General features: G+C 38.2%; 2 protein-coding genes across 2 annotated transcripts; one reads left to right on the forward strand and one right to left on the reverse strand.

The window, feature by feature from the left end:
- The first annotated feature begins 674 nt into the window (after positions 1–674).
- On the forward strand, positions 675–39,566 carry LOC148862119 (cullin-4-like). Its single transcript, XM_088983658.1, has 17 exons — positions 675–1,264; positions 11,522–11,637; positions 11,746–12,092; positions 14,591–14,771; positions 14,960–15,082; positions 15,201–15,488; positions 25,908–26,033; positions 26,235–26,336; positions 26,425–26,478; positions 36,274–36,380; positions 36,507–36,567; positions 36,658–36,789; positions 38,417–38,554; positions 38,637–38,717; positions 38,816–38,896; positions 39,012–39,092; positions 39,184–39,566. Exons 1-17 carry the CDS (start codon positions 886–888, stop codon positions 39,295–39,297), a joined length of 2,511 nt encoding a protein of 836 aa, XP_088839784.1. The 5' UTR covers positions 675–885; the 3' UTR covers positions 39,298–39,566.
- A 10,435-nt stretch (positions 39,567–50,001) lies between these two features.
- Positions 50,002–58,715, reverse strand: LOC148862120 (uncharacterized). The gene is made up of 3 exons (XM_088941175.1): positions 58,088–58,715; positions 57,269–57,463; positions 50,002–50,449 (listed from the first exon to the last, which is right to left on the reverse strand). Exons 1-3 carry the CDS (start codon positions 58,595–58,597, stop codon positions 50,159–50,161), a joined length of 996 nt encoding a protein of 331 aa, XP_088797301.1. The 5' UTR covers positions 58,598–58,715; the 3' UTR covers positions 50,002–50,158.
- Between the last annotated feature and the right edge of the window lie 2,572 nt (positions 58,716–61,287).

Raw genomic sequence — 61,287 nt, forward strand, 5'->3', positions numbered from 1 at the left:
CATATTTGGATGAGGTGTTTATGTAATCAGATTTAGATTTTGCAATTTGTATGCAGTTAATAATAATAAATCAAAAAACATAAAATTTATAAAAATTTTTGGATATATTATTACTTTCATTATCATCATCTACAATTGCCACGTGCAAAGTACATGCACACTTACTAATGCTAACAAACGACACAAAAATGTTAAAAATATCCATGCAATAATTATTGAGGCTAGTTTTTACAAAAACATGATAACAAAAATTAAAATCGGAAAAATAAACATTTTGGTGAAAAATAACTGCATGGGTATTTTGGATATTTTCATGTCATTAGAAGATTTTAACAAAAGGAGTTTATTGCAACTATGTCACAAAGTTAAGGGGTGGTGATTGTAATTATCAAACTTGAGGGGAAGTTTCAACAACGGTCAGAAAATTGAGGGGAGGTTTCAGCCATTTACCCCAAAACTAAAAACCCTTTTAAGGAATTGCTTGTTTGAGTTGCAACTGTTTTACGTTACTCGGCGCTATAGACAAATGGGACCCATGAAGAGTTGCACCACTCAATACACCTTTTCATCGTCCCATCATGTCTGTTGCTCGTAGAATTGAAAGGGTTGCATATAAACAAACAGTTTCTGGCATTCAGAAAATAGAAACTATAAAAGGAAATTTCTGCGTCTCATCACCGTGCTCGCGTCCCTCTCTGGGTTGGGCTTGGGGCTCCCCATCCTTCCCAACCAAAAGAAACTGAGAGATAGCAAAAAAGGAAGAATAAAAAAAATTCATCTAAATTCAGCTCAGAGATAGATAGATAGAGAGAGGGTCTCCATTTGAATCTCTAGATTGCAGTACTTTGCAGCTCTGGTTCGATCTCTCGGAGTCGCTACTCGCTAATGCGATGCGCTTCTGATTGTTTCATGTCTCACCATAACAAGCGCCCGAACTGCAACGCCAGCAACAGTAGCAGCAGCAGCGGAGGCTCTTTCTCGAGCATGAAGAAGGCTAAGTCTCAAGCTGTGGCTTGCTCTCTGGAGAAGAATGGCCTCCAGCAGCAGCAGCAACAGCAGAACCATGCCCAGCACCATCTTTTTGACGACGACGATTCTTCTATGATTGTCGACGATGATATCAAGGTCGACGCCGTTGATGCAACTCCAATAGCTCTAGGCGTTGGCTCTAGCGGAACCCCTCACGGGGTTGCTGCCAATTTGTCGAGAAAGAAAGCAACGCCCCCTCAACCGGCCAAGAAGCTCGTTATCAAGTTGGTTAAAGGTATGAGTAATTTCACTTTTTTTGCTTCAATTTGGTGGTTTTGTTCGTTAGCCAATAACTTAGGTTTAGCTGTATAATTTTTTCTTCTTTCATCAATTTTCCAATCCAAATTTGCCTGCTGCTCCTCTCTGAGCCTTTTTGTTTTTTGTATTGGCATCTGTAAACCCCAATTTTGTGCGAAATAAAGAAATGATTGTGAAGTGGCATCCTTATTGAATTTTAGAAATTTGCCATTTACATGCCAATTTGGCTTTGGGTTCAGACAGTATTGAATTGTTACTGGGCAGTACACGAGACAAACGATTTTTTATTTGGGTGAAGTTGTTAATGGAACCTAAAAATTGTCAATTTTGGGAACTGAATTGTTTTATTGACGTAAGGGTTCTGATCATTCTTGTATTTCAGCTTTGTTTAGGATTATCGCCACCAAGAACATTATCATTCCATTATCATTCTTGTATTTTTCTTCTTTTAACAGTTAAGTAATTTAAGTGCTTTGTCATGGTGTCACTGGCAACTGTTGGTTCATAGCTAATTGACAAGGTGGGGGCAAATATTCCTTTTGTTCTTTTTATTTTCAATATTAATGCTTTAAGGTTTATCTTTTGTACACCTGAAAGAATTAGAGAGGTCTACTGGCTTGGAGTTTTTTTCCTGCTCAAGTAGCTTTGTGAAAGATAACCAAAATTAGATGAAATAGTCATTTGTCAAAGCAGCACACTTGATCTGGTCAATGCGGTGGTCCTTGCAGGACCTGCTGCCTGCTTGGCAAATTCATGGTTTGAGCTCTAAAGGCAGAAAAGAGCAGGGGTTGGCAGCTGTGATGTGTATAATCTGGTCAGCTTGGAATACAAGAATCTTTAAATCTAAAACAAGGATTGTGGAAAAGCTCATTAATGCATCTATTGGCAGAATTGGGTCTTGAGCCTCAGTTTCTAAGGAGTCCCCCCTGCAACCCCCTTTGGGGCCTCATTATGCTGTTGATTTAGTGATTAATTGAGATGTACTGCCCTGAGTGTGGGGCTACTTAGATGGAACTGCCTTGGAGGGTCTGTTGTATCATTTTCCTTTTTTAATAAAGTTTATCCTTCTCAAAAGGAAAATAAAAACAAATCATTGTTTGTCAAAGTTCCCCCTGCAACTCCCTTCTAATGTATTATAATGCCTTGCAACTATGCTGTTTTCTATTAATAAAATTTTTTCAGTTATCTAATAAAAATGGCAAAAGAAATCATGTTTAAGTTATCGACTGAGAGAAGTCCATGATGGTTTTTGATTGGAGGTTCTTTGCTTTGCTTTGGAAAGAAAGGGGTATGGAAACTGATGGAGTAAGTAGATCCAAGGTTTTAATTGGTTGGTGCATTTCTCCATCTTAGTTAATTGATATGCCAAGAATTTCTGCAAAGTTGGGAAGGTTTTAGTTGATTGTATGTGTGTGTATTGAGTTTGAGTCCCTCTCTCTCTCTCTCTCTTTCTTTATATATATATATATATATATATATATATATATCTAGAGTTGCAGTCTTTCTCATCTCTCTCCTCTGTTTCAGATTTTCTAATCTCTCATAATTCATATGGACTTTCTTTACTCGCCACCACTCACCCAATTAGGGTTTTCTTCTTCTTATCCTACATCAGTAACAATACACGATCTATTATCATTGATAATTGGGTTTTGTGATCCATTTTCCCAGGTCCTTCTTTGCTCCCCTATTTCTAACCTAGTGACTTTTGTATTACTGGATTAGAGTATTTGGTTTGCAATTGCTGCACCTAGTTTGATTCTTTTTATGGGAGGTAATACATACTTGCGCTACAAGAATTGTTAACAGGTTAGAAATCCCTATCTCCCCAGATCTGTATAATGTGTATAAGCTATAGGTAAAGATTAAGTTCCTATTTATTTATTGCCCCATTGCTTGGTATTTATAGATCTCTTTCTATATATTGGGCTGCAACTGGGTGGTAGTCACCGTAGTTCTTCCATGAGGAGACTATTTGGTTTAATTGGGAACTTGTTATAGGTGGAGATGTTTGGTTTGGGAGGATTGAGGGATAAAAGTGTTTCTTTATTGGGTAAATAGTTCTGAGATTATAAAGAGATACAGGGAACCTTGGTATTTAGTGATAGAAAACATCCATGGCATTAGTAATCTTAGTTGTTAAGGTGTTGCTTAGGCACCTGCCTAGGCAATAAGGTGCCCTTTAGGCACCTGCCTAGGCAATAAGGTGCCCTTAGTGAGGTGCCTAGCTTTAAAACCTTGACTTTATGTAAGAAAGGTACGTGCCTAGGCGATAAAGTCACAAGTCAGGCACCTTATTATAATATTGTTACTATGGCTGCATCTTATTAGTTTGTACCAGAGCAGTAGTCTTCTGGTCTGTTTAAGAAGAAAAAAATGGGATACGATTCAAAGAAAAGGTCCAAGTTAGAGTCATTATCATAGAAAACATCACAATGAAGGTATCTATTGGGGGGAAAACATCAAAGTCAAGGTACCCACTTGGTTAAAACAGTAGAAGTTGCTGATAACTATTTCTGATGTATACTTTGTGAAGAAAAGTAGAGGTTGCCTACACTTTGGTCTCCACCTTCCAAAAAATTTGGGCTACCATCATTCTTATCCAGAGACTTATCGACTGACCCACGTGGTGTCTCTTCATCTTCGTTTGACGTCTGTACATTTTTTTTTGATGAATTCGACGTCTGTACATTATTCGAGACCTTCTGGCTCGAATGCTTTTTTCCATGTGTAACCCAACCTTCAAGGATGTCGACATCTTCTTCCTTAGAACCTTTCATCCAAAGAGTCATTTCACCTTCCAGCAGAACCCAAACCTTAAGCCAACAACCATTAATGAGCATCTCTACGCATGTAGGAATTTTTTCGAGCTTCAGACCATTGACCCTAACTCTTGCTGCATGAAGATATTGGAGATTAAAGGCTATCAACAAACCACCTAGAACTTGAATAAATTTTACCAGAGTTTCCTCATTCTAGTAATTGAAGGGAAGCCCTACCAGCTGGAGCTCGAGAGGACTTTCTGAGATGTTATTCTGGTTACAAGATGGAAACCAGTTCTCTACCCTTACTCTTCAATTGGAGTTTCCACCGACTCGGCATTTGGGGTCACTACTTCTTCACCGGCTCCATAAAACATAGCCTTTGAGTCATCAAAAGGTCTAATTATAACATTACCTTTTAAATTAAATCTCTTCGCAACCGCCCCTGCAACATTCTCCCAATATTGGACTCTCTTGTCTACAGTCAAAATCAAGTTCTTCTCCCATTCTCCATCCGCTACTTCTAAGAGCAGTCTTGACTCCTAGAGTCACTGCAAACTATGGCTTGAGGTCCTTTGACGCTTTGTTCTTCATCCTTTGAATTATTTTTTGAGTTATCTCTGTAACTCTGCTTATCACTGATTTCTGAGCCACCACGAAGATTTGAGCTTTGTCTTCTATCTACACTTAGTAGATGCTCCTGCAGAGCCTCTGAGGACATTCTCCATCCTACTCTCTCTCTACCCTCTGGCACACACAACATGTGTTTTCTATTATCCCCACCAACTTCCATAATCGCTACAAACCAACCCTTAGTATTTCTTCTCATCTCAACTTCATAACTCTTCCCAGTTGCCTCTACTTTGCTCTTCCAGCCTAATTTTTTAACAGAGAATCGCCCCATCCAAGAAACCCTTCAGCCATATGATCACTTCCTCGGCCACTAAAATGGTGGCTTTATTTATTTATTTTTGGTCAGTAAATGGTGGCTTTATTTTCTTCTCTGATCTTTAACCTTTCCTTACCCTCATATCCGTTTTTTTCGAAACGGAAGCTTTTGGCTTCAACTTTCACTTCCTTTCTCCAGAACACCGTCCGATCTGATTATGGAAAGCTTTCCTTTGGCTCCTTTCTTTCCAGATTGTCCAAAGTCCAAACCAAAGCTGCTCTTATTGTCCTCCACATAATCCTTCATCTTCTGTTGCCTCAAGAAGTCGGAATTGAACAAGCTTACTACATCTTGTGGTGGGACTCATCTGCAACCAAGAGATAGGAGAGAGTCATACAAATCGGCTTGATGCAAGATCAACTTCTTTGATGTCAATATGATGCAAGAGGGACTTGTAAGAAAAGAGAGAAAATAAAATAACCCAGGAATTAGCACATAGGCTCCTCTAGGAATTATCACCGATAGGAACCATTGGGAATCAACACTATAAAGAAAATTAAAATTACTCCAACAATCCAGCTAGCAGATTCACCTCTTCACTCCCTAAATTTACTCCTGCTACACAACTTTTGCCCCAATTAATTTTAAGGTTGGAGATCCTCTAAAATTTATGTACTATCCTTTTTAGGTTCATAAGTTCTGCTTTCCCCTCTCAAAACAAGATAATATCATCTGCAAACTGTTGATGTGTAACCACCACTTCCTCCCTTCCAACTCTCCAACCTCTAAACATATTGTTAGCATCTGCCCTTATGATCAATTCACTCAACACATCGATTACCAAAGTAAATAGGAAGGAGAAAAGGGGATCTCCTTGTCTAAGGCCCCTTTTGGCAGGGGAAAAAATCTCTTGCTACTCCATTTACCAAAATTGAGAAGTGACATGAAGAAATGCAGCCGTTCACCCATCCACACCATCTTGCTTTGAAACCCCTACGCTTGAGAATGTCCATAAAAAACTTCCAGTTCACCATGTCATAAACCTTTTCTAAATCCAACTTACAAACCAGTCCCTTTTGCTTCTCCCTTCTTCTGAACTCTACACATTCATTGGCAATGAGAATTTGATCCATTATTTTTCTCTGAAAAACAAAGGCCCCTTGATTTGGAGAAATCATTGAGGGAAGTACATTTTTTATTCTTAGGGCCAAAACCTTGGAAATGATTTTGTACATGCTTCCTATCAGACTTATGGGCCTAAAGTCCTTCGGCTGGATTACATCCACTTTCTTTGGTATCAAAAGCAATGAAAGTTGCATTTGCACCTGAGTTAAATTTGCCCCTCTCATAGAATTCATCAAAAACCTCCATCAGGTCACCCTATCTCTCGGCAATCTTGATAGAATGCCATTGTAAAACCATATGGTCCTAGGGCTTTAGGTCTCTCCATCGAGAACTACATTTTTCACTTCCTGAACCTCAAATTTCTTTTCCAAGGATTCCAACAACTCTTTATTTCCAGCCCTCCATTCCGGGCCCTCTAAATCTTCTCTTGAACTTCTCGAGCCCTCGTATAGTGTTTTGCAATGGTTCACAATCCCTATCTCTTGTCAATACTTGCCCATTTCATTACAATTTCAGCACTAAGTTTTTCCTCTTTCTCCCATTTGTCAACATATGGAAAAACTGGTATTGCCATCCCCTTTCCTGAGCCATTGACATCTAGATTTTTGTCTCTAAGTATTCTTAGAATGTCTTCTAGATCCGTTTTCAACCCCCATCTCTCTTTCCTATCTTCTGAACTCAAACTTCTCTCAGCTTCCTCACCATCTAGCTCCTCTATTCTACTTTCCTGTTTTCTTTCTCCAATCTTTCCAAAATTCTCTTTATTCCAAAATCCAAACCTTAATTCTTGCTTTCAGCATCTATAGTTTCTTATAGAATCTATAACCCTTCCACCTGAGCTCCACTTGATCATCCTCCCACCACTCCTTCACCTTTGGCAAGAAATCATGGTGCAGTAGCCACATAGTCTCAAATCTGAAAGGGCAAGGGCCACCCCCACCCTCTCTTGGGCCAGACTTATTGGGCAATGGTCTGAAACAGGTCTTGGCAGTTCTGTGACTATCGCCATTCCACTTCCCAATTAGTTGTGATAAGGAATCTGTCTAATTTACAACAAGTGGGGACCTCTTGAAAATTTGACCAAGTAGAATTCTCTCTGTGAATAGGTTAGTCCTGCAACTCAAAGGTCTCTACGAAGAGGTTAAACTTCCTCATATTCAATGTAATCCAGTGGTTTGGTGGGTTTCCACTCAAAAGTCTTATGACATTAAAATCTCCCCCCAAACACTAGGGACCCTCCCATAAACCTCTCACTATTGCTAATTCCACCCAAAGTTCCTCCCTTTCCTTATAAGAGGTGGGTTCATACACATTAGTTAAAACCCATTCGCAATCATCCACCCTCCTCTTCAACTCTTTGGGCATTGAATACTTCCCAATTAACTCCTTGTACACTCCAACTCTGCATTTTTCCATGAAGTTATAACTCCCCTTAATGCTCCCCAAGATTGTGTGTATGCCCATCTTACGTCTCTAGCTGACCATATACTTCTCACCCGCTTCCTGATTCTTGAATCAACACAATGTCTGGTTTTTCTCTCCTCAACAGATCCCTAATCACTCCTCCTTTTTTTGAGTTTCCTAACCCTCTTACATTCCAGCTTATCAATTTCATGGACACCAAAACAAAATGCACCCTGAGCAGACGATTCCACTTACCACTTCTTCCTCTTCTTCCTTCCAACACTCCTTTATCATAATCCACCTCACACTTTAGCCTTTCCACCTAACTTAACTTTTTCTTTCTTTGCTTTTTTACACCATTTCCTCTAATCCTAGGCTCCTCTAGCTTCTCCTTCTCCCCTTCCCCCCCTTTTTTTTTGTTTTCCCCTTTTCATTTTTTGAACCGGCTTCTGCTTTTATTCTTCCATCACCCTTAACTTCCTTCTCAAAACTAGGACTTGGAGTGTCACCCTCCTCATCCCTTTCATTCTGCTTAGCCATCTCTTCCTCCACCTGAATTCTAAACAGTTCCATAATCAGCTCCCATATTCTATCCCATATCTCCATGTCTACTATTTTCAAAAGCAGATCACCAATCACCTCTATTTCTTGCACGTGATCATCCTGATTGGTAGACTGCAAGGTTGGGCTAGTCTCCCCTGTAGGCACAACACACACAGGACTAGAAGAAACATTTGTAGCAACAAAAATTGGGTTCAAATGAGAATTTTGTACAAAGGGATGATTTGCTGGAGGATTTGGCGAACCCTTAACCCCAATCATTGGGCTTAATCCGGAGGTGTTACCTTCACAACCAACCTCTAGATAGTTAGCTGTGGGAATGGGGCAGTTTGTAGTTCTACTAAGAAGTTCTGGGTTGACTTCACAACTCCTACTGATACCCTGTACTTGGTCTTGTTTTGAACGCAGTTCTCCTCTGTTCTTTGTCTTAGATTTTACTTCCTTTGAAGTGGAGCCTAATCTTCCTACCTCTTTCCCAGGCTGGACCGAGAGACTAGGAAGTGTGGTAGAGAGCTCGTTGTCAAACAGTAGTCTCAAACCATCTTCTGCTTCTTCCCCAAGCCGAGATTGGCACTTAATTTTAACACTGCTGAAGCTGGAACCTTTAGAGTTCTCCTCTCCTTCCATATTGTCCTCCAAGCTTATCCACCCCGAATCTATTATTTCAGCCTTGCTCTTCTTTCGATTGTACTTTGGATTTAGCTTCTCTGGACTGGAAGAGTAGGAAACCAGTCTCAGCTCCCAGTCAAGCCCCAAACTAGATCCTGCTGTTGAGCCTGCCACTGGAGTTTTGCATTGAGAGGAAGATTTCGCCGCTGCAGCTTTAGTTTGGGTCGATGATACACCCAAACAATGGTCCCCTACTTAGCTTCTCTGGACTGGAAGAGTAGGAAACCAGTCTCAGCTCCCAGACAAGCCCCAAACTAGATCCTGCTGTTGAGCCTGTCACTGGAGTTTTGCATTGAGAGAAAGATTTCGCCGCTGCAGCTTTAGTTTGGGACAATGATACACCCAAACAATGGTCCCCTAACTCTCGATCTGTTTTAGTAGTCACATGATCACTACATGACTTCCTTTTTGGTTCTAAGTTTTTCAACTTTAATGGGCCAGGCCTATTTGACCCAACAGCACTCCCACTCTCTTCTAATGTCACGTGTCTATTTAAAGCACCTCGTGACTGGGCCAAGCCATTCGAAGGCGCACTAAGAATTAATTCTCCTTGTCTCGCATTTGTCTCCACCCTGAACATTTGTTTAAATTTGAACCTGCCATGCCTCCATCTTTTGAACACATTAATGCCTGAGTAAAGGTTTTAAACATACCCATTGAACCTCTGACTTGTTGCTTCGAATTACCAAACAGAGAGGTAACTTGATTTACACCTTTCCAATTCTCAGCCTTTTCAGTTTCCTTATTCATGAAACTTTCTAATTTTCTCCATTCTCCTCTATCTCTAAGGCTGCCTCGAGACCAGGTTTTGGCCATGTCAGTTTCATCTTCTCCAGCCCTTCCTTCCTTCCACCATCGAGGTTCCACAGAGGTAGCTATCCAAGCTTTGAACATCTGACCATCTGGGAAAACTTCTACAGAACGTGGGATTAGTTCTGGCTTCGCTCCATTCACCTTAATAAGTACTGCTCTGAGGTCTGATGCATCCACAGTTGAGAGTTCCCTACCAGACAACTTTGCAATTCTGTTAAATATCTCATCCGACCATAGATGATAAGGCAGCCCCAGAATTCTCATCTTAATGCAACCTGTCGGGTCTACAGTTTTCTCTTTGCAACTTGGGGACTATCTTCCTACCACTGCCATTCCTTGCTTTGTTATTGCCGACACAGCTTCAAAGTTTGGCCAGGGATTTCTACAAGATTCCACAGCCTTCTTCCCATCAATAGGAATAATCTGCAGCATTTCTGAGACCTTCAAAACTTGTTGAATCTCTTCACCCATGGTTTTCCAATTTGTAACTTCCCTGTTCATGGAGATTACTAGTTTGTTCTCCCACTCTTTTTTGGATTTATTGATCCAGTCTCATCGACCCTAAACTTGCATCAATCTGAGCATCCTTATCCGTATTGGTTTCCCTTTTTCTGTTTCCTTCTACTCTGTTTCTTCCATCTTCTCTTTGGAGTTCTTCTGACTCTCTTCCTTTCTGAATGGAGAACTCCTTTCATTCACTAACACTAGAAACTCCTGCATTGCTTGTATTATTTTATCCAACCTGAGGCTTCTCTCTCTTCAAGGAAGCAAGTGGACTGTTTCAGACCCTCTCCATAGTATTTGTAGATGCCCACAAATCTTTGCTTTTTGTTCTCTTTTCTTTCAGCACAATATCTTCTTCCCTCTTCCACAAGACTACACTTCCATTATATTGTTCACAAGGTTCTCTTAACTCCCTACAGGAATCCCTGAAACCAGGAGACTGCTCTCTCTTCAAGAATCAGCGAAGCTTCTCTCAGCTCCACTACCTTCAGGGAAATTCCTCTTCTTGTCCAAACTTCTTCCAAAGCAAATGTTTTGGAATGTGAGAGATAGGGTGGGTGATCACGTTGTTGCATTGGAAAAGTATAGGTAAATATTTAGGGATGTTATGCAGATGCGACTGTGAGAGATAGGGTGATCATGGGCAAGGCTGGGCTTAGCACAGGGTATAAGAGGTATAGGGAAAGACCAGCAAAAAAAAAAAAGAAACCTCAGCAAATATGCAGAAGTTAATTTGTATCTGAAATTTTACCAAAAAAACAAATATCCTCAGAAAAATGCAAAAGCTGTTGTGGCACTTCTTTTTGTTCTTTTGGCCTCATTGTTTGCACTTTGCAGTGCAATTTCATTAGCCTGGTGCAAAAGTATGGGAGTGTTGGAGTGGGAATTCTGGTTTGCTTTTTTTTTTTAAGTTTTACTTTGTTTTGTTTGTTTGCAGTGCGGGTGAAGTAAAATAAAACCTAAAGCAAAAGCTAACCAGAACACACTCCCATTTATCTGTACTAGTGCAAATGAAATTGCAATGCAAACAAATGGAGTATTTATTTCAGTTTTTGTATTGAAGGTATTTGTTTATAGATGCATTTTCAACTAGACAACCATGTTATGTTTAGTAATGCATTTAGCATATTAGCATAATATAATTTAAGCAGATTATTTATATAAAATCCGTTGGGGTCTAGGATTTTATGGCAGTTGTAAAGTTGTTTAGGGTTGGCTGATCCCTATCCAAGGTGTTCCCTTTGGGGAGGATCTGTTGTATTCTATCTGGTTTAATAAAATTACCTCACCTTTTCTCAATATATATATATATATATATATAATCCGTTAACTGTTTTATTGAAATATGCTCCACATGCAAGTAATGATGGGTAAGTAGCACACAATTTGGAGAAAAGTTTTTTGGTGAATATGTTTTCGATTCCAACATGCTTTACATTTTGGAATTATAAATGGTATATTGTTATACAATTTCTATAACAGTGTGCCTGATTATTGTTTCATGAAGCTAAACCGAAGCTGCCAACAAATTTTGAGGAGGATACCTGGGCAACATTGAAGTCAGCCATTAGTGCCATATTTCTGAAGCAGCCAGACTCTTGTGACTCTGAGAAGCTTTATCAGGTAAGACTTTTCTGCAGTATTGTTGTTTTGTTTACAATGCATCTTCATTCTGAGGCATGAATATTATTGTGCATTTGGTTAGAAATAAACCACCTACCTTGTCATTAGGCTGTTTGTGATCTTTGCCTCCACAAGATGGGAGGAAATCTTTATCAACGAATTGAGAAGGAATGTGAATCACACATTTCAGCTGCACTACAATCTTTGGTTGGCCAGAGCCCAGATTTGGTGGTTTTCTTGGCTCTTGTAGAGAAATGCTGGCAGGATCTTTGTGACCAAATGTTGATGATTCGTGGTATAGCCTTATATCTTGACAGAACATATGTAAAACAAACCCCAAATGTGCGTTCATTGTGGGATATGGGGTTGCAACTGTTTCGCAAACATCTCTCTTTGTCTTCAGAAGTTGAGCACAAAACAGTCACGGGCCTTCTGAGGTTGATTGAAAAGGAAAGGTATGTTTGGTGCTTTCAAGATTTCAATTTCTAAGAAAAGTGGAAACATAATAATCTTGACTTCTAGGTATCAATACTTATGACTCATGACAGCATTGTACTACTCTTGAAAATTTATCTTTTTGCTCTCTCAGGAACATTGCAACCACTATTAGATTTTTGTGTTTAAGGCTGCGTTTGGAAATGATGCAAAGGGAGTGTAAATCCCGGTTCAGGGTAAATTTGCACTCTGGTTCACTTTTGCCTGTGTTTGGCTACATTACGTTTATGCATTGACAAATGGCAGAAAACACATTTTCCAATGCATATTTACATTGATAATAAGATGTAAAAGTATATCAATAAAAAAGAAGTAAATTTGCATTCAAGTGGGCTTTGGATAAAAGGCATATGCTTTATTGGAATTTGTGTTTGCATCCCATTACAGCTAAAAGTCTGTTTGGTAAAAAGGTAAATTTGTCAGTGCAAAACTAACCCAACTTTGCAATTTATATGGACCGTTTTACGCTCTACATATTTGCATTCACACTTATTTGCATCGTTTCCAAACACAGCCTAACTGAATAGGTTAATAAGTCACCTTTTTGTTCTGGTGTTAAATTGTTCATTGCTGAGATCTTGGTCAATGTTAAACAAATAGAGCAATCTTGGTGCTATGATTGTTACAGTTCTGCATAAAACCTAGTTGTGAGTCCCTCTTCTTATTATGTTTTGATATGGTCTAGGTTTGAATTTTTAGCTTGCAATAATGTTTCAGGACATATATTGCCTTTCAAAGATAGATTGCCTAGGAAGGAGTGATCTTATTTGATCAGTTGATAGCAATGTTATGAAAATTGTAATCGTATCATAAATTGTAAGATTTTTTTTCCGATTTTTCTAAAAGTTGTCAAAAAACCATAAAAATACCTAAGCTTCTCAAAGATAGAGAAAATTGCTTTACACTAGCTTTCAGTACTGACCAGATTTATCATATCCTACTAAGAAAAGGATGAGACCTTATCCAGAAGTTGTTTAAAAAGAACCATAATGTTTTATATTCTCTATTTCTCTGTTCACTTGTTAGACAGACTTAGACATGCATCATGATTCATGAAAAATACTAAGATAAGAGACATGCATAGTTGCATAAGCCGTAGAGTCCATACATGCTCAATTTCATCATTCAAGAATCAGGAATAAAATAATTCAAACTTCAAGCTACAAATTGAGACATTGCAAATGAATATTATATACAATATAAGAAATTATAAACTGAGATACAAAAATCTTTAAAGGCTGAACCGTATGCAGTATTACAAGGTGTTCAGATTGCAAAAGAGATCAACGAACCTGGTGATTGAAGGGGACTCCAAGGTGGTGGTAGGCTGGGTAAAAGATCCGGAGTCAGTGATTTGGTGTTATAGAGATGAAATGAAGAAGTTCCAGTGCTTAACACAGCAGATGGATTTGATTATACAATGGGTGGGGAGGGAAGCTAATGCATTGGCTGATTCTTTAGCTAAGCAAGGGGCAATTAGGGAGCAGTTGTGTTTGGAGAAATTGTAATTATTGTGCTGTTTTTTATTTAATAGTGAGGCTACACCTTGCACCTCCCCTTGGGATGTTTGTAACAGTGCTTATCCTTATTGGTTTTAATGATCTTTTACTTGTCAAAAAAAAAAAACTGAGGTACAAAGTGAAAGGTATTCATTATATGCATGGAGAACAGTAAAGTCAAGGTCAACCAGTACCAACCCCAAGATTAACATTGAATAATAAATAATATAGTTTAATTAGGTCTTTCTCAACTACCAAACCCATATAATAAAGGAAGAAAAAGGGGTGCCTAGAAAAAGAAGAAGAATGGAGCAGTCCCTCAATTTTGACATCAAAAACTGAGGGGAAAGAAGAAGAATAAGAATGGGGTAGACCCCTGATTTGGCTTCAAAATCTGAGGGGGAAGAATCCCTTGTTTTTGGCATAAAAACAGCCATCAAAATCTGATTGGCTGGTTAGTGTTGGAAGAAGAAGGTACTTCGATCCTTGGGCACTTGATAAGAGAAATTAGAATTTTGGTGTCTCGTATGAATTGCTAATTCAATTGGATTCCTAGATGTGCTAAAAAGTCCAATAGATACTCTTGCTAGGGAAGGAGTAGCTAGAGGAGAATTAGTTTGGCCGTTTGGGGGGTCAATCCAGGGAGGCAAGTGTAAAATTGTGTAGCAGTTAGTTTTTTTTTTTTGATGAGTTAGCAGTTTCTTAGTATTAAGTGCTTTGAATCAGGTCAACATTCATCTGTTGCGGATTTTTTCTTAATTCCTAAATCACAACTCTTGGGAATGAATGGCTTTTCAGTTTTCACTTGTTAATATAATTCTTTTCTATTGTAGCTGATTACAAAAATTCTTGGACAAGAAGTCACCATCTTGTTCCTGTTCATAGTTAATGGTCTTTGCACTGATAGTTCTTTTTGTTTAACACCTTCTAATGCACAATGTTTGTTTATGATCTACCAGATTAGGTGAAGCAATTGATAGGACGCTCCTCAATCATCTTTTGAAGATGTTTACTGCTCTAGGAATTTACTCAGAAAGCTTTGAGAAGCCATTTCTTGAGTGCACATCTGAATTTTATGCTGCAGAGGGTGTGAAGTACATGCAGCAATCAGATGTTCCAGATTATCTGAAGCACGTGGAGGTACTTTGTTGTTGATTTCTTTTCTTGCTACCTATGTCTTTTCTTTCCATTTCCCCCCTTTTTTCTGTTGCTCTACTGAGTTGTGCATTTTATGTTGCACTTATTATTTATTGAGAAGGGATCTCTACTAGCTTGAATCCAAGTTATATGTTTTTACTTTCAATGAATTGAAGCATGCATGCTTGCAGCTGAGGTTGCATGAGGAGCATGAAAGATGCTTACTCTATTTGGATGCATGTACGAGGAAGCCACTGGAAGCTACTGCAGAAAGACAACTTCTTGAGCGCCATACCTCTACAATTCTTGATAAGGTATGCTTCATGTTTAGACTTTGCAATTCTCTGTTTAATTATCCAGTGCTTTTTTTTGTAGTTTGGAACTTCTGACATAACCTCTTTTACTTCTGTTTGTTCATTGTGGCCTTTTCAGGGATTTACATTATTGATGGATGGGAACCGTATTGAGGATCTTCGGAGGATGTATACACTGTTTTCAAGGGTTTCTGCTCTTGAATCTCTAAGGCAGGCTCTTAGCTCTTACATCCGGGGTACTGGGCAGGGCATTATTATGGATGAGGAGAAGGACAGAGATTTGGTGCCTTCTCTTTTGGAGTTTAAGGCTTCTCTTGATACAATATGGGAAGAAAGCTTCTTCAGGAATGAATCCTTTTGTAACACCATAAAGGATTCATTTGAACATCTAATTAATCTTCGTCAGGTTTGTATTGTCTTAACAGACTTCTTCTCTGATCAGGAAATGCCTTATCTTGACACTTGAAAGACAGAAATTTACCTAGAGAAAGAGAATGAAGACTTGGACATAGAAAATTGATAGAAAACAGTAAAACAACACCTAGGAGCTTTCTGAGACTCTAAGTAACAGCTGAAGTGGCTAAAGAAAGGTCATTACTCAATGTTTGTCCTGGGCTCCCAGCTTCCTGGGATCTTGGGATATAGGTAGACTCAACACCGACCTAATCTTTGTTTTTTTTTTAATTGTTTGCACAAGTGGCTACTCCTGGACCCAGACCTGTGATCTCATGCTTGTCAGGCCAAGGTTTTACCATTATACCAAGCTGAAGGACTAGACTTAATGAATTATTGCATTGTCCTTTTGTGGATAAGTTATTAAGGAGCCCCTTAATGGATGAATGTCATGTTGGGTAGATTACTATACCTTTAAATATTTGTTATATAATCATTTTATCCACTAAAAGACAAAGCAATAAGTTATTCAGTTCAACCACTTCCGCTATTATCCAATGTCCCTCTAGTTATGAGAATGGGTTACAACATTTTAGGCTTCAATACAATGTAAAACCAATATGGAGGAGCAGGGAGATGAATCCAGCCTATGAGGTTTGATGTTTGGCATCATGTACATAGTATTCTTTTGAGAAATTAACAGAATCCTTAGTTCATCATCATCATTGTTAACATCCAAGCCTTATCCCAACTATATGGGGTTGACTACATGGATCCTGTTTTGCCATTCTGTTCTGTTTAATCCCATATCTATTGTTAATTATGAGTGCTTAGATAATTTCTTACTACTTTGATCCATGTCCTTTTTGGTCTACCCCTAGCCCTTCTAACCCCTTCAGGCTTCAACTTGCAATACATCACTTCTTATGGGTGCTGTCAATGGTCTTCTATGCATGTAACTAAACCATCTTAGTCTACTTTCTCTTATTTTATACCTGTTGGAGCTACTCCTAGGTTCCTTTGAATGACTTCATTTCTGATTCTATCATTTTTAGTTTTCCACTCATCCAGGGCATACGTTTGTCCCACACTATTTTTTTTACACGTTTCTTGATTGCCCAACACTTTGCTCTATATAGCATAGCTGGCCTTACAACTGTTATATAGAATTTTCCTTTTAATCTAAGTGGTATTCATCTATCACACACCCTCCTTTTTTGTCCATCCTGCTCTAATTCTATGTGTGACTTCCTCTTCAATCTCTCACTTATGAGGAATTATCAAACCAATGTACCAGAAGAATGCCACATTGAGTTATTTCTTGGTCTCCAATCCTGAGTGTATCCTGATTTGCACTCCCTATTATTATTAAATTTGCATAGCATATATTCTGTTTTAGTCCTACTTATTTTAAAACCTCTTGTTTCTAAAGTATTTGTCCATAAACCTAATTTTGCAAACAATCTTTCATTAGTTTATCAATTAAAACAATGCCATCAGCAAACAACATGCATGATACACCATAGGCCTTCTGAATATGTTTAGTCAATTTGTCTATGAATAACACAAATAAATAAAGGATAAATTCTGAACCTTGGTGAAGACACATCAAAACTGCGAAGTCTGATGTCTTGCCCTCAAATTTTCTATAACAAAATCCTTAGTCTCAGTTTGGAAAGAGTACAAATAGAAATATGTATATTGCAAATACAAGGTTTACAATACAATATACATGGTTTTGCACTGTACATATTTCTATTTGTACTCTTTGCAAACTGAGCCTTAGTTACAGATCCAAAAAAGAGCTACAAACCCCAGCTTTAGCCAGAACATCAGTCTTGTGGCATTAGAAAAGGCACCTTCCAGAGGCTCCATATAGAGGGTTGGTAAAAACCTTGATCTTTTCTTCATTGTTTTGGAATATCTGTCTGTAAGTTTTTGCTCTTTAGATTTTGGTTGTTAGTTATCTGACAGAAAACAACAACTATATCATAGACAGAGTGAGCAGAAAGATGGGAAAACTACAATTTTTTTTGGTTGTTATTTCTTTGAAGCATAAGCTCTTCTAGTCTTCTGAATAAGCAACAAAAGAACTCAACAATTGAACTATATTATGTTCATTTTACATGGTTCACAGTTTGTGAATTTAGCATTGATAAAAAAAGTTTGTGAATTTATCCTATGTCCACATGGATATAGAAGAAAAAAAGGTCATTACCCATATTGGTCCTACCTATCTAGGGTTTTTGGAGTGGACTGGATACAAACCTAACTCATGGCATTTTTGCACAAAATGGGTGCTCTGAGACTTGAACTTGTATTGTCATGCTTATCATCCTGAGATTTTATAGCTTATTTTTCACTTGTGTGACTTGAGGTGAGTGATTCCCTAGGTCCTATAGTGATTTTAGGAACCCTAGGGAGTGATTCCTAGGCTTCTCTTCTTTCTGCTATCTTTTCATCTTCTCTCTCGGGGTTTTGAGCTTTAGCTATCCACAGCCAAAGACCTGGAAAAAGGCAATCAGAAACCATCATTCTACATCAATTAAAGGACTGAGAATGACTGAGTTTGATCTCAGATAAGTCTCCTCAATTCTCAACATCCACAGACCTTCTCTAGAAAGAGAAACTTCTCCCTCTAAATTTTCTCTACAAACCTTGGTGAAAACCAGATCTGGTTCAGCCATCCTCCATATGTAAGGTTCCTTTTCATCCCACTAAAACAGTTAAAATACTCACTAAAAATCCTAGTTATTAAAGGTTTTTAGTTTTGATGGTGCATATCGTTTTCTGATGATATTGATTGATGAAACCAAAAAATGATCAAATGTTAAATTAGATTTATGGACAAATACATCATAAGCAGGTGGTTTTAAAATAAGTAATACCAAAATAGAAAATATGCAATGCAAATATTTTCAAATTCATAGGATTGGAGACCGAGAGTTTATCTCACTGTGACCACTTCTATTACCTTGTTTGCAAATTCATAGCAAGGGAGAGATCGAAGAGAATGTTCCCCATAGAAATGGAGTGGGATGGGAAAACTGGAGGGGTGCATCTAGAGTCTTATATGATGGGAGAATACCACTTGAGCTAAAAGGAAAATTTTATAAAATGGTTATAAGGCCAGCAATGCTGTATAGAGCTGAGTGTTGGGTAATCAAGAAACAACATGTCTAAAAATGAGTATGGTAGAAATTGAATGCTGACATGGATGAGTGGAAAAACTAGAAAGGGTAGGATCAGAAGTGAACATATTCGAAAGAACCTAGGAATAGCTCCAGTAGGTGATAATATGAGGTAATGTAGATTAAGATGGTTTGGGATGTGCAGAGAAGTCCATTAGCATTAGTAATAAGTGATCTATTACAAGTTGAAGGGGCTAGAAGAGCTATGGGCATCCCATATAGTTGGGACCAGGCTTAGATGATCATGATGATAATTGGTCATCAAGAAGCTCTTCCCAGGTCAGTTTCTGATTATGAATCCGTTTTTTTGCTTAGAATAGGCTTTCAAAGAAGACTGTCTCCCTTTAAATTTGAACAGATTTGGTCAAGTAATGGGATTCCAGGAGAAGTTGGATACGTGGTTGGACAACATTCCCTTTGAAGACCCTCCATGCATGCTTTATAGGCTAAACTCTAACTGATGAAAATCAAATTAAGGATCTGAGTTACTCAATTACATGGAATTGGGAAGGTAGAAGTGAGAAAAGGAAAATCTCTTTAGACCATAAGGAGGATTGGTATTCTTGAAGAAGTAATTCATATTAGTAAAGCAGATAAGGAAGCAAGAAAGAAAGTGAAGGAAGAATACTTCATGGCTAGAATGGAAGCAGCTTATTGGAGACAAACTGTGGGTTCAATGGCTGAGGAATGAGATAAGAGCACCAAGTTTTTGCATCAAATGGTAAGTGCTCATCTCATAGCAGGTATAATTCCATTGTCGAAATTAATGTTGAGGGCTTGAGGGTAAGTTGGTTGAAGGGGAATGAGAGGTTTAGGGGTCCATAGATTGCCACTTTAAGAAGCTGTTTTCTGGGTCAGTTGGGTTTGGACCAAAGCCAGGTAATATAGTTTTCTCCCAAATATTGTATGCTGATGCAGATTGTCTGGAAAGCCCTTTTGATGAGAAAGATTTGAAAGATTTATGTAAGGACAAGTTCTGGGCCCCAATGGCTATCCCATAAGCCTTTTCATATCCTGTTGGGATTTTCTAGGATCTGATTGTGTTTAGGTGAGGGGAGCTTTTAATCTCTATTGGTCAATACTCAATACTTGAATTTGCTAAGAACACTTGCATCCAGACTTAAGAGAGTCATCTGGACCAAAATTTATGATGTGAAGGGTGCATTTATGGAAGGCTGTTCGTTGGGACTTTGTAAATTAGCTTAGATTAACTCTTACATCCATATGATGGTTATTAAGTGGAGGAAATTGATCGGCTCTTTCCATTCCTTCTCCTTTACTTTTCCATCCTGATTAATAGCTCTACCAAAGGTCACTTTAAAAGGAGCTAGGTTTCTAAGGTGGGGAGACCCCATGCCCCTTTTCCTTTTATTATCATTATTATTCTAGGAGCCTTGAGCTGTTTAGTGATGAGAGCAGTGCAGACTAGTTTGGTTAAGGGCTTTGAAGTAACCCCTGAAGGTCCAAAGATCTCCCATTTGCAGTTTGCTAATGATGCAATTTTCTTTTGTGATGCTAATCATGAAATGTGAAGGTGGGCTTTGGCACAACAGTTGGGTTGCTCTATTGCGATCTGGGTGGCCAAGGTTCAAATCTTGGAAACAGCCTCTCTGTATGTACAGGGGTAAGGGCCGTAAGGCTGCATACATGTATCCCTCCCAGACCCCACATTGGCAGGAGCCTCATGCACTGGGCTGCCCCATATGCTAATCATGAAGTGTTGAGGTACTTGAGATGCATTCTGGTGTGTTTTGAAGTTGAACAAAGTTTCTTGGAGTTGAGGACATGGAAAATCTAGTTGATTTGGTAGAGGCCCTTGTCCATGCATCCAACAATCTTCTTTCATCTTGTTTCTGCCCATGGGAGCTAATTATAAATCAAAGTCAATTTGGAATTCAGTCATCAAGGGGATTGTCAGGAAATTGGCTGGGTGGAAGTGTGATGTTCTTTCCAGTGGCAGTTGGGTACCTTGCTTTAGAGCGCCCTTTCTAATTTGCCTATGTATTATCTCTCTCTGTTCACAATGCCAGCTGCAGTGGTGGATATAATTTAGAGAAAAAAGAAAGATTTTCTTTGGGATGGTAAAATATGATGACAATAAATTTCACCTTGTGGTCTTGAGTAAAGTTACTTCACCAAAAGAAGCAAAGGCTTGGGTAGAAAATCAAACTGCAAAGTAAATAAGGTGCTCTTAGGGAAGCAACTATGGAGAATTTTTCAGAACTAGACATGCTTTGGAGATGAATCATTAATGCCAAATATGGTAGTGGACATTTTGATGGAATTCATGTCAACTTGGTGATCCGAACAAGAGAGAAACACAATATAAGGGGTGCCAATAGAATGAATCGACCCCCACCCCCAAAGAGCCTTTTATATATTAAAATATGTACAATTACAAGAAAAGCCTTATAGGGATGAAAGAGGAAAAAATAAAAGAATAAGACACAATACATCAGGGACTTTTATAATAGGATACATCAAAACTCTCCACACTCCCCCTCAAACTGATGCGAAGTCATAAGCATTGGTTTGCTCACAAGAAAGAGATGTTTTGATCTCGTCATAGCCTTAGTAAAAATATCAACAATCTGCATATCTGAGGCCATATGAGGAAGGGAAATAGAATCTATAAGAAACATGCCTCTAATAAAGTGACAATCCACCTCACTATGTTTAATCTTCTTGTGGAAAACTGGATTTTTAAGGCGATATTGATAGCACTGGTGTTGTCAGCATAAAGAGGAATAAGGGTAGGAAGATGAGAACATCCTTAAAGAGAGATGCAAGATATCAAGATGAGTCATAGACTCATAGTAAGATAAATGAGAGAGCCCACAAGTTGTTGAAAGAGAGTGGCATCAAGAAGTAGTGAACCTTCTGACTTTGATAACTTGACATTCAACTCTAAAGGAGTATCGACCTGCTTGTTTTCATCATCAATAAGACCAACCAACTTGACAAGATCAGAAGCATACACATAAAATATCCTTGATCACTTCTTTGGGCATCAAGTCCTAGAAAGTAGGTGAGAGCACCCAAGTCCTTCATATGAAACAAACTATGAAGAAGGGATTTAAGTTGTCTAATTCCTTCTTTATCATCCCTAGTCAACAACATATCATCAACGAACAGGAGGATCATGATACCTTGAGGTCTTCTAGGAATAAGGAGAGAATAATTAGAACTTTGGCTATAGCCGACAACAACAAAGAAAGAAATTGGGGAAATGAAGGAAATCATTTTTCACATCCAACTGATAAACGGACCAAGAGTGTACAACTAAGAGCCAAAAGATCACGAACCGTAGTAATCTTGGCAATTGGGGCAAATGCCTCTTCATAATTAATACCATATTCTTGCATATACCCCTGGGCAACAAGACAAGCTTTGTATTGTTCTAGGGAGCCATTGGACTTCAATTTGATACTGTAGACCCATCTACTCCTAATAATAATGGCATCCGAGTGTGTAGACACAAGATCCTAAGTGTCATTTTCATGCAAAGCTTGATGCATGAATCTTCTTTCCAATGAGAGTTGCTATTGGCTTGCTAATAGGTACAAGGAATATTTATGGAAGATAAGACAATAGACAAGGAGCTATGGCTTGAAGGGAAACCATAGAAGTTAGGAGGTCTAGAAATGCGAGTAGAACGACGAAGAGGAACAAAAGCAAAAGGGGTATATGAAACAAGAGTATGTGAAAATAAAGGAGTATCAATTACAGGAGTGGTTGTGGGATGATCTGAACTGGGACGAAGGGGGTAACAGGCACAAGGACTAGCGCACACAACTTCTTGCGAGAGAAGAAGAGAAGATGGGCATATATGAAACAAGAGGAGTAACTGAAAATAAAGGAGTATCAATTACAAGAGCGGTTGTGGAATGATCTGAACTGGGACGAAGGGGGTAATAGGCACAAAGACTAGAGCACACAATTGCAGGAGCGGTAGGCAGGTGGATCATGATATAAAAATCCCTTGTGGTTAGGATTATAGCCCACAAAGGCACACATAGCAGATTGAGTAGACAATTTAGAGCGCTCATGAGTAGGGAGATGCACAAAACATTAGCAACCAAACACATGAAGAGTAGATAAGTTTGGCGGACGACCAAACAGTTTCTAAAAAGAAGATGCATTAGCAAAAATGGAAGAAAGAATGTAATTGATCAAGAATACATTCGTACTAGCTGCTTCCACCTAAAAGGAAGATGATGCATGCGACTCCTATAAAAGGTCCTCACAACATTGAGAACATGCCCTTTCTTATGCTCTGCCACACTATTCTGCCAATGAGTATCTAGACAACTTCGTTGAACTTGTATCCCATTAGTCTTCAAGTAAGATAAGTTTCCGTCCGTGTACTCTCTCCCTGAATCTGAGCCGAGGATACATACACAAACTTAAACCGAACTTGTACTATGGTGTGAAGTAGCTGAAATGTTGGGAAGACTTTTGATTTTTGCCGAAGAAAAGAAATTCGTGTGTACCTAGTGCAATCATCAATGAATAGTACGAAATACTTGTATCCCAATAGAGAAGTAATGGATGAAGTCCAAACATTAGTATGCATAGTTTTAATGGAGAAGTAGCATGTTTAGACTTGTGAGGAAAAGGCAAAGTACAACAATTACTCAAACAAGAAACACATGTAGTGTCAAAAGTTTGCGAAGGGGGAATCTTATTTCTTATAAAACTAGAGTCCTACAAAAACTTCAATTTTTCAAAATGAGGATGACCCAAGCATTTATGCCACAAATCCCAAACATTATTTATTTGACCCAAAAAAGAACTAGATGAGGAAAAACTGAAATAAGCTTATGACTTGGCTATGTGAGACTTCTTGAACTCCAAAGCAAACAGGTGGCCTAACCTACGTCCCTTCCCTTTCACCTTCCTAGTGCACCAGTCTTGGATCAAGAAACCATCAGAAGAAAAAGTAAGAATGTGACCATCAACAAGTTGATCTACTAAAATAAGGTTAGTAGTGAGATTGGGGACAAAGAAGGTCTTGGTAAGGGAAAAGGAAGTGGAGGGTGAAAGCTTAAGGGACAAATCATTACTACCAATGATGCTCATTTTTTCACCATTGGTAGTAACAATGTCTATATTATGGGTTTTAGTACAATTACTTGAGGGTTCTGGGTGGCTCCGGTCATATGATTAGTAACTTTAGAATCAATTATCCAAATAGGAGAAGAGGAAGAACAATAACCGGAAAACTCACCAAGCCAATAGTAGATAAAGCAGAAGAGATAGCAATGGATACTAGTTGTTGAATTTTTCCTTCATCCAAAGGTGTAGATGATTCACCTTTAATAGGTGAATCAGACTTGGTATAAGTGATGTTGGACGTCTGGCCCTCAGTCACCTGATATGATGAGGCTGGTTCTTCTTTGAACACCCTTAGCAGGTCAAATGGGGCAATCCAGAATAATGTGACCATGGTGCTTACAATAAGTACATGCATGTTTCTTCTTACAAAGAGAAGCAATATGGCTGAACCCTTTACAATCATAGCATTGAACCTTTGAGAAATCCTTAGCAGCTGGCTTCTTACTCCCATGTGCAACAAAGGCAGTATCAGCCCAAGAATCTATCAGTTTCCCATCAACACTAGCAGCAGTTAGAAGTCTAGTCTCCTCCCTTAGCAATTCTCCAATCACCGAATCCAAATTTGGAAGGGTTCCTCTATTCAAAATATTAGACTTTATAATCTCATACTTAGGTGCAAGTCTCCTAAGGAACTAGTTCACCTTTCTCTTCTCGAAGTGCTTCTGGAGATACTTAATGCACTCTGAGGAGTTTGAGGGATCAATGTGAACTAGTTCATATTCTGCCCACAAATCAAGAAAACTAGCATAATGTTCTTGCATCTTCTTATCCCCTTGGTAATAACTAATTAGCAAAAATTTCAGACTCCATTTAGTATTGTCTTGACATGTTGGACTGATGGTAAACCTTCTTCAAGTAGGTAAACATCTCATAACCTGTTTGCATCCTTCTCGTGGCTACAGCAATGTGAGAAAATCAAACTGAGAACCCAAGAAACGATTTTTCTATTGTCCAGCTTCCATTGCGAAAAGGTCTTGGCACCAGTTTCATCAGGATTAGTAACATTTCCATTCAATTAACCATCCAGGCCTTTTCCTTCAAAAAGTTAAAATGGAACTTCCACATGCTGTAATTAGTTCCATCAAACTTCACAGGAATGATATCAACTTTCTCAGCCATCTTCAAGGAGTAAACAAAATCTGGAGAGGAAAAACAACACTGAAATCAATACTAAACTGAGAAACAAGCAATTCACCACTCAAATCTGATCAAAGTCCAGTCTAAGCTCTTTGTGGAACACCTATCACTGTAGGAGAATAGGATTCTTCAAGAAGAAATCCTTAACAAGAAGTATCTATGGATGACAGTCCAAAAAAGGAAAGTTACCGGACTGTCGATCCAAAGTAGGGATCGAAAACCCTTCATAATAGATCCAAAACTCAACACGAAGAGAGATTATAAAGAACCCTAGGGTGACACCAGATCTGAAATCCTAGGCTGATTGGATCAGCTGATTGAAAGAAATCAATAAAAAACCAACCTGCTAGGTGTCCTTTCCAGGCAAAACATCAGCTTCTTGAGCCATTCGAAACAGCCTCCAGAAAGCATTCAAAGCAGAAATTGGATATAGATAAAAACTTCTTGAAGTCCCCTTCTAAACCACAGATTCAAACTTGGTGATTCGAACAAGAGAAAAACGCAATTTACGGGGTGTCAATGGATTGAATCGACCTGCACCCCAAAGAGTTTTATATATTAAAATATGTACAATTACAAGAAAGCCCTTATAGGGATGAAAGAGGGAAAAAATGAAAGAATATGATATAATACAACAGGGACTGTGATAATAGGATACATTAAAACTCTCCACAATTCAAACACTATGCTTATCTTGTATGGATCAAGTATTAGGAAATGTATCCACATTGTAAACCATATAAGCACTTTCTCTACTATAAATGTAAAAAGAAATTGTAAATGTATGGGGTGCAATATGTTTGTATTTTATTGACGATTATTATATATTGTACAAACTGATGGATATATTTGATAGGTGGTAGTTAATCTTGCAGTACTCATTGGCCATCCTTAGAACTATGTTGAAACAATTTTCTTGACGCGTAATTATTTGACTGCTCATTTTCCATCTGATTAAATTAATTGATATTTTTTTCCTTGAATAGAACCGACCTGCTGAGCTGATTGCGAAGTTTCTAGATGAAAAACTTCGTGCTGGTAACAAAGGAACATCTGAAGAGGAGTTGGAGGGCACACTTGATAAAGTTTTGGTTTTATTCCGGTTTATACAAGTAAGTTGCTTAAACATGTTTCTTAACTCTGAAAGGGAAATTATGAAGTTTGTTCTTGCATGTGGATTATTATTTTATTCTATATCTACATTTGATGCTTTTTCTTTACCTTGGTTTATTGCATCTATGCATAGAGTCAAATTATTATGTACTTTCAGACACTGATAAACATGTCTCATATTTCATCTCCTTGTAATAAAGGGTAAAGATGTATTTGAAGCATTTTATAAGAAGGATCTTGCGAAAAGGTTACTGCTGGGAAAGAGTGCCTCTATTGATGCAGAGAAGTCAATGATATCCAAGGTAACAGATAGGTTATCTATTGGCAATTAGTTTATGTTTGAGGATTAGCATTGTACATCTTTTCAACAAGTTCTTTCAACTATTTCAGCTGAAGACAGAATGTGGTAGCCAGTTCACAAATAAACTTGAAGGGATGTTCAAGGTGTGTATCCATGTTCTGACCAGTTGCCTCTTTTGTGAAAGGTTATTTTTTTCCTTGTTTTAGAGCTTCATCAGAAATGCTGTGCTTAGGACCTATAGGTTGTGTTAGTGCAATAATTTGTAATTAAATGATATTGATTTATATTGCTGAAGGTTTTACATGTATTAGTTGACCTAGTCTCCTTCCTGTCTGGAGCTTCTTTCATATATTTCTTGGTTGGATCTTTTGTGCTTTATTTATTGAATTAGATCAAGTAGAAACAGGTTTGTTTTGGTTTAGCAATAGAAAATTTCTAAGAAAGGAGGAAGGAAGCCAAGCAGATGAGAGTAGTTTAGTTTTGTCTCAACATGCTGATAAATTGAGGGGGAAAAGTGGAGCTTAAGAGTTTGGTAGACAGGGAAGTTAGAATTGGCAAGAGTTTAGTGCTTTTCTTTTGGAGAGGTGAAGAGTTTGCTAGAAGAGCTTTCGAAATATTTGAAAAAGGGAAAAGGAAGTGAGAGAGTAGAAAAAGCTTCAATGGAAACCAATGTTTTAAAATGCGGAGGTGTGATGCGAGGCATTCCACTACCTAGAGGCGTGAGGCATAGGGGTGCTCACGGTTCGGTTAACTGAACCATGGGGTATTTTTTCAAACCGAACCAATCTGATTGGTTTTTTAAATATCCAAGTTGAAACTAAACCGATGCAATTGGTTAACCAGTGGACCGGTTAACCGCGGTTCGATTTTTTGGTTTTTTTGTGCACTTAAAATAAAAAAAATAACTAAAATTGTCACAGTTGGTGGTTGCTGTCGGTGCCGCGTGCCAGTGGTTGCTGTTGGTGCCAGACTGGTTGGTGTTAGTGGTTGCTGTCGAGTGTTGCTTGAAGTGAGAGCTTGAGAGGTGGCGCCTGACAGAGACGTAGAGAGGAGAGGTGAGAGAGAGAGAATAGAGATACAGATGGCATTGGACCGTTGGTGCTTGCTTGTCGGCGAGGCGATCGGCGTTGCTGCTTGGTGCTTCCGTGTTGGTGGTTGGCGTAGGCCACACGGCCATCTGGAGTGAGGAATATGAAGAGTCGAAGAAGTTAAAAGAGTAAGAGAATTGAGAGAGTGAGAGAGACAAAAGAGAAAACTGAGAGATTGAGAGAGAAAAAAGAGAAAAGACTAAGAGAGTCTGTCACTCTGGCAGTCTGGCACTGTGACGTCGAACTTTCAATTGAAATTTGAACCTTTTAAGGCTGAAAGTCTCTCAGACCGCCGAATAAACCGAACTCTTTTATTTGATTTTCAAAAAAAAAAGAAAGTATAATATAATATATATATATATATATATATAATATTATATAAATATATTACTGTATATATATTGGTTGGTTTGGTTAACCGCCGGTTTTTTTAAATGGTTAACCGAAACCGAACCGGCCGGTTTGGTTAACCAATTTTTCGGTTCGGTTTGCTCACCCCTAGTGAGGCATAGTTTAGAACGTAAGAGGCGTAAGCCTCCCGAACACAAAGAGGCGTAAGCCTACTTAAGAGGAGGAGGGGGGGATGAAGAGGAAGGAGGATCTTATTTTTCTTTATTTTTAATAAAAATCTTTTATATTAAGAAGAACGAAGATGCATATCACTAGTTAAAAGGGGGGGTCTATAAATTTTTTTCATTTTACTCTTCAAAAAAGAAAGCAACGGAAAATTGGAAATTCATCAAGTAAAAAGGAAGATGCCTAAGTGATGCACCAGAGGCAAAGGAACTCATCAAAATAAAAATAAGAGCAATCCTTCATGTTATTGACAATTTAGAATGTCTTACTGTATGAGCTCAAGTAAGGCTCGGTCCTTTTGATCTTCTATTTTTTACAGTGGACAGGTTTTGCACCTACATTTGTTAGTAGGGGAAGGATTAAGATTAGAAATAAATCAGGAAGTGAAAATGATGAGAAACAAGGGACATGTTCTGGATGATGTATTGACAAAACAAGAATATGTCTATAACAGTACAGTGGGTTGGGAGACCAGCTAATGCCGATGTGTAGGAAAAACAAGGGACAAATAAGGAAACAGTGTTCTGGGTGCAACTGTAACTCTTGTTTAACATTAACATTCATGTAATCTCTGTTGTAGTTTATGTATTTGCTGTTTGGAGAGGTGGCACCTCGCGCCTTTCTAAGGGGATTTTCATGTAACCAATCTTTGAAATAATGGAAGATGATTTTAATTATAAAAAAAAAGGTGAAAATGATGAGAAGAAAGAAAGTAGGATGAAGAAAGAAAGAAAGAAAGAATAAAAAAGAGAACCAAATAGGCTAAAGGATAATGATCCAATCAAAAAAAGCGAACCAAATAGATGATTTTATTTATCAAAAAAAAAGTGAAAATGATGAGAAGAAAGAAAGTAGGATGAAGAAAGAAAGAAAGAAAGAAAGAATAATGATCCAATCAACCTATTCACCATAATCTATATAGTGTACTGTGAATGGGTAAAAGTAGTGATGGCAGTAGACAAAAATATTCAGCACTCCTCCACAAGCTGAACATAAATGTTAGTCATGCCCACACTAGCGAAAAATTTCTACCAACTTATGATGCAAGTATGCAACTAATTTTCAGACTTGACAAATGGAAGACAAACTACATTAGATGCAGCCTTCTTTTGAATAAAATTACAAGTGCTCTCATGAGTCTCCATGTACCAATGAATATGCTAACGAGTCAAATTGCTCTGATTAACCATATCATACTCAGGGTGGAGAGCCCAAGTAAGAAATCAAAACACTTAACACCCTATTCCTCTCAACCAACTTCTGAATTGTAGATACATCCTTAGGACTTTTTCCTGCTGCAATGACTTCAATATGGATAAGTAGACTGTAAGAGGCTTGATGCAGGAGCTAAAGAGTCAAAATCGGGATGTTCAAAATTCTTATGTATTTCTGTATTTTTGAAGAATAGGGGTATTTTAGTCATTTTAACTTGTGTATCTTAATTTCAAATTTCTAATCATGTTTAGTTATGTTTAAATTTTCTGTAATTGTTAAGTAGTTTAAGATTTATTTATTTTCTTTGTTGGGTTTATGAGTGGCAAAATTGTAATTTTAAGTTTTCTAATTTAGAAAGTAGTTTGGTTGATATGTTTAAAGTTGCAAAATGTGAATGCGTAGTGTTGGAGTTTATTTTCTGCTCGTGTTACTTGTGTGAGTGATTCCCCACAGCACTAGAGTGATTCTCGGAACCTTAGGAGTGATCCCTAGGCTTCTCTCTCCTCTCCTCTCCTCTTCTCTTCTCTTTCAAAGTTTGAACTCAGCTACTCAGCAACCAAATACCTTGGAAAAGGCAATCAAAAACCAACATTTGACATCAATTAAGGGACTGAATTTGATCCCAGGTAAGACTCATCTCTATTCCCTTCAATTCTCAACATCCACACACCATTATGGAGAGAGAAACTTATCTCTCTATATCTTCCCTACCACACCTTGATGAAAATCAGATCTGCTTCAACCATCCTCCATAAGTGGCCTAATTAATATTGGAAATGGTCCACTCTTTCTATTCACAACTATTTTATTTATGCATATAGATGGAAATTCATGAAGCTTGGCATCTTTACAGAATTTACTATTATAATTTCTTTGGTCTTGGGTTTGGAATAATGTTGTCAATGTTTGTGCTAAGTCCAACATGTAGAAGCACCATTGAATAGTGATATAGTTGAACAAAATAATTAAATGGATGGAGTACAAAGAAGAAAGCAGCATTGAACAGTAAATCAATGATTCAGAACTATTTATCCCTTGGTGGAAAAAATTGAGAGGGCTTAACCCTATAAGAAATGCATTTTTCCAAAATAACCTTTTAGGTAATTTCCCTAGACTCTGCCATCAGTTCCATGATGTAATTAATTGATGATGACAAGTGCTCTTTCAAGATTCAAATAATCAGCGTATGAGGATTGTGTGTTATTCTCTGTATAATGTTCCATAAAAGTTATTCTCGGGGATTCCAAAGGGGAGGAAAGAGATGGGAAGCTCAGAACTGGTACAGGAGAGAAGGGATGAGGACATGGACAAGACCAAACTTCTCCTTCAGAATGGCGGTGAAGGCGGGAGTTTGGCCGGACTTTGGACGATCCGAACTGAAAAATGTTGAAGGTAAGCAGGTGGTTTTTACGGAGATGAACGGGGTGGAGGCTAGAAGAAATTTTCTGTGACTGCTTAGTGGGAAGCTTCGGGTGGAAGGTAGGGTTACAGGAGGTGGATATTGGGCAAATAGAACCTGGAAGGATGTGGGGGGAGTGAGGGTGAAGAAGTTGGTGGATGAACTCTTTTTATTCATCCTGCCTTCCAGAGCATATGCGAAATGGATTCTTGATAAAGGTCCATGGATAATGGGGAGGAATCCTCTCCTCCTGGATTGGTGGGGAGCTAGTGCGGGCTGCTTCTATCCGGAGTCGGATGGGGACTTTGACCAGTTGGAGGCTACCTGGATCAGGGTGTTCGGTCTGCCTTTTCTACTTTGGTGCTTGAGCGTCATGAAAGCAATTGGAGATGCTTGTGGTGGTTTTCTTGAAACCGATGATACTCCTATTGAGCTGGCTACATGCGAGTGGATTCGAATGAAGGTGAAGAAGGGAGGTACGGTTCCTGATAAGGTGGAGATCATGGTTGGGGAATCTCTCTTCTCAGTTTCCATCTGGCTTGAAACCTTACCGTCAGTCCGAAGGTGGAAGATGGAGAGTTACACAGAAGAGAGGACTCATAAGGAGAGGGCGGATTCGACGGTTTCCAAGACAGTAGTCTTAGAGGATGGCAGTGAATGTTCTTTGCAACATGATCCTCCGAGAAATCTCCTGGGTGGTGAAAATGTGTCGGTGAGGTTGTCGGAGCTTGGTGGAGAAGATGATCGGACCCACGGCTTTGATTGGAGCCATTCGATTCCTCTGTCAATGGAGGGTCAAGATTTAAACTCTAGAGAGGCTCTTGAGGGAAGTGTCTCTTTGTCGAAGACGGGATTCCTTGGGGGTGGTGCAATGGTGGAAGAAATCAGAATTAAGAGAATTACAAGTGGCACCTATGCAGGAGAGCCTGCTGAAGAAAGTTAATGAGGTCAGACAACTCTCAGAGGTTGGGGATTGTGTAGATGTGCTTGTTTCGAAGCGGGTCTAGTCAGGAGCTTAGAAGAAAAATAAACTCCAAGTTTGCCAGTGAACCAAGATGGTCCGGAGGTAGACAAAGACAATACAGTCCGGCTAGGATTGAACCAGATTGTATTTTGGGTCGTTTGGAGCTGACGTGGATCACTCAACCTCCTTTGCAGTCAGGGCGGAATGAGTTTGGAACTTCGGTGAGTCTGTCTTCTCCTCCCCTTGAAGCTCAACTCCGAGGTGATAGTCTGGAGCTCACGACTTCCATCTCTAGTTATCCTGGACTGGCGAAGTCGACGAGTGCTGATCATCGAAGACTGCACCAACCTTCTCTCTCCCTAGTTCCTGTGAACGAGAAATTGCTGGAGGTGACGCCGTTAGCAGTGGTGGATGTTGAAGAACAAATTGCAAAAGTGAGTGATAATCTTGATCAACCCAGAGTGATGGTGGAAAATGAGAAATGCCCTATGGCGATCTCGCGACTGAGGAGGATGGTAAGTCGAGTAACAACACTTCTCAGTCTTCCTCCTAGGTTACTTCTAAGCTTTTAGAATTGGGAAACTTTCTGGGGGTCTCGATGGATGGAATGAAAGCGGAAATAGTGAAATTTTCGGAAGAGATTGAAAAAAGAAGTCTCTTGGAAAGGGGTAAGATGGTGGCTAAAAGAGGGGGGATGAATTCCAAGAGGAGCAGGGAAATGATGCGTCTTTCCTAGAGTTTGAATGAGAAGGCAAGGAGTAGTGATGGGGCTGTTAGGGGGTCGAAGAAAAACTGAGAGGGTGGGGTATATGAGTTTTGGAGTGCAGGGGTGTTTGCTCTTTTGATTTGTTTTATCAATGAATCTAAAAATTCTTTCCTGGAATGTTTGAGGGCTGGGGTCGGGGAGAAGAAGAATGGTGGTTTGTGATTCCCTGAAGGCATCAAATTCGAAAATTGTCTTGCTTCAAGAAACCAAACTGGAGAAAATTGATGCTGGTATTATTCGGAGTGATTGGGGAGATGGTCAGGTAAGATGGAGGGCAAAGGCAGCTAATGGGAGTGCAGGAGGGTTGTTATTGTCTTTGGGACCCCTTGGTTTGTAGTTTGATTTCTTGCAGGAGTGGGAACTTCTCGATTTCTCTAGTCTTGAAGCTGCAGGATGGCAATACAATTCAAGTCACAAATGTGTACGGTCCAACAGTTTCTAATCTTAGGGAGGGCTTTTGGGAGGAGCTGGTTGATATGAGGGGCTCTTTGTTTCATCCTTGGGTCATTGGGGGTGACTTTAATGTCACCTTATCGGTGGAAGTGAAGAACATAAGGAGCGGCAGAACTGTGTCAATGAGGCGCTTTGCAGATTTTATTAACACTATGGATCTCATGGACATCCCCATCCAAGGTAACAGATTCACATGGACAAGTAACCAAGATAATCCTACCCTGGTCAGGTTGGATAGATTCTTTCAAATTGGGAGGATATTTTTCCGGACTTTAGGCAGATCTTTCTGCCCAGACCTGTCTCGGATCACAGTCCTATTCAGCTTATATTCTGGCATCGGGAGAAGATCAAAGCTCCCTTTAAATTTGAAAATACTTGGTATGAGGAAGAGAATCTTATTCCATTGATGAAGACTGTGTGGGGAGATATTCAGGTGGAGGGTTCCAGCTCCTTTACTCTGGCAAAAAAAAAAAAAAAAATTCTGCTATCAAAAGGAGAATTAAAATCTGTAGTTTGGAGAAAAAGCTAAAGTTGGGGACTGAAAAGAAAGCCTTACTGGGCACAATCGAAGAGATTGATAGAGCTGAAGAATTGGGGCCAATTTCTGAAGAATTAAGGCTGAAAAGACTTTAAGCAAAAAACAGCATTGACAAATTGGTTGTGAAAGAGGAAATAAAATGGAGACAAAGGGCTAAAATTACTTGGCTGAAGGTGGGTGACAAAAACACACATTTCTTTCACAAAATGGCAAAATCTCGAGCTAGAGTTTCAGCTATTAATAAGTTGGTATGGGATGAGCAAAGCAGAGAATCAGATTCAGAGATCAAATCAGTTGCAACCTCCTTTTATAAAGAACTCTACAAGGAAAAGTGGAGGCTGAGGCCCTTTCCCTCAAATCTCCCTTTTAGGCAACTGAGTGAAAATCAGAAAATGTTGGCTTGAAAGACCTTTTACAGAAGAGATCAATGCAGCAATTAAGAATCTTGAAGGAGATAAATTGCCTGGGCCAGATGGTTTCACAAATCTCTACCATCTGAAGTGTTGGGATTTTGTGAAAGAGGATGTGATGAAGGTGTTCCAGGAGTTTCATGCCAATGCATCCCTGCAGAGGAGTTTAAGTGCCACCTTTATCTCCCTTATTCCAAAAATTGAGGGGGTTGTGAATATTAAGGATTTTAGGCCTATTAGCTTGCTGCATAGTTTCTATAAAATCTTGGCGAAAGTCCTGGTAGAAAGACTGAAAGGGGTGATAGGTAGTTTTGTTTCAAATAATTAGAGTGCTTTTGTTCCAGGCAAGCAGATGATCGACTCAATTTTAATTGCCAATGAGTTAATTGACTCTAGGAGAAGAGAGGGCATCCCGGGGGTTGTTTGTAAGCTTGATATTGAGAAGGCTTATGAATGCATCAACTGGAATTGTCTGGATAGGGTGCTGGAATGCATGAATTTTTGACAGAAGTGGAGAAACTGGATTAGTGTTTGTACCAAGACCCCTAAATTTTCAATCTTAATTAATGTGCAATCTATGGGGTTTTTTGGTAGCTCTAGGGGACTGAGGCAGGGGGATCCCCTGTCTCCTTTTCTGTTCATCTATGTTATGGAAATTCTCACACTTTTTAGTAAGAAGGCTGCAGATTCGGGCTTATGGAATGGATTTGCTATATCCCCTGGAAAGGAGAAAGTAAATATCCTTCAGTTCGCATATGATACTCTTTGTTTTGTGGATGCCTCTCTGCATCAGTTGGATACAGTGCTTGGAATTCTGAGCTGGTTTGAAGTGGTCTCGGGTCTCAAAGTCCACCTGAGTAAAAGTAAGATCATCCCAGTGGGCCAAGTATCAAATTTGGATGATTGTGCACGTGATGGCTTGTCATTGTTGAGTTCCTCCCGGTAAAGTATTTGGGACTGCCTCTTGGGGCCAAATTTTCTTCCTCAATTTGGTGCCCAATCACTGAGAGAATGGAGAAGAAATTGGCCTCTTGGAAGGCAAAATACTTATCCTTTGGTGGTAGGGTTACATTGATAAAGAGTACTCTATCCAACCTCCCAACATATTTTCGTTCTCTCCTTCCAATTCCAAACAAAATAGCAAAGAGGTTGGAACAGCTCCAAAAGAATTTCTTATGGAGGGGTTGGGAAGATGAGAAGAAAATTCACATTGTCAATTGGGAGCAAGTGTGCCTTCCTAAGGATGTGGGTGGTCTGGGAATCAGGACATTGAAAGAATTTAATTCTGCTCTTCTTAGTAAATGGATATGGAGATTTGCTTCTGAGAGGAAAGCATGGTGGAGGAGTCTTATTGCGACAAAGTATGGTGTGGTTTTGGGTGATTGGAGAACACTTGATCCCCTTCCATTTGGGGGTAGTTCTCTTTGGGCAGGCATCTCTAAGTACAACACTCTTTTTATGAATGGGATCGGTTTTAAAGTTGGTAAAGGGGATAGGATCCAGTTTTGGAAGGACCCCTGGTGTGTGGACGGTCCCTTGGCTGAAGTCTTTTCTCGTCTGTTCCAAATTGCAGAGAATCAAGATTCTTCAGTTGCTGATAACATTTGCATTTCTGGGGATTCTTTCACTTGGACTCTTGTCTGCAGGCGGAATTTGTTAGATTGGGAAGTGGATGAGTATGTGGATCTGTTGGGGCTGATTCAAAATCAGAGAATTGATTTGTGTGTGGAAGATGAATGGATTTGGAAGTGGAATGCAGATGGTAGCTTCTCAGTTAAATCCCTTTTTCTTAAGATGTGCAATTCAGGTCAGGAGAACTTCCCAGCTAGGCAGATTTGGAATCCTACCTGCCCCTCCAAGGTTAATTTCCTGGTTTGGACAATGGCTCTGGATAAATGTTTAACTAGGATTAATTTGGAGAGAAGGGGTGTTCAGATTCTTGATCCCTCCTGTGTTTTATGTGGAAATTGTGCTGAATCTACAGAGCATTTGTGTATTCACTGTCCAGTTTCCTCTTCAATCTGGGGACATTTTTTCAAGAAACTGGAGGTTTATTGGTCTATGCCTAAGTCTGTGAAGGAGCTGCTAATGGGTTGGAGATTGGAGGGTCTTAGCAAGAAAGGAAATCTTGTTTGGAATACCATTCTGCATGCTGTTCTTTGGTCCATTTGGACTGAAAGAAACAACAGAATCTTCTGTAATCAATCTAAAGCCCAGAAGAGGTAGTGCAGAAAGCAGTTGGGAAGATTTGTCCCTGGGTGTCGGTGAATGAGGAGTTTAAAAATCAGAATGTATCTCACTTATTTTGCACTAAATCATGGATGTACTTGTAATCTGTTTTGGGCCCAGGTAGACATAGTGGTCTAGGCCTTGTTGTAATCTTCATTCTCTCTGAATTAATTACTTTACCTTTTTCCAAAAAAAAATGATGACAAGTGCTCTTGCTAGATTTTAATGGTATTTTGCAGCTAGTTCTGTATCATCTGTATGGATTCCCATTTAATATAATATGGTCATATTCATTTGCAGGATATTGAATTATCAAAAGAGATAAATGAGTCATTCAAGCAGTCATCCCAAGCCAGGACAAAACTCCCTTCGGGTATTGAAATGAGTGTCCATGTCTTAACAACTGGGTAGGTCTTGCTTTCTCCAATTTAGTATTGTAAACATGTTATAACACATTAAGAGCTCAAGTTAACACTGCTATGCAAGTTCATTTTCCTGGAAATTTGTAATTTTGTTTTGGTAACTGTGTACAGGTACTGGCCAACATATCCACCGATGGATGTACGGCTTCCACATGAACTGAATGTATACCAGGTAGGTGAAAAATGGTTTAGGAGTTCTACTTTGGAAATTAAGCTACTTTGTGGTTAATCACCAGCTCTTTTATCTTTCATGGTGAGACAGGACATTTTCAAGGAGTTCTACTTGAGCAAATACAGTGGAAGGCGCTTGATGTGGCAAAATTCTTTAGGTCATTGTGTATTGAAAGCTGAATTCCCAAAAGGCAAAAAGGAGCTGGCAGTTTCACTATTTCAGGTTGTTCTTTTCTTAGATAATTCACTTTTTAATATTTTAGTCAAGAACTAGATTTTATTAAAGATCAAAAGCTTACAAAGCAAGAATTAGGTTGGTCTTTTCTTGGATCATTTACTTTTTTAAATATTTTACTCAAGAACTAGATTTTATTGAAATCTGAACATGATACTAGTATGCTCCAAAGCAGAAGCTATCTAAATGTCAATGCTTACAAAGCAAGGGAAAATGCCCAAACAAAGAATACAGGAAAACAGTACTAAGGGCCCGTTTGGTTCACAGGAATAGGGGTCTGGACTCTGGAGCCATTCCGATTCCAACTGTTTGGTTGGGCGGAATCGGAATCCCATTCCCATTCCTGGTGGAATGGCATTCCCCCATTTGAGGGAATGACCATTCCCTCCCCCTCCCTTGGGAATGAAGTTCCATTCTAGGTGATTTCAATTCCCATTCCGATTTCTGTCTGAACCAAACAGACTATGGGAATAAACCATTCTGATTCTGATTCCAATTCCTATTCCGACTATGAACCAGACCCGAAACTTGTACCTAAGAGCTCCAATGGGGTGTCCTAGCAACTTCACATGCAAGGAAATGAGATACAGAGATAGCAGATCTTAGTTCTGATCGGTGTGATTTGCAATACCAGTGAGATTTGGTGAAATCTCCCCTTTTTACTAGGGGGCAATATGAAAAATTCCAACCATATTTTTAAAATTTCATTAGAATTGTCAAAAAAATGTTTGAAAATATTTTCCTAAAAGAAAAATAGGGATTCTATAATTGGATGATTGCCTATCTTTAATGTAGTTCATTTACTTGGGTCATTTGATAACAGCCGACCTGAATTGACTTACTGTTTTGTCTTTTAATAGAGAAAATAATTGAATAGTAAAATATTTAGGGGTATAGTAATCTACCCAACTTCAGCCTCAGCCATTAAAGAGCCTAGAGCCTCCTTAAAAACTAATTCAATAAAAGACAAAGCAATAAGCTTTTAATTCAAACACCTCAACTATCATCAAATGGTCCCTAACTCAAAAAGTAACAACAACAAAACTGGGATAGAGGATTAAGATTCTCAATCTAATCAAAACATATAATAAAAAAAAGACAATCAAAACGGCAACTGAATGGCATACATACAAAAGAGAAGGTAATTAGAAAATTTAGGCAGAGAGAGATACCAATTTAATTTGCTTAATTTCTCTTATTTGATGTACACAGTTGGTTGCTTTTTGTATACAACACATGAAGTTTTAACAAGTTCTTTGTTTTTAGTAAATTTCCTAATTTCTTTAGATTTTTCAAGCATCTTAGGAAAGTTGGCAAAATATCCCTAAAATATTCTCATTCTTCATAGTGAAAAGCCCATCGATATTGAAATTGTGAACTATGCCAAGCAGAATAAAGAGTCGGTCCATCCACAATTAGCTTGTCTTTTTGATTTGATGATTAGCCTCCAATGCCTAAGAGCACAAACAAACATCCGGGAATGAGTATAACCAAATGTATCTGTCAATTATTACATGGTTTCCCTGCTTCTTTTGTTACCCTGTTTGTTAGATTCTTTTCTCCCTTTTTCTTTCTTATTTGTCTCATATTTTTGTATGCTTCATGCATGGTGCAGACTGTTGTCTTGATGCTATTCAATGATGCCCAAAAGCTTAGCTTTCAAGACATCAAGGATTCAACAGGTATTGAGGATAAAGAGCTAAGGAGGACTCTGCAATCACTTGCATGTGGAAAAGTTCGTGTGCTTCAAAAGGTGAGTGATGATCCCCTTTGAAATATGTTCTATCCCACTTCTTTGAATGGTTAAATATGAGAGAGATTGGGTTTGTTCCCAGTTCCCCAAAGGGAGAGACGTGGAGGATGATGATTCCTTTTTGTTCAATGAAGAATTTAGTGCTCCTCTGTATCGTATAAAGGTAAATACCTGGTCCTTTTCTTTTAATGGTTAAATGCGATAGTAAGCATTGGAACTTGAAGCTTCAAACATAGGTCTGACATTATCTTGAGGGAGCAGGTAAATGCCATCCAGATGAAAGAGACAGTGGAGGAGAACACAAGCACTACTGAAAGAGTTTTCCAGGACCGTCAATATCAGGTTTACCTATTTTCGTCTTCTGCTAGCAAGTAAAAAGCAAGTACAGTTCCGGTTACCGATTGCAAGTGTTGAATTAGCTGAATGAAAAATCTGCAATATTACTTGGCCACTGCAGGTTGATGCAGCTATTGTTCGAATAATGAAGACAAGGAAAGTGCTAAGCCATACACTTTTGATAACTGAACTCTTCCAGCAGGTTACAAGAGTTTTATTTCCATCTTCCTTTTGTTTAATTAGGTGAGATGGATATGATTGACATAGGGAACAAACTTGTTTTGATTGCACAGCTCAAATTTCCAATAAAGCCAGCAGATTTGAAGAAAAGGATTGAAAGCCTTATTGACAGGGAGTACCTGGAGCGGGACAAGAACAATCCCCAGATATACAATTACCTGGCATGATTCATCATGCTGTCACAGTCGGGTTTGCTCTTTTCCTTGTAAATGGTGCAGGGGGGGAATTGCTGTCCACACTGGGAGGCAAGAATTTCATGGGTTCATCCATCTTCAGATTTATGTACAGGAACAAGTAGTTTTAGTTTCATTTTCTTTAAACACTGTAAAGTATTTCTCTCTGTTCGCCACAATTTTTCTAGTTGTGGATTCAACCACCTTAAAGGTGAAGAAAGGATGATTCCTCGTCTATAGTAGTATATTTATTTTAGTGAACAGTTCACCTTTTTCTGGTTTGCTGCCAGTTTGATGCTTGCTGCAATGGTGAAGTACTAAAATCTAAGGCTGATAAATGTGATAACATGGGCTATGGTCTGAGATAGAGGGGACACTGCATGCTAAAATACTCGAAGGTTAAGTTGTTATCCAATCCACCCCTTTTCAAGATCCGGGATGTCTCGAACCTGGGTGATGACTTTCTATTTCTTTTATGACACATCATCAGTTATCCGTTTTTTTAGTTTTTATTTTTGGAAAATCTCTTAGTACTTCTAAGTTTTAGGAATTTGACTTATTTTACTCCCACTGTTTAGAAATTTATTTAAAGTATCCCAAGTTTTTTGACAATTGAATGAATTCTCCCGTCATTTAGTGTTTGTTAATAGAAAGATGGAAAAAACTATTTTATTCATCAGTTATCTAATTATCTTTAAATTTTCAAAATGAAACATTTGAATAAACCTGTTGTTAATAGAAATGCAAGAACCAAACCTTCCACCCCACACCTTCGGCTGTAGTTGTACTATTTAGTTTTACCATCTGCAATGTTGAATGATAAACATCAATGGGGTGTTTTTATTTTGGATTTTGAGAGGGGGGAAAGTTGGTCAATGGGATTTTGGTTGTCATTGACCAAGAATCTCATGTTCATTTTTTATATTAATGTGGAGACCATTGAAAGTTTATTTTTCTGGGTACCATCCCCTAGGTGGGTAAATAATTTTTCCACCTAGGAAGAAAGTTGTTAGTACTTGAATGTGGCAAAAATGCCCCTTTTAATAATGGATCTTTATGATCAAAATTGTTATTACTTTATTTATCTGAGAAATAAAAGAACCTGGGTAATGCACTTACCCGGGTAAGTGTTTTCTAGAAATAATTTATCCAAATAACTACATTTACTCGGGCAAGTAACTTACTGAAAAACGAATGGGACCCAAATGACACAGAAAGAAAGGCAGGTCAAACTTGTACTGAAGGCCACAAACTTGTTCAAACTCACCGTTTGTCCAAAAGCGAATAATGATTATTCTTGTGAAACACCCAGAATAGCTAACAATAGTATCGCAAGAATTTGAAGGAGGATAAAGAAGCGGATACCATAACTCTCTTATTGCGTTCTTTCCCTCACTCAAGCCTTTTTCTCTTTAGTTTGGCAATTGTACATGGTTCTAGGATAGCCAAATTTATAGGCAAAAAAAAAGTATCATTTGAAAGAATATTCCACAAAGCTATAGCAGTATGCAAAGTATTGCACATGTCCCATTTTCTTTTGATAATTTTTGGTGAGCAATATATGTGGGTTAGTGTGTGGTAAGGTGGGCCTTCACAAAGTTAAAGAATATGGCCAGCCCTTAATAGATTGAAAAGGGTAAGGGTTTTTAATGAGTTAATTGGAATGAGTTGATTTGAAGTGTCAGTGGTAAATTTATAAAAAGATTAAAATTACATTCACTGCATGCATATAAATCATTATTCATTTTCCAAATGAGGTGGTGTATGATGCTTTTATTACCTTGAACCTGATTTTAAGAAGAACCAATCTGGGTTCAAAGATCAGTAATCTCCGGTGGATTGACATCTGAAAAAGCTTAAGAAAAAAAAGTTGATCATGAGGGCATCAACATGCCTTAATATAATGTAGAGAGCACACAATGACAAAGAATAATTAATTAAAGGAAATATCATCCGGGTGACCAGGTTCAAATTTTGGAAACAGTACATCTCTCTCCCCAGACCCTACGTTGGTGGGAGCCTTCTGCGTTGAGCTGCCATTGTGTCACCAACATGCCTAAAACATCCCTGTTTTTGTTTTTGTTTATTCTGTTCTTTACATGTTCATATTAGCATGGAGCCATGGACTTATTTCAGTAGCCAAGTTTTAAAGTAAAACCAAAGTAGAAAAAACATTAATTAGCATCAAACATACAAGAGGAGTGGCAATTGAAAACAAATTAATGAATACACAATCTTTTCGTAGTGATCTGTGAGGTAAAATCTAGAATAGCACATACAAATTACAAGCAATAGAATAGTAGGTTGAATTTTACCACCCAATACTGAAACCATAAGGCTGTGTGGTTTGAATGAAAAGGTAAGAAAAGAAAAGGAAAGGTAGGGAAACCTTTACAAACTTTGTATAGGTTTTCCTACCTTTCCCTTCAAAGTTCAAGCCAAACATTGCCTAAAATAGAACTCTAGATGATAGTTGATGTGTTTTAACTTAATTTTCGTTCTATCTCTACTGGACATAGAACATTGGAACAGATAAGTGGTAAGTTATGTAAAATGGACGCAGGGACGGAGTCGTTTTCCTTCAGGTGGATTGAGTGTTATTTGTTGATTTGAAAAGAAGAGGACGATAGACTTGTTACTTTTTGCTAAGCAAAGTTGAAAGAAATGATGATAGAGTGTGAAGCTGCTGCCTGAAAGAGTCTATTATTTTGGAGCTCTCCATCTCTCCCTCTAATAACAGTACTTTACAACTTTTTTTTCTGGAACTGGAATCTACTTAATAAAATCTCTTGTAATTAATATACACTTTGCTGCACCGCCCTGCCACGTAAATAAAAGACAGAAAGCAACAATCTTATTAGGGTTTTTTTGTATCAAAAACCTTGTCGTTATTGTGATTGTATATAGGGTGCTCTATGTGCTGGTGGGTGGTTGACAATGTCCATGAAAGCAAACAAAGTGAGAAATCAGAAAAGGCCATGGGAGAAACGTTACAATTGGTAAATAAAAGAGCTGTGCTTGGGTCACCCCAGAGAGAATGAATTGTTTCTCTTGTTGAGTTTTAAAAATAAATCAAAATCATCTGGTTGAAATAATTATTGGTTTTCAATACAAAAAACACAAATCAAATAACATGTTCTTAGTTTTATATATGCATGTATGTATATTTTGTTTCCAAAACTGAAGCCATAATTGTGTTCTTTTTTTTTTTTTTTTGGTAAACCTCAGAAAGATTCCATTACTTATAGTAACATATTACATTGGGTACTATGGCTGTTCATACTTTCTACTACGATATTATATTTACATGCATTATAAGCAAGTTCATGGGCAACTATATTCATACTTCTATTTACATGGTCTATAACAGTTATATCAAAAAAGGATAGTAGATGTAGAACTTTCTGTTTGATGGCTTGAACTTGCCAGTCCATTTCATTATCCATATAGATGTTGTTTACCAAGCTTTCTGAGTCAGAAAAGATAGCCAGGCTCTTCATCTTCAGCTTTATGGCATATTGAATGCCATGTAAGAAGGGCCACCGTTCGGCTTGAAGTGAATTAGCTGTTACAATTCTTCTGCTACCTGAGAAGATTTCATTATCATTTGCTGAGAGAATCCATGCTCCTGTTCCTGCCATACCAGATGATGGATTAAAGGGCCTGTCGATGAACATTTTGTATTGTGCAGCTAATATTATATGAGCATGCAGAAAAGACGGATGGGAGGGCTGTATAACCAGGCTTGGGACTAGATACCAGCACATGTGATGTAGCAAATTTACTAGATTAATGATCTTATTTTTGTGCTCCGCTGCATTCCTCATATCCCATATCAACCTGAATAATATAAGGAACTTTGCAATGAAGGCTTATTTTTCTTCTTTGCTTAGACAGTTTAATTTAGAGTCTATCCACTCTTGTATGAAAAGATAAAGTTCCTTATTTCTTATGAGTTCTGGGTTTATTCCTAAACAAGCCGAGAGACATATTGCTCGAGCATAGGAGCACTCAAAGAAGAGGTGTTGCCAGGTTTCTGTAGTTACATGGCACAGTGGACATTTTCTCTCTTCTTCAGCAATGAAGTGCCATTTGTCCTTTGTAGCAACACCATTCCACCATGCCTTCCACATGAAGAGTTGGAACCTCATTGGAATTTTGCATTTCCATATGAGGTTCCAGTTCCAGTGCTGTCCGGAAGATGATGCTTGTGTTGACATGAAGAAATTATAACCTGACTTTACATCATATAGTCCCGATTTGGATCTCTTACAAATGATCCTGTCAGATGACAGGTGATGAGAGATTAAAGTTTGATAGATTGGGTAGCTGCTTTCTTGCTTAAAGATTGATTCAATTTTCCTTCTATCCCATTCACCTGACGTGGTGATAAGCTCATTCACTTTTAAACCCCTTAACTGAACGGCTGCTTCGGGCTTTATATCTGGGATCCCATTAGTTAGCGCTGGTACCCATGGATCAGAAATAAAGACCTCTGAACCATTTTTTATCTGCCGCATTGAGTTTGGTTTTAAAGTATCCCATAATTGGATAACCTGCTTCCACCATCCCGAGTCCGCGTGCTTTTTTTTGAGGGAGTAGATAGATTGATTTTTAACATATTTTGCTTTTATTGCCTCCCTCCATAGCCCCTTTTCATTGGACCACAATCTCCATATGGTGTGCATTGATTTGTTGTCTGCTGAGCCATCCCACCAAAAATTTCTCTGTGTTTGCTCTAACTTCTTTAAAGTGGCACTTGGAAGGATTGAGGATCCCATTATGTAATTTGGTACTGACTAGAGGGTTGATTTAACCATGACTATTCTTCCTGCTTGTGATAATAGTTTAGCCTTCCACCAACCTAGTCTTGTGTTAATTTTCTCTAACAATTCCAACTGATTGACTTTGCTTTTGTCCCAAGAGCAAGTTGGACTCCTAGATACTTCTCTGTTTTATTTAATTTTTTCATATGGAGTGATAAAAGAAATTTTACTTTTTTCCGATGCACCCCGAGACTGAAGAAACCTCCAGATTTTATTCTATTAATTTTTTGGCCCGATATCTTCTCAAATTCCTTTAGTACTTCTAAAATCCACTGCACTTGTCTGACCTCTGCTTTGCATATAATGAGACAATCATCCGCAAACAGTAAGTGAGAAATTCTTGGGTCATTTCTACTCAATGTGATACCTTGAATTTTCTTTTGTGCTTCCTCCTTGACAAGCAGACTTGAAAGTATTTGCATCCTAATGATGAATAGGTAAGGTGATAGTAGGTCTCCTTGCCTTAGCCCATTTTTAAGTTGGAAGAACTCTTTATTTGTTCCCTTTATTTTGATAGAGAATCTTGGGGTTTCCATACACCGTTCTATCATTTTATACCATTTTTCTGGGAAGCCCATGCTCTGTAACACTTTAATAATCAAATCTCTCATTCTGTCATATGCATTTGACATATCAATTTTCAGGAGGACCCAACCTTTCCTTTTCTTTTGTTTTCTCATTTTATGTACAATTTCTTTGGTTAAGATCACATTATCTGCACACTGTCTCCCTTTGATGAAAGTAGACTAATTTGGAGCAATAAGTCTATCCAGGTATTAATGCATCCTCAGTACCAAACACTTTGACAATATTCTGTAAATGACATTACATACACTAATAGGTCTGAATTGGCTTATTGTCTCCAGAATTTTTACTTTTGGGATGTACACTAAGTTTATAGAATTTATTTCCGGAGGAAATTTCTTAGATTCAAAGAATTCTCTCACCAAACTGCACACATCCGTTATTATTATACCCCAATTTTTTTTGTAAAAATATGGTGAGAAACCATCAGGAGCAGGAGCTGAATGAGATTCCATTGATTTAACAATTTGTTCAACTTCCTCATCCATGGGAGGGCTTAATAATTCTTGTGCTTCTTCCTCAGAAATTTTTTCCTGTATTAAATCTTGGACTTCTGGAATTTCAGAGTGGTCATTATTGCTCACCTCCTTTGCTTGAGCTTTGAAAGTTTCTGCTACTTCCTCCAAAGTCATTAGATCTCCATCAGAAGTTTTTTTAAGGAATTCTAAAGCATTTCTTCTTCTGTTGAAATTGGTGATTTGGTGAAAATATCTTGTGTTTTTATCACCTTCCTTAAGCCACAGTTCCCGAGATTTTAATTTCTATAATTTTTCTTCTATCATCAGCCATTTTTCATATTCCTTCAGTAACACTGTTTTCCTCTGTTGATCTTCTTGGATCCCCCCTCTTCTAGTTCAAACAGGTTCTTCTCCATCTCTTTGAGTTTTGATTCATTTTTTCCAAATCTCACCTCATTCCACTCTTTGAGAGCCACTTTACACCTGCGCAGCTTATTGGGGATTGATTTTGGTTGAGGTGGAGAAGCCCATTGATTTTCTATAATTTCTCTACACTTTTCTTCCTCAGCCCATATAGGTAAGAAGTGAAATTGTTTTGGCCCAGAGATCTGTTGAGGATATGTGTCAAGGATTAGAAGAGAATGATCGGAGAGGACATTTTCGATAGATGTGATCCTAGCAGATGGAAACATGGAATGCCAATGGATTATGGCCAAACCCCGATCCAACTTTTCTTTTACTTTCTTTTGTCCCCACATTTTATTGGACCAAGTAAATTTAGTCCCAATCATTACAATTTCTATTAAGGAGTGAAGTTCAATTAAGGTGGCCAAAGAAGTTGGCATTCTATTGATAGAAGTTCTAGCTCCACTGTATTCCCCATGGTGTAATACCTCATTTAAGTCACCTAAGATTACCCAATGTTGACTGTCTTTCATCTTAATATGTAATTCATGCCAGAATTGGGATCTTTTGCATTTAACAGGATGTCCATAGGTCAGGCAAAGGTTCCAATTTAAAGACATCTGAGGCAGATTTATAGATAAAACAATACATCTGTTGGAAACCTCATTTATGGAAATAGATAATCTTTTTTCCAACAGCAGAACAGACCCCCCCGACTGTCCTTAGGCTGGGTTGTGACACAGCTGAGAGTAGCTGATATAATATTTGAGTTTCTGATTTAAAGATAATGTTTTCATCTCGTTATTTTAGTATCATGTTCCATAACTGATATAATATTTGTGCTTCAGTTTATTTTTTGTTTTAAAGAATTATCATATTTTTCTTTATGGGGTTCTTTTTTAAAACAAAATCAACTTATATTTGCTTTTGAAAATAACACAGTTGAAGAACATGTTTTCTGTTTGAAGCTCATGTTGTAATTTCAAAAACAAATAAAAATGAAAACATTCATGATATTTTGGGTGACTACAAATTAGGACCGATCATGTTGTATAATTGGCCATGATCTTTTTGGTCGGTCATTTGATCTGCCACATGGCATTCACTTGGGATATATCAGTGACTCATCCGTGGGGAACACTCTTATTTTCCTTGAATAAAACACAAATTTCATCTATTAACTATAGTAGACTACTGCACTGTTTTCTTTGAAAGTAGGTTATAATTAATTGCATGGAGAAACTTTAATTTTTTAAGATTATTAAGCTCTTGAGCAATCAGATTCCTAATTTAAGTCTGTATATCCTGTATCTTTTTTCTTGTTTTTTTGATTCAATAAAACTTCTAATATTTCTTAAAATTCTGAAGTAGTATCAGTAAGAGGATCTTAGAGAAATCTATGTGGTATAAGTATGATTTAATGATGAACCGACATGAAAAGAGGAGAAAAAAGTTGATCGTGGGGCCCTCATCATGTTCCAAACAAAAGGCTGAACTGATTTATATCAAAGCAATAACAATGACAATTCTGTGTATAAAGCACAAAATAACAAAAATAAAATAGGGTTTTTTTGTTCGAACAAGGTACAAATGATGTTCATAACCAAAACATCCCAACTGATTTTGTTTTATTGTTTGTGCATCATATGTAATTAATATTGAGCTTATTTCAATAGCCAAGCCTAAAAATGAAGTAAAGATGAACATCAAGCATTATAAGTGGAGCGGCAATGACAAATACAATCTGCTCATAGTTGCTATGTTTTAATTGAAAATTTTCTGTTGTCTAGAAAATACAATATCGGAGAGTATGTTATAATTATATTCTATCTATGAGTAGAAGAAGAGACGAAAGAGCAAATCCTTTTGCACTCCACACTACTTTTTCTGAAACCTCCTCAAAGCACACTATGAAATATCTTTTAACCCTAAAAATTGCTGCATCGGCCAGCCAAAGACAGAAAGCAAATGACAAAAGAGTTTGATAACGTTGAGTGGGTGACAATGTGAGATAAGAGAAAATATAGTATGACATTGGAGTTGATTATATTTGGCAAAAGGTAGGCTTATATCACTTTGGTTATATTATTAAAAAAGAGGTGGAAATGCTCCTTCACGGTGGATATCACACCATGTCATCTATATGTTATTATAAGAAGTTTGGAAAAACAAAAGGAAATTTCTGCTCTAAAAATAATCATACAACTTTCATGATAACACTGAGGATATGGTTTTAATATAGATCTTTACCAAATCAGAATTTATACATAATTTGGAGAATTAATTGATGTCAATGGTCAAAGAATTCAATCAGGCATCGGAAAAGGGAGAGATTTACAGGTCAGAGGTTTAATCAAGGTCAAACCGTGATGATGTATATGCACAATTACATAATATATACAAAATAATAGTAATTATATTCTACTATAACATATATTATTTTAATTTCAATTTTTATATTAAAAATTAAGATTTCAGGTCAAAAAAGGCATTTTTTTATCCTTATTAATTTGAACCGATTCAAATCTGGTCCCAACAAGCCACTACAACCGCCCATCAGGAACATCTCCCTTGTGAGGTGAACACCACCAATCCATCTTCTCTCTCTTCCCCTCTCTTCTTCTTCTTCTTTCCACCTTGTACTGTGAACTTCCTAAATCTTCCCCACATTTCTTCTCTCTCTTTCCGTTGTTTCTCCCTCTTCCCCATTGCAACAAGGATCACATGTAGTAGAGAACAAGCTCTATTGGACCCATTATTCTAAACCAACTTCAGACCACTAGCAACCATCTCTGTCAAGAGCTCAACCGAGGGATCCATCCCTAACGAATCCAAGCTGAAGCACTGGAATCAGTTGAGGTAATCCCACTACGACTTTACAAAAATAAGATTGGGATTATTGGCCTTTCAGCGGTCCTGGATTGACTATGATTGTTGCTTGTTTCGGTGTGAAGGTCATGGCCGAAATTGGACCTTTTTCTAAGTAGCCTTGTGTATCGAATAAGACAGAGGTTGAATTAATACATGAATGAAAGCCCGGTTTGAACTCATCGTTTTTTATTGAAAAAAGCTTTATTCTACATACTGGGTGACAATGAAAAATGGAGATTTCTCTTCCGGTAAAACAAAACAAAAAATTAGTAGAGCCCAGCGAGTGATTTCAATTTGTTTCCTGGATCTTTGTTTAATGGATTTTGGAAACAAAGGAATAACCAGACATTTAATTTTAATCATTAATCCTTTTGTGGGTTTATTTTGGTAGTAACTGGCATAATTGATTGTGTTTGTTAGAAAGCTTCTTGTAAGTTGATGCATAATTATATAATATCAGTTTTTGACAAATTGCTCTTCTCTATAAACTTCTGAAAGATTTGGGCATTTGGATGATTAATAATGAAAATTACATGACACCTACAAGCCGCTTAACGTTTTAAAATATGGATACTAATCTGCATTTTACCCTTATTTCCATGGTGTCCAACTTCAATTGTTCTTCACACTGATTTTCTTGCCGCAACAAATATCTTGTCCGTCCTGTAATCTTTCTCCACCACTATCTATGTCGCTTCTCTTGCCCTGGGATGCATATTAGTTGTAGTGCATGCATGGACTATAGAGATGGGTTATTGCCAAGAAGTGGCTCTGCTGTTATCACGGTTATTTGACGCTTCCCACCAGCAGAACGATCCAACCGATAAAGCCACGGAGACTTGGTTTCTATCAGCACCAAGCCACCAAGCTTTCAACAATGGCCGAAACAGTTGGATGCCAGATACCCTAGAGCCTATATCTACAACGAAGACGAGAGATGATGACAGATAACAGTTCGATCCGCGCTGATTGTGTGAGCTTATCCTTTTTCAGGTCACAAAATCCGAGCTAGGGATTTTTGCTTCCAATCTACTTCATCACTTTGCCTGGTCCCCCATGGCAATCCAAACCGGTTTGATGGGAACAAGATTTTCATGGGTCAACATCAATAACAAGTATAAACCGAGCCCAGACATAGAACCAATCCGTTGGCATCGCTAATTTGATCACATACCAACAATGTTGGGAAAGGAACTGACTCCATAATGGAAAACAAAATTTGGTTTGACCCGGCCCAATTGGACTATCGGCTCTGTCAGTTTGACACTATTTAAAATAGTGGAGCAGATTTTGGAGTACAAATGATGCACTCATGCACCTATAAAGTTTCTTACATGAATGTTATGAGCTTCAAACTTTATAGGAGGCATGTGGAAACATACTCCAATCGCTGTGGATTATACAGAACAAGTGAACCACCATTTGCACGGTTCTGTCCAGTTTTCTACTTACTGTTCATGGTTCTGGTTGACCCATTCCTACTGTCAAGTCTGGTTCAATTTTAAAACCACTGTTCTATGTTTGTGTGCATGTGGGAGAGAGAGAGAGAGAGATGAAAGCAATATCCAGATAAATGAAAAGTTCTTTAGTTAAGGGTCTTACCACAAGCCTCGTTTCTCATACCCAGAATTGTATCCTTGATATTGTTGCATGAGCCCATGATTTGCAGTAACCAGTCTTTTTTATATACGAGTGTTTGATTCAACATTTCTATTTCTTGTACTTCACATCCTGACCAGGACAGTCCCTAGCCCAATGCCCAGGCTTACCACACTTGTAACAGGTGCCTGATGAAGCAGACCTTCCTCCCCTATTAACAGAAAAATCAGATGGAGGCTTGGGGCAATCCCTGGCCCAGTGACCTTTTCCACATTTGAAACAGGATGAACCACCTCCATAGCTTTTATTTCCCATGCTACTCTGAACCTGAGATGAATTCCCTCGGAGACCACCTGATGAGGTATGCTCATTGCACCATTTAAAGAAACCGCAAGAACTTGCCTACACAGAGATGTATATAAACAGGCTATTATTTTTACCATACAATTAATGAAAGGAGCTCGCATCTCCTACCCACAAACTGTTCCCACATCCATACCTACAGGACACTACAGGTGCACATGGGAATACCTCCCTTGTCATTCATGAGGAGATGTTCCCAATAAACAGTGCTAGTGTCTTGTGGTTAGTGATAGGGGAACAGTTTGTTGGTAGGAGATCCGGAGTGTAATGAAAGGTATATCAAGGACCCCATAGTTTCTAACAGATCAAATTTATGATGCATGGAAAATATTATGATTGGACATTTGCATCATATGACATGACATTTAAGACATTTGCATCATATGACATGATACATGAGAAATTTGGACATAACACTAACTGGAAACCTCCAAAAGTTAAAAGAAAGATTTTGAGCTCCATTGCAGACCTGATCAAGTTCAAAGTTGGACAGTAGGATAGATACAAAGATTCTTTGGAATCATCTGGGTTTGGGAGGCTATTCTCCCATTCCTCCAATCTTAAACAACGAATATAGTGATTTCATTGGATGTGTATCTGTGTGAGAGAAAGGTCTATAAACCAGAAAGGTTAAAAAGTAGGGTTCTATTTAATTTTCTTAAGTAGTTCTGTGTGCTTTGTGGATTGGGAAGGGGGTTGGAATCAGGTTTTGGTAATATCTTATTCTCACCAACTGACAAACTGTCCTTACATGACTTGGAGCATTAGTAAGACTTGCCAAGTTTCTTATTTTCAATCAAACTGAGTCAAAACTCTGACCAAGTCTTGCCACACTTTAGGGCATATAGGTTTGATATGCCCCAGTTAGCCTTGAAATTTGACTCAACTGGGAAACTCAGAAATCCAGACAAACCAGACCCAAGTTTTTTATTTCTTTTTGAAGGGCTACACGGAGGGGGAACCCATTCCCCAATCCATAACACCCACCCCTCAACCAGGTACAGGCGGGATTCGATCCCAAGTCCCCACTACGACCAGCAGGCAACCTTACCAACCAGCTGGTTGGCACCTTGCAAACCGAACCCAAGTTTTCCCCAGTGATATACGCAAAAATCAAATATACACCACCTCTACTGAGATAGCAAATGGACTTTGAATGTCATGAAATTGGATTAAATTGAGAGAACTACCAACTGCATAGCCATGGTATTTTCAATTATAAAATATACAGCAATAGTCAGCATGGATCTCATCCACCTTGCCCTTAAAGGATAAACCATGGGTGATTGAATGGTCAATGTTTCTCCTAAATATTTATTTCAAAAGTAGGTTTTTGAACAAGACTGACATGGTAATATGCTTAAAGGCTTCAAAGAATGTGCTTATGGAGCTGAGATTTCTTGTGTACATTTTACTGATGACACTACAAATTTTTATGGAATCCAACCATAGTGAATCTCAATCCTAGAGGTTTGTTTTAGGTTTTAAAAGCAGTTTCAAGTTGAATGATGCCCTCAAAAGATTGTGAGTAACTGAGTATTAATGTTGACAAGCAGGTTTTAACGAGTGATCGCAGTTCCTATAGTGTCTTTTTTATCTTTTTATTATTGCTGTTTTACTGTTTTTTACAGCTTATGCCATTTTTTATTATATTTTTTGAAATGCAGTCAGCAGGGGTATCATGGCCATTTTCCTCAGTTACGAATGTAAAAACTAGCACTATATACATACATACATACATACACACATACACACGTACATATCAATGAAAAGCTGGGGATTATTTTGTTTGGCGTGATCCCCCAAGCAGGTCAGACCTTTCAGTTTGCATACCTTAAGTTTGTTAGTGCTAGTTTTATTTTCATCTATAAAAAAATATAAATCAATTAAAGGAGGGCTATGCCCACCAGTTTTTTCCCCCGAATCTTTTCTCTTATTCTTCTACTTTTTTTTTTCTCTTATACTATCAAATTCTGCCATTATTTTACTGTTTTTCTTACATAAATCAAATCTGAATTGCTTCTCTCCATTGAAAAGTTGGTATCCAAGCAGGTTCAATGCAAGTTGTGTATTTTATGTATACTTAGGTGCAGGGGTATCTTTGTCCACTCAGATGCTTTTTAAATAACACTCTAATATAAATAGGGTTATGTAGCGCTGCCACAAACCTATGAACTTCTATTCACTTTTCTGCTCTCTCTTTCTTGTCTCTCTTGTACTTAGGTGCAGCCAACTCATTACAAAATGAAAGCATGAAAAAATTCATATGCATACTCCCTAACCCCACGTGTACTTTGCACACAGTGCTGGTATTGTTGGAACAAGTATTGGTCATAATCGGGGGGGGAGGAATTGAGCCTGAAGTAACTGCTTCATTCTTGGCTATGTCCTAATAGGTTTCCTTCCAGCTCTAACTCTCTCCATTTGAACTTGATCCCACCAAGCAGCAGCTCCCCCTTTCAGCTTGTAAGAGACCAATTTCACCTTCTTATTTTCTGCTGTCTTGGCAAAATCAAAGAATTTCTCCACCTCACGAATCCAATCTAGGAAATTTTCAATATGCAATTGTCCATTGAATGTTGGCAACTCAATCTTCATTTTGTAATCACTATCGCCATAATTTTTTCTTCTAGGTGACTACTGTCTAGTAGGGGCGATCATTTCAGCCCGGCCCGGGAATTCCGGGCTTGGGCCTGGGTTTTCTGTTCAGGCCCGTCCCGGGTCTGGGCCCACATCAGGCCCGCAAATTTTAGGGCCGGGCTTGGGCTTAATACTTCAAGCCCGACCAGGCCCACATACATTTAAACTTACACATTTTGTGTATAATGTATACATATGTATACATGTTATTTTACATTATATTATATATTTTATATATAAATACTATAACATGACATGTATAATTTATATTATATGTAATATTTTATATTATATAATATATAAAATAAAAGTTTATATGCATGTTATGTCATTTAATATAAAATATTATAGATATGTATGAAAGACATTGGCCCGGAATTAGGCCAAGCCCGTGTAGACCTGGGCTAGGGCTTATGTTACAGGCCCGGAACCCCAGGCCCGGGCTTAAGCTATAGCCCTTATGATAAGTGCAAAGCCCGGCCCGGCCCAGCCCATGATCACCCCTTGATTTTCTTCTTCAAAATCATTAAAATCTTCCTCTCCATCATTAAAACCAAAGGATGTTGCTAGGGCTTGAAAACATGGCTGTTCTTGGGGCTGGACCACCACCTGTGGCTGAAACTGATTCCCTACATCAACTCTCTTTTCCGGTATGGCACGCAAACCCCTAGTTTCCTTTTAGGTCAGGGTTGTACTAGGCAGCAGGAGATTAATCCTAGTGCTTACTTCAGTCAACTGCCAAATAGTAGCTTCTAAACCTTGAAAGCATGCAGCTTGTTACTATTGTAACTCTCTGATGGCTAAGAGAATCTCAGATCCATCACTGGAAGCATTGTTGTTGGCCATGTCTGAGAGAAAACTCAAGCTCTAATTCCACCTAATGCAGAACAGATCTAGCAGATCTGTTCTAGTGATTTTCACGGCAAAAATCACCCAAACTGTTTGAGAAATTCAAGAGAAAGAAAGAAAATATAGTGAAGAAAGAGAAAACAGCTTTCTTAAGCTTGAAGTAATTGTATATCCTCCTTTTTTTTCCTTTGAACAGCAGCTAATAATGTTCTTATATAGGGGTTCTGTTTAGGTCAGCAGCCAATAAAACCTTGAAATTATAAAAATACCCCTAGGAAATCATCAAAACAATAATAATGCACTAGAAATCATCAATTGACAGAGAAGCAACCTAGGAAACCATCAAAACAAAATTAAAACAAGAAAATAGCTAAATTCAAGCACAGGAATGCTTCACTTTCTTGTTCCTTCTAGATTTGTCATGTGTTTCTTCATAATTAAGTGCTACATCCTCTACATCAGTGCCCAACCATAGACTTGGGCTTAAGTAGCCCAAGTAATGACTAAATAAGGGCAAAATCGGGTTTTTGAAAATTTAAACACATCACACGTACGTGGTTTCTGACAGTCAACTAACGAAAGGGTACTTACAGTCAAATTTCTGAAGGTTTAGGGGTATTTTTTAAAGTTGAGGGGTAGTTTAAATAATTGTAAGATAGTTCAGGGGCAGTTTAAGAAATTATCTTTCTCCCTATAGGTCAGAACTTGAAATTTTAGCTAGAACAAATACAGATTTTACATAGAGATTCTTCCTACCCTAAATTAGGTTTATTCCTTGGTCTAAAGTGAAGAACACAAGAGGTAAGCAATGCAAGAGAACCCAAGTAATGATCACCCAGCATTGATCACTACTAACAATAGTAATCATAAGCAAGAAGTCCCACAAGAAATTACAAAAGACACTAGTAGTGAAGAATTGAAGTGGACACAATGTAATCAGAAAAACCACAATAAAGACACTTTTTTTGACTTGCATGGATGGTAATTTAGGCAATGGATATCAAAAGAAGAAAGCGAATAATGCATCCAAGGAAAAATCTTTTAGTGATATCCCACCACAAAGCACTTTCATTAATTAATCTTCTTCCTCCACCAAAGAGAATCACTATTTCCAAGCAAGATTTGGAGAGAGTTTGCCTTCTATTGGACAATTTTGTTAAATTGGTTTCATCATCATTAGCCTTGAGTCCTTGCCACATTCAAATACTCAATTTGCTAATCATGCTTCAACTTTCTCCACAAGCAATTCTTGTACTATAGATTCAAGTGTTTCCAATCATATAACAAGTAACTCCAATTTGTTTTCATATTACCTTTGTTCTAATCAAGATAAAGTCTTGATTTCTGATTGATCTTTTACTTCCTCTTGTTATAAACAAGAGAAAGCCTGCATTACCGATCAATCCTTTCCTTCCATTTCCTGAAAAGGAACAATAGATGTTTTACCAAGTTTTAACTTGTCTTGTGGGTTACATGTTCCCAAGTTCCTTACTTCCTCTACTAAGAGTTTGACTGAAAGTTGTCTGTCCATTGAACTGTAGCATAACCTTTTTCCTTCTTTTTGCATCTTTCGGGACTTAGCTATAAAGAAGACAATTGAACATGGACCTGAAATTTGGCCTCTACCTTTAGGATACACTTGATCAACCTCCTATTGCCTCTATGGTATCCATTGTGTTTCAATCAAATCAATGATCAATCTAATAGTAATAGGTCTATCAATAAAAAGCATTTGTTGTTATGGATCAAAGAACTTGGTCATTTGTTCCATACATCTGTAGCTAGCTAACACTAAAATAACATATGCTTTTCATATTTGATCTTCCTTCTTAACACAAAATATGTTGTTTGTCAACTTAGTGCTACTTGTCTATGCTTGAAACAAATGTGTCAAGATTAGGGATACATATGTCTTGAGTTCTTAAATCAAGCCAACTTTGTTGAATTACTTCCAACCAAAGCAGAACCACTTAAACAGTTTTCCCAATAAACCAAACAATCTGAAAATATAACGTGGAATTGTAGGACGAAGGAAGTAAGGAGTAGCACGGAACTTTTAATTTCTATGATTATTTCTATTTTCTCATTATGATTAACAGAGAAGACTCTAAACATTCATGACCACTAGGTTATAAAGGCTAAAAAATTCATGGCTTTGATCATCCATATTTTACCTTACTCCTAATTAGGTGATTGTAGTTTTGAGTCTCACTGGGTGTGACAGGGACCATTGTTTGGTGCATTGGATAAATACAAAGTTGTTTTTTTGGATAATAAAAGAAAAAGGTTCTATAGAAAAAAAAAAAAGATAAAGAAAAAGAATACAAGGGAATGTGACCAGCAGTCACCTGAGAGAAAAGGAAGCATTTCACATCCAACAACCAGTCTCAACCCCTTTAAACAAAAAAGAAAAGAAAAAAAAAAAAGCAGAAACAGCCCCCCTAAACTGAACATTACATGACCAAAACACTAGAATAACAAAAGTGGAATGAAGGAACTATTCAGACTCCGAAAATAAAAAAAAAAAAAAGGAACCTCTCAAAAAAAAAACTCACCTAAAATCACCTCTTCCTCTCATTTACAACTAGCCCCACCTTCGTTAAGCGGACTTAACTTCTTTTGGTCACAATTTGACCTTGATTTGACAGCAATCTCTTCCGAATCCACACTAGAATCTCCATTGTCTGTCACAGGCATCGAATATCTTTCTTCCAAAATTTTGAACATTTTACTAGAAAAATCCTCCCATATTATGTAACCCCAGAGCCTTACTTCCACCACCTCCAAATCAACTGTCCCCTCAACTACATGAGTCTCATCCAAGATCACTTCCTCAACATCTGAAGCATCCTTCTCAACATTATCATTTTCAGGCTCAACAATATCCTGTAATGGCTTAGTTCTATATCCTGAACAAACTCTTCACATTTATCATCTTCCAAGTTGTTAAGTGTGAGAGCGTGGGTTTGAGTCTGAGACCATCCACTTTGTGCAAAAGATGTCAAAATTTAGGTCCATGACCAGTCAACCCCCCCAATATCTTAGATAGCTGGGACCAATATTGAGTAATAGCCCTACCTTAAGTTTTTTAAATGTCAAGAGAGACACTAATCTGTTTAAATAATTTAATTCAGGATTAAAAATATCTATTTCTTCTAAATCTCCACATCAACTGCTTCAGCTTGTCAGGAAACCATGGCATATGACAAGTTCCAGGACAAACAACATTAGCTTGGAAAAAGTAACAAATAGAGTTATTCATCCAAAAATAAGTAACAGATAAAATGAAGGCTTCCCATTATCTTCATATTCAAGTCAGCCTTCTAGTTGCAGGATATATCAAAAACCATCTAAATCAAATAAAAAAACCTGGTTTGCAGGACATCGGTAGAACTGCTGGCCTATATTATTTCCAGTCTTCGCAGTCAGAACCAAGCAAGTTCCTGCGCCACATGGACATGGAAGGTCTGGGCATGAATTTGATGTATAATTTTGGGCTGCAGTTAATATTGAACTTCCTGATGAATTGTCGCACCACTCAAAAAAGCCACAACCTCCATTTTCCTGCTCCATTTGATATGAAAAAAAAAAGCCAATTAAAATGAAATTGGAAAACCATTCCTGTAAAAAATGTGTGAAACTGACTGTTGATGCATTGTTGTGGACTGAAATAGCATGCACCCACAGGTATAATATATAATATGTGACAACTGATAATCTAACTCAGGCTCTCAGAAACGTAGTATTTTTTATGGATCCGAAATGTAATAAAATTTACACTCAATGTATGAACCCCACCAGATAAAACAAAAACTAAGGCAACATAGAGCAACCGTTGATTTGATTTCCTTCTAAAAAGGTAATTTCATAACACAAATATTATAAACAAATCGTCATAATGGAAAGCAACCACTTTCGTACAAAAATGTTCATCCCTTTGAACCGCATGCTATAACTAAACTTCAGCTAACCAATTTCCGTTTTCCACTGAACAATAATAATGAAAACAAACAGATCGATTATCCAATACTCCCACCAATTCCCAACAAAAGATACAATTGCCCAATTACGGAAGAAGCAGCCAAAATCTAAAAACCAGATCTAGAATCTGTTCGCGTCCAACCAAATGGATCAAATTTGAGCTATATAGAAAGAGGGAGGGGCTAAGAGCATTGGAAGTGATCTAACCTCTCTGACGGGACATTTGTAGAACTTGCGACCGCGATTCTTCTCAGTGTTTGCAGTTAGAACCAGACAAGACCCAACTCCACAGGGGCACGGCTTCTCAGGCACAGAAGGGTTATTATTACTACTGTAATTGTTAATTCCATACTCCGGTCCTCCTCCACCTCCTCCGGAAGCACCACAGTCGCGAGACCAGTGCCCGAACTGCCCACATTTAAAGCAAGCTCCTGCGTTACTGCCCGTCTCACCGCCTGCACCAACGGAGGGGCCGCCGGTAGCAACGACAACCTTCACTCTCCCTTGGGATCTAGAGGGAGACATCTGTTGCTGCCATAAGAGGCTATTGCTGCCTCTGAGTGCGGCGGTGTAAGCCCCCTCCTCACGCTTCTCGGGAACATCTCCGTCGATCTTCCTCCGCTTGTTGCAGCTCGACAAGGCCTTCGCCTCCGCTGCTTCCACCAGTGACAGGAAATCGTCATCCTCCTCAACAAATCCGCCGATTCCTTCGATCATCTCTTCTCCCTTCCCGTTCTCCTCCTCCTCCTTCTGGCTTTGAAAACTTTAAATCTGAAAGCCTCTTCCCGCCTTCTGGTTTCCAGGCTTGGCTCGCTCTCTCACGAGCTTCTGCTTTGAAGGCCAGAGATCTTTGGTCTGTTACTTATGGATCTAGGGCCTACAAACTTGCCACGTGTCCCTTGACTAGAGCATATCACGGAGTGTGGGTACTGTCTCTAGTATCTAGTGGGGACCCACCATCGGATGTGGATGGTCACAATAGTTCAGCCGCTGGATCCCGAATTGTTTGATAGATTGATTGGATCCAACGGGCCAACAGATGGGCCAGGATTGGTTGATGATATGGACCATGAAAACTGCCCGTATTGGGCCAGGATTGGTTGTTATGGGCCTAAACATAAATAATACAAAGAATGAATATGAAACCTTTTCATAAAACTGAGAGTGGCCCAGAAGTGATGAGAATGATAAAAGAAGCCCAAAACTGAGACACGGGACCAGAATTAGTTATCCAGATGCAATAAAGACTAAAGAGAGTGGGTTTGTTTACCTGGATCTGGTTCTAATTGGGCCTTATAGACCACATGCAAATGGGTTTATGCTTTTAGACAAGGAAGAGGAATATTGGGCTTCGAGGCCCAAACAAGTATACAACATTCTCCCTTGTCTAACACGATCACCGCAGACCACAATTTTATCGTTTGGGACTTGGGTAATAGGCCAACGATAAGACTTGGTGAGGGTAAGAATTCCTGATTTTCCCATAAAATACAACTCCCTTTGGTGTTTGTTTAGTTGCTTCATTTTTTTTTTTTTTCTTTCATTTTCCTTTGGAAGTGAAGATGAATTAAGGTAGGTTTCCTACCACTCATTTCAATAAATTTTCACCTGATGACTATATATTGTTTTCATCCATTTAATTAATTTTGAACTTGTCTATTAATTCTTAATTTGAATATGATAATATTTAATTAAATGTTTTTCATTATATTATTAACCAAGTATAGTACCTAGAGTAGCTTTATCAATAATTTTTTTTTGTCTCTTATGCACATTACCAAAAATTCTTTGTTGATTTATCCACCAAACAGATGTAGTGAATTTATTATGAGTTGGGTGATTGGGTCTGAGGAAGACAGTAAAGCCCCTGGGGCCGGGGAGATTAGAGAACATCATCGAAAAATGCCTTAGTGCATGTCGCCTCTTCAACTCCAACAATATCTTTCGTCATGCGTATCATGATGCAAATGACTGGCTAGCGCACAATGCTCCATCTTTCTGGTGGTTTTGTCATTGTAGAAAATCTATGTTGGAACCTGAGTTTTATTTGTTTTTGTGATTCATGGGCAGAGCTACCCTCCATTCAGAAAGGCACTAGCATTTTCTCATGGTTAAAAGTCCATAAAAAAAAAGGAGAATGACTTGCAAAACAATAGCATGTAGATTTGTGCCAAGATAGTTAAGAAGAAGAAAGCACAACAGAAAAGGAGCATCATGTTTGCATCAGAATATGAGGTCACTCAAAAATTTCCTCAACTAAATTTAGTTGAATCTAACCACCATTACCTCTATTAAGAGCAAACAATACTTCCAACTAGGTTGGTATGAAATCTATAGCTAAATTATTTCTACTACAATCATAAACAAATAGAATGTCAAATGGAATAAGAAATACTATAAAAGTTCCATTTCTCCTGAGCAAATTCTTTGAAGCAACATATAAGATTATAATCTTTTTACACATATAACTCATAAAATCGAGAATTAGGTTATAATCATAAGTATAAAAATTACAATTGATAGTTATTAATTGACCATCTGGTTTAGAAGAACAGAGTGAAATCTGGCTTCGCCAGATTATGGTACTTAGTGGTTAAAAGCAAATTTGGCCTTCGCCAAACTTCTAGCCTTCAGGATCGAGCACCTCTTGCTTGTCCATGGTAATTCATTGGTTCTTCCAATTTTTTACTTTTCTAATCACATCTTGTATCACGCTGACTCATGTAATAAAGCTAGATTCTGGGTAGACATATGCATGGGCGAAGTTTCCCTCTGCTGCTATAAATTTTGCGACCTTACCCAGTTTCCCCTTGCAACTTGGTATTCAAAATAATAGAGATATTGTACATATTTAGAAAGATATTGTGCTTATAGAGTTTTAGGAAGTTAGAATATTTGCTCCTCCATTGATTAGGATGTTGCTAATTTTAGTCTTGATGTAATTGTATATATATTGGCTGTCCCCTCCATTGATTAATACAAGAGTGACCATTCTTTTGGGGTATCGACCTTTGCAATTATTCTTTACAAAATCTAGAACAACTAGTTTGCTTCATTTAGTATCCTATTTTCTGCTCATAAGGATGCAGAAGACTTCACATAAAGGAAGAGAGAGAGGAGGTGGCGGTGGGGGAGTAGAGGGTGGAGGCAGGAGAGAAGAAGAAGAGGGTTAGGGTTCAAAGCGAAAAAGATGAAAATAAAACAAAATTGTGTAGTTCAAAGTTCCACTTTCTATATCACCAAGTTGTATAATAAAACACAATTGTGTAGTTCAAAGTTCCACTTTCTATATCACCAAATTGTATAAATAATCATGTTTCCATTCCCCTCTTTAAATTTCTTAGTGCCTTGAACTGCATTGTGATTGCCATTGGCATATCTTTGAATAATACACAAGCGTTGATTCT

This window comes from Nelumbo lutea, chromosome 4 (genome assembly GCF_056320005.1).
Source record: "Nelumbo lutea isolate HS-2025 chromosome 4, American lotus-T2T, whole genome shotgun sequence".
NCBI lineage: Eukaryota > Viridiplantae > Streptophyta > Magnoliopsida > Proteales > Nelumbonaceae > Nelumbo > Nelumbo lutea.

Bases quoted from the DNA above. Each gene is read 5' to 3' on its own strand.
- LOC148862119 (XM_088983658.1), top strand. From the start codon at position 886: ATGCGATGCGCTTCTGATTGTTTCATGTCTCACCATAACAAGCGCCCG. The intron at 12,093-14,590 runs GTATGTTTGGTG...ATGATCTACCAG, and splicing joins AGGTTGATTGAAAAGGAAAG to ATTAGGTGAAGCAATTGATA. The intron at 36,790-38,416 runs GTTGTTCTTTTC...TGCATGGTGCAG, and splicing joins TGGCAGTTTCACTATTTCAG to ACTGTTGTCTTGATGCTATT.
- LOC148862120 (XM_088941175.1), bottom strand. From the start codon at position 58,597: ATGATCGAAGGAATCGGCGGATTTGTTGAGGAGGATGACGATTTCCTG. The intron at 57,464-58,087 runs GTTAGATCACTT...CAAATGGAGCAG, and splicing joins ACAAATGTCCCGTCAGAGAG to GAAAATGGAGGTTGTGGCTT. The intron at 50,450-57,268 runs GTTTTTTTATTT...ATCTCTGTGTAG, and splicing joins ACCGATGTCCTGCAAACCAG to GCAAGTTCTTGCGGTTTCTT.